The sequence below is a fragment of the Dipodomys spectabilis genome, unplaced genomic scaffold (assembly GCF_019054845.1).
Source record: "Dipodomys spectabilis isolate Male_0828 unplaced genomic scaffold, ASM1905484v1 ptg000095l, whole genome shotgun sequence".
NCBI classification, from domain to species: Eukaryota; Metazoa; Chordata; class Mammalia; order Rodentia; family Heteromyidae; genus Dipodomys; species Dipodomys spectabilis.
The window spans coordinates 45,756,616-45,817,563 of NW_024870772.1; the positions used below are offsets into that span (position 1 = coordinate 45,756,616).

At 37.7% G+C, this 60,948-nt stretch overlaps 2 protein-coding genes and 3 pseudogenes across 2 annotated transcripts; 2 read left to right on the forward strand and 3 right to left on the reverse strand.

The window, feature by feature from the left end:
* Window positions 1-9,329: 9,329 nt before the first annotated feature.
* LOC122112897 lies at window positions 9,330-10,253 on the reverse strand (annotated as a pseudogene).
* Window positions 10,254-35,582: 25,329 nt separating this feature from the next.
* On the forward strand, window positions 35,583-36,521 carry LOC122112752 (olfactory receptor 4F15-like). Its single transcript, XM_042685668.1, has one exon. The coding sequence runs from the start codon at window positions 35,583-35,585 to the stop codon at window positions 36,519-36,521; it is 939 nt and encodes a 312-aa protein (XP_042541602.1).
* Window positions 36,522-40,121: 3,600 nt separating this feature from the next.
* Window positions 40,122-41,047, reverse strand: LOC122112898 (annotated as a pseudogene).
* Window positions 41,048-54,095: 13,048 nt separating this feature from the next.
* On the forward strand, window positions 54,096-55,034 carry LOC122112749 (olfactory receptor 4F15-like). The gene has a single exon (XM_042685664.1). It carries the CDS (start codon window positions 54,096-54,098, stop codon window positions 55,032-55,034), a length of 939 nt encoding a protein of 312 aa, XP_042541598.1.
* A 4,314-nt stretch (window positions 55,035-59,348) lies between these two features.
* Window positions 59,349-60,225, reverse strand: LOC122112875 (annotated as a pseudogene).
* Between the last annotated feature and the right edge of the window lie 723 nt (window positions 60,226-60,948).

A 60,948-nucleotide genomic window follows, 5' to 3' on the forward strand; every position in this document is an offset into this window, starting at 1 on the left:
GACTATGTGCTTGACTATTACACTACTATTGCTAGTGGACGCTCCTAGAAATCATTCAGGAGCAAGCCCCATTCAGGATTTGTCATCTTTCTTAGGGGTGATGTAAACCTTGACATTCATTAGGAGACACATTTTCAAATGAGAAATGCAAACACATTAAACAAAATGTATTGCCAGAGTCACAGCTTTGTATACAAGTAGGAATGGAGTTTGAATAACTCATTCAATCACTTGGTTCTATAGGCTAACAGCCTGGGGTGTTTGAGTAGCCAGTGTGTTCACAGAAATCAGAAAACCAGAGCCAGATGCCCAGTGTTCTGAATTCCAGCTCCCAGTCTTCCTCCGTGAGCTTTACACTCATTTAGTAGGGCATTATGAACAAAACTATAATTGTTTATATTTGATAGGATTGCCTTTACCTCCTAGAAGGATACTCATATTCAGTGAGTTCTTACTTTGTTTAATATAAAATTAGCCTCTATTTATTTATTATCTTTAAGTAATTATATAAAAGGGCTTCAATTCAGTTTATGAGTAAAATGTACCTTGATCGATGTCACCCCTTATCATTTTCCTAGCCTTCTTCTTTTAAGTGAAGATTTCCCCTTTTTTTGTTGGTATCACTCATCCTGGTTTTCCTTGCTATTTCTTCAGTTGTTGAACATTTTAGATCTAAAACCTACCATCTTGTCTGTACTGTCTCTGGCCATGGGACAGAATATTTCTGGATTTGACCTTCATCTCTGAGTTAAGAAGGCCAGAGCCTTCAAAGACAACCAAGACAGAGCCAAACCAGAATATTAGGGTCTAAGCTTGAGATGTCCCTTTCCAAACCAGAATATTAGGGTCTAAGCTTGAGATGTCCCTTTGGTTTTAAATAAGAATCTGGTATTCAAGTAGGTAGGAAGTAGCTTAGACCAGAGGTCTGCCTTGCACAGTTGGGACTGAAGTTTATAATGATTTGAAAAGTACATAAAGTAGAAACCTTCTTTGTAGTGGGTAAAGAAATTAGAAAAGATCAAGTGGGTATGTGCATGGAATGTGTGTTATATGACAATACATCCCAGTGAAATTTCAAAAGAGAAAAATGTGCAGAACAAAAGGATAAGTATTTTTGTAAAGGAGATTTCTAACACAAATACTGTACAAAAGGACACACATCTAAAGGGAGCAGAGGGAAGAGAGAAGAAGGAATGAGGACTGCTCTATAATTGCAAAGCATTTCTTCTAATTGTCTGTTGAGTCATAAGAGGTCCATTTTTAGGAGGAGGAGGAATTCAGATGGCTTAGTCTTCATATCTGTAAAGAGCCTCCTGAAGACAAAGGTATAGACAGGATTTGTTTTTATAATGGAAGGAAATTAATTAGCTGCACCTGAGAGTGACCTACTGATTCTGTGGAGACAGCCCACATCCAGCTCTTTACGTGCATCTTGGGAAACAGATCTCGAAGTCACTGCTTTTCCTGAGAGAAAAGTAGCAGAGTTGCTTGGCGAGAGCCAGGAGAGGGAAGGTTTTGAGGCAATGGTTTGTTAGTGTCAAACTGTGCCCAGGTGGCGGGGTAACTTGGGAGCATGAATGGGTGTGGTGGCTGAGGTGAGAGTGTCCCAGTGCATTCAGCCAGGACACTCCCTGCTTGCCACACCACGGCAAAGCTGACAGATAAATCTAGAACTAAGCCTGTAAACATTCAGTCCAACCTAGAGCTGATTAGGGAATAAATGTGTCATTTGTCTGTTATCAGTTAACAGGAGCTATTTGGCTCTGGATGCCTTTTTGTGACCCCTGCTGCTTGGGTTGACTCTAAGTAAAGCCTGTGTGCTTCTGGCTAACTTGTTCAATGATACTGTAAAACAGTTACACATAAAAACATAGAAAATGTGTGAAGTTATTCTGAATATGTAACAGTAAATGAATGAAGGAAGGAGAAGGAGAAGGAAGTGGAGGAGGAGGAAGAGGAGGGGAATGGAGGGGAGTGGAGAGGAGAGGAGAGAGGGGAGAAGCATTCATCAGGACCTGAGGTCGTTGGGACAACCCCAGAGGCCTCAGGAGTGAAGCCAGGTGTCGCATCCACCTCGACCAGCAAGGAAGACACGACCCGGGATTCTTCTCAAAGCAGTTTATTCAGGAACCTTGATTATTAGCTTCTCTCCCACCCCGCACCCGCACTCCGGTTATAAGCCTCCTGGATGGCCAATCCCAAGGTGCCACGTGGCATATACCAATAGGGTCGCAAACACGGAAGCAAACTAGGAGCCAAGCCATAGCCATATAAGGAGTTGTTTTTCACAGAGAGCACTCGCCATCGGGAAGGCGGAAGGTGGAAGCCAGTGCCATCTTTGGCTTGGCCGTGCCATGTGGCCGCGCCATCTTTGGCCAGCTCCCGCAGCTCTCCACAGCTCCCCCTTTTTGTTTTATTAAGCGACAGGCAAGAGTAGAGGTTGGGCCTCTGTCTAAAACATTAATGAGAGGACCTTGCACTGGTCTTCGCCTGAGGGGCGCGCTTCCCCCAGTGACGACCAGGCCTGTCCGATGCCTTTTTTGCAGAGGTGGGATCTTGGGCATCAACCCACTTGCAACCCAACATGCTCTTCTTGGGCTTACGCCAGGAAGTGATTCCCATGTGCAGTGCGTTTGCCCAAGTGCAGTGCGTTTGCCTTACACCCTGTGCTATTCCGTTAACGTGGCAAGCCACGCGTGGGGGGACTGTCCGGCCTCAATGGCAGTGAAGGCCTGGACCACCATAGCCATACTCCTGCGCTGCGAGCTCCTAATCCGGCATATGCACCACAGGCACAGCAAGATCACCAATGCCAGGATACCGATAAGGGAGCCTAATCCCGCCCACTCCTTCAAATGATCCACAGCTGTCAAAATCCAGGAGGAAACATCTTGTAACAGGGCATCATCCATCCGGGTAGAGTTTACCACGACAATGGCCCATCGTAGCTGCAACATCAATTGGTCGAATTCTCCCGTCCAGTTGCCTAAAAGATAACTTGACAGTTGTTTAGACAAATTTGCTGCCTGAGTATAGTTATAATACTGAATAGCAGTAATACAAAGCCCTTCATATTTTTGAATACATCCCAGCTGAGCCAACTGCCACATGATATCAACCTGTTCCTGCACAAGGTCAATCCTTTGATTTAACAGCATCAGTCCTCCTTTTAATTGTGCAAAGGCCACTTGTTGTAAATCCAGAGCTCTGGCTGTAGTAGCCGACAAGTTATTTAAAGTTTGAGCCGTCTGCACAGTATGTGACATGGCGACAGCGGCAGCCGTCGCACCCGCAGCAGCCACAGCTATAGCAGTTACAATGGCCGCAGTGATGCCAAAATCTCTCTTATGCCTAAACAAGGTTACAGCTTGAGAAGCATCTACTGGCACAGGCACCCAATGCGGAATGCGTGTAACTATGGCTAACGGATACTGAGAACTCCAGCAGGTAGCATAATAGCAGGTTTCATTAGTGCAAGCACACACATCATCTGAGCATATAGAGATGTTGTTAATTACCAAAAACACAAAAGGGGAAACCACACACATTAGCAAAGTGGCCTTGTCCTAAGAGCATATCTCTATCCCAAGCCTGGTTTCCGTTTGATTGATTGATGGCTGCCTGTTCATTACAAAATTCCAGCATAAATGCCCTCCAATCCAAGTACTGGCCTGAACTGAAACATGCCCGTGCTAGGCTTGCCCAATCAGAGGGAGTCATGCAGTATCTCTTTATAGCCTCCACTTGAGCTATGGTAAAAGAGGCTGTAATCCCATACGTCCAAACAGATTCAGCCAGGGACTTAATTACTTTAAATTCTAGAGGCTCATGAAATCTTTGTTGATTACCATCTTGAAAAACTGGGAAGGCGAGTTCTGCTCGGGCAGTCCGCCAAGTATCCGGGCAAAACGTATGCCCATTGGCTCCATGTTGATATGGAGGAGGACCTAAGGGGACTTGACCGGAAGTTCCTTTTACGTCATCTAAAGGGGCCTGACCAAAAGTTCTTTCCACATCCTCATTAAGCACAGGTTGGCTTAGCTTATGTTTTCCCTTTTTTATACGACTCCTTTTCATCTGTTGAATAAGTGCTCTCACTTCTTCCTCCTCTAGCTCGCTGGAACTTCCTCTTTCCGATTTCAGCTCAGACAGATCTGGGTATAGTTGCCCCCTTTTGCCCTGTCTACTGTCTCCCTTTTCACTGATCGCCTTCTCTGACCTCTCCTCCTGTAACTGCTCCAGTGCTGACTGTCCATTTTCTATAACCTCACAGCAGCGCTGGTCCTCCAGGCAGCCCCTTATCAGTTTCCAAATGGTGCGGACTCCTGCCTTTAATGTGCCCTGTTCATAGGCAAAGTCCAAATCCCTCCCTAATTTTTCCCACGAGGCTACTGTAAGGCTCCCGGACACTATGAACCAAGGAGCTACAATGTTGCATTCTTCAAGGAAACTCTGTAAAACACCCTTCTTAAACTTTAGTCCTTTTGAGCGTAGGAGCTCATTCAGGGCCAGAAAAATTGGATGAGACGTCGCGGCGCCCATCTTAGTTATAAAAATTTTATCTTCTTTTACTCCCTTTTTTATTTTTTATATTTATATTCTTACTTTCACTTTAGGCCTTTATTTTTTCCCGGGTTTCCGCTCTCTCTTTATCTACAGAGAAGAGCCCCGTATTATGCCCGCTTTAATCGCGGATTCCCACTTACCTGGGAACTTACCGGTGCACCACCCTGACTGCTAAGAGTTCTGGATCCCTTGTGGAGTTAGTTTCCCCGTACGGGCCACCACTTGTCGCATCCACCTCGACCAGCAAGGAAGACACGACCCGGGATTCTTCTCAAAGCAGTTTATTCAGGAACCTTGATTATTAGCTTCTCTCCCGCCCCGCACCCGCACTCCGGTTATAAGCCTCCTGGATGGCCAATCCCGAGGTGCCACGTGGCATATACCAATAGGGTCGCAAACACGGAAGCAAACTAGGAGCCAAGCCATAGCCATATAAGGAGTTGTTTTTCACAGAGAGCACTCACCATCGGGAAGGCGGAAGGCGGAAGCCAGCGCCATCTTTGGCTTGGCCGTGCCATGTGGCCGCGCCATCTTTGGCCAGCTCCCGCAGCTCTCCACAGCCAGGCCTGGTCATTAGTACACAGATGACAGAATTGAATGTCCATGTCCCATGGAAGCCTGAAAGGAGCAAGGCTCTATATTTGCTCAGCATGTTTTCTTAGAGCTGTATTTGTTTGGAATTGAATTTTATTTTATCTTGTTAAGAAGGGGTGGATCAGTAGAAGAATTAAGAATGTTGGTTGATTCAAATTAATTTTTGAAAAATAGTGGCACATACTTTCTCTCATATGTGGAAGCTAAATCTAAAATACAACTATGATCATGTCAAACCCAGGGCTCAATGCAGTCATACACAAGTAAGCTGATGAAAGAAGGGTATACTTAGGGGAGGAATCCAAGGGCGTAACTCCTCTAAACAACAAATATACTGTTTTCAAAGCAAACATCAGGAAATGGAGCAAATAACATAGGAAGGATTATAATGCAGTGTGGACAATTAGATTAGGCTTGCTACCTATCTAAAGGCACGGATTTCACCCTCAGAACTTCAAAAGATGAAAAATAGAACTTACTCCTTTTAAATTCATTGTTACATCTCAGTAAGACAGATATCAATAAATCTTATCCTTAGGAATGAAACTAACTGTCATAACTGGTAATAATGACCAATATAGTCTCCATGACTGATTTTCTGTAGATAATAAGGCTTCCACGAACTTTGGTTTTCCCAAAGGTCAAGTCTCATGAGATATAATGAGTAATAGAAAAATTGGCCTGTTCTCTGTCTGAGACTTAATTATGTGGCTCTATAATATCTTTTTAAATTTGTGATGTTTTCTGAATTTGTAAAGTTACCAGAATCAGTGACAGTATTTTTGGCACCAATATTTGGCTAAATAACAATGTCCACTTACCGCAAGGTATTCCTAACTGTTCATTCCTTGCATGTTGTTGAGAAATGACAAGTAATCATTTGAGAAATACTGGAGTACTAAGGATAAAGTAAATATAAGTTCACTTGGTGTTTCCTAAGATTATTTTTTTCTGTAAAGTGCCAGTGTGCTTTCATGGGTTAACTGTATCTACATGGGGTTTCTTGCAGTTCACTGAATCTATTTCAGAAGTGTCCGTGTGACTGACCCTGGACCTATTCACAGGTTTTCCTTGACTTCTGTTGTGCATGTCCATTTCATAAGGAAATGATACAATTTCTGTTTAAAGAAAAATGAAGCTGTTTCATTAAGGCCGATGTTTCCTAGAGGCATTAACTTCCAAGATATTGGAATCTTTGGGCCAAAATAATGAGGATTTTTATGGCAAAAGTATCAGCCAGCTCCCTGTGGATAAACTAGAAAACAGTAGGTCACACAAGAAGGAGAATACAGAGTCTGAGAACAATGTGAACTGAAGTATAATACGAACATGCATGAAATATTCCAGAGAAACCTCCTTGAACAATTAATATACACTAAAAAATAATAACAAGATTTACAAGTTTCTGTTGGGTGGGGAAGCAGTAAGGGTGAGTACGATAGAAGTATTTTAAATACTTGTTGAAAATAGAACAATGAAACTCACTGAATTTTTTTGAGAAGGGGGCAGCAGGAACCAAGTAGAATTACAGAAAGTTAAACTGACCAATGTACCTCATGTACATGTATGGAAATAGCATGTGACACCTAATGGCAATAAAATGTTAAGAAAAAAAGTATTATTGATTTTAAAAACAATACACTCTAACCAACATGATCTTGCTTTACTGACTACATTTTAAATAGTTGATGTGGCAGGTGTCTTTTTAGCCATAATTTTTCCTTCTTAGCTTTGTGTACCTTTTCATTTTGTTCTTAATAAATGTTGTTTTGTTAGTATTTGTAAATAATTTTTGGATTTTTAAAAAAAAATTTTTGGGTCCAGTTGTAGGGCCTAAACTCTGGGCCTGGGCGCTGTTCCTCAGCTCTTCAGCTCAAGGCTAGCACTCTACCACTTGAACCACAGAGCCACTTCCAGCTTTTTTCTTTTTGCTAATGTGGTGCTGAGAAATCGAACCCAGGGCCTCATGCATGCAAGGCAAGTGCTCTACCACTGAGCCACATTCCCAGCCCACTGGATTTTTGTTAATTTGTTTTAAACTTCAAATAAAACTTCATTTAATCTGATTTCCTTCCATACATAAGCTTTTTTTGATATAGATACTTTATTTATTACTATAAAACTTATCTCTAAATATCCAGCAATCCTAATGGGAGCATGACAGTGTCTACACTCCATATTTTCTACACTTAAAATGTTTTTGGGTATTCAGCTCAAAATCATCTTAAAGGTTCCATTGTGATTGTTTTTGAAACACAATTTTTTAGGAAGTGATATACTTGAATTGATAGTGAATGAAATAAAATTCCTTTTCTTGAAAACCAGCTGGACTATAAGATCTCATTTTTAAATTTTCGTGAAATAATTATTGTGTTGTAGCAAGAACTTGGTCAAGATGCTCAGCTGTTTGTTTCCATAGCCTGGTGAGAGAGGCTATTGTATACAGGCTTGACATCATTCATGAAATAACTTCTAACAATGAAGAGTTATATTACTGAGCAAAGTAAAAACAAGTTTATCCCAAATATATCCTAAAGTGTCACCTTCATCTTCAGGAAAATCTGTACACAGACATGCGTGATGCTTCCACAATAATCTGGTTTGTGAATAACACAACTCTAATTATTTATATAATTTTCTTCAACAAATCATTTTGGTATCATGAGCCCTTCATTTTATTGGCATTAGAGAAAAAGATTGCTTTTAATTGTCATCTATAAGATATTGGCATAGACATGAAATCCAAGAAATTCCAAGTTTCTTTAGTACATGGAAAATAAACTAGATACTAAGATATTCTAAAGATGTCCTATACTTATACCCAGAAAATGGCAGAAATCATCAAATAGCATGCAATATGAAAGATTATTAAAGCTACTATATTTAAAAAGACTGAATGTTGGCATAACTGGCCTTTCCCTGGGTACCCACAATGCTGTTAAAACACCAGGTATTTTCCTTTTTAAAGCATTTTAATATATCATATTAGCATATATATTATATATACTCAATGTGGTGCGTATCTATGTGTAGGCATGTGTTTGTGTGTGCTGGAAATGGGTGTTAGGGGTGGAGGTTTCCTTAGAGAGCAGAATGACGGGCCTCTAGCCCATCACTGTGGGTGTCTGAGCTCTGCAGGGGAGGAATGGGCACCACAATGCGCTGTCACCCCCAGTTTCTCCTCGGCTCTCCTCTCATCTGTCTGTAATTCTTTTGCTTTGAAACAATGAACACACCCTTCCACTTTCCCACACTCAGGGCTGTCTGTTATTTTTTTTTCCAGTAATATAAACCCAATCATAGGGCTGGGAAGGTGGCTTAGTGGCAGAGTGCTTGCCTTGCATGCATGAGGCCCTGGGTTTGATGCCTCAGCACCACATAAGCAGAAAAAGCCAGAAGTGGTGCTGTGCCTCAAGTGGTAGAGTGCTACCATTGAGCTGAGGGACAGTGCCTGCCAAGAGTTCAGGCCCCATGACCGACCAAAAACAAAAACAACAAAAATAAATTAATAAAAGAATTTATTAACAGAAAAGTGTTTCAAATTGTACACATAGTCCTTTCCTTTTAAGGAAAAAACATTCACAGGTGCTATGCATTTATATGAATAAGATTTAAACAATTACAGCAATTATGTTATAGAGGACAAGCATAAAATATTGTGGTTTGATGCACTTACTTTGTTTTCTACACGGATGTACCACTTAATATCTTAGTATTATCTATAGAAAAGCTGGACGTATGATATAGCTTATATAGAAATTGGAATAATAACTAATTTAGAGTGATTTTGTAACTAATACATGATCTATGTGAAATGCCTTGTCCAGTGTTAGAAACATAAGTTGGTTTTAATAAACCGTGGGAAATTTTATTTTCATTATTGTTACCCTATAATCTTTGGAGACACACAAGAGACTATTTTAAAAGAGCTATTATTTTCACTCAGGAGTAAGATTCTTAGTATGTAACAAGTGAATATATTTTCATAATGGAAAGCATGGATGAGTGCTGTATAAAGTTCAACTTACAGGTGAAAATGTAGCTTAACTGGGCACAGAGTGGATTTTCTGATTATGTGAGATGTCTAACAATTTTACCTTGGATTCACATATTGATGAGTCAGGGTTTTTTTAGTATTCTTGTTTTCTTTGAGGTGCAGTGATTTAAAATTAGAGTACCATGTTTGATAGTGAGGCCAGTCTCTTGATGGCATTCTTAATCTCTTTATTTCTCAGTGTGTAGATGGCTGGATTGAGGATGGGTGTGATGAGTGTATAAAGCACAGAAAGAATCTTGTCCATCCAGGTGGTGTTGACTGACCCTAAAAAGATGACCATGCAGGGTTCGAAGAACAATACCACTATAGCAATGTGGGAGGTAGAGGTAGAGAGGGCTTTTGATGCCTGTCTTTAGAATGAAAGAAGACAGTTAATATTATGTAAGTGTAGGAGATCATCAAAAGAATGAAGCAAGTTGTTGCATAAATGTCACTATTAGCATTTACCACTCTTCCCAAAGTGTCTGTTCCATACAGGCTAATTTCATAACCAAGGGCATGTAACTGAAGAAGCTGTCCACTACTCTGGGTCCACCGAAGGGCATACCCAATATCATGACCATTTTAATTAGAGAATGCAAAAAGCCAATCATCCATGCTGTCCAAACCAAGCAGATGCACCTTTGCCTGCCCATGATGCTGGAGTAGTGGAGTAGCTTGCAGATGGCCATGTAATGGTCATAACCCATCATCACGAGAATCATCATCTCAGCCCCTCTAAAGAAATGCACACCCAGCATTTGGCTCATGCAGCCCTGAAGGAAATGGTCTTGTTCTCCTGCAGAAGTCTGTGGTCAGCTTAGGCATGGTTACTGAGGAGAGACAGAAGTTAACAAAGGAGAGATTAGCTATCAGGAAGTACATGGGTGAGTGGAGATGGTGGTCAGTGATGATCAGCAGCACCATGAAGAGATTTCCCACAAAAGTCAGCAGGTAGAGTATAGAAAATGGCAGTAGGAGGAAGATCTGCAGCTCCTCAGAGTCAGACTCCCTGAAAAATAAACTCAGACACCACCAACCGGTTTGCTTCCTCCATTTCTTACACTGTGTTCTCACGAGGTGGGAAAGAGAATGTGGTGAAACAGAAGGGCTGAAACAGAAACAAGTCCTTAATGTTTAGGGTCCAATGAGTGGGAACAAAAGCAAACAGAAACCATAGCATTTCTGTAAACTTGGAATTTAAAATAAGTGGGTTTTTTTTTTTTGATAATTGGTTCGCACTCAGGGGCTTGTGCTTGCTAAAATGGTGCTCTACCACTTGAGTAGAATGTTTCTTGCAGTTGGATTTTGTGCCTCATGGCTAAGAACGGGAAATATTTCACTATAGAAAGGCAAGTTAGTAATTTATAAATATGTGTGTGTGTGTGTGTATATAAATACACATCAGAACAGGGTATAAAGGTGTGAAAATGGGTAGTTAGATTTAAAATGTCATCAGTAAATGTTCTCTATCAACAGTTTTTCTAAGCCTTGTTTCTACCTCTTTTATAGAAAATCAGATATATCTTTAGTGAATGTCTACAAAATATATTTAGAACCATTTTATTTTTACCAGTGTGAAAACATGGAAATCATATAATGATACATAGCCAATCTTATCACATAATTCTGGGAAATAAATCTATTACTAAGGGATATGCGTGAACAGCTGAATTGAGCCAAAGTTTACTACAACCTGTAGAAACTGTTCAGCAAATAACTAAAGAGAATGATTGTTACAAAAGAGCCTGCTAATGTATGCTATTTCTAGAAATAAGTATGGTACTTATTTATGAATTTTTCCCACTGAGTGTATTTCTGAAAAGCAATGTTTCCTCAGTCTGAGCAATGCCATTTGTTATTCATTGACTCACCCTCACATAATTTATAAGACTAGCTTAAATGAAAAACACGTGACAACTACTTTCATTTCTGTCAGTCTTGTGAGATCGCTTAAATTATCCATGTTCATTTTACTTGAACTCTTCCTTTATGTTATTTAAATTAATCTCATGTAATATTTATAAACCAGAAAAGTTCTTTTTAAATTAGTTCTTCCTTTTCTCCCCCCCCCCTTGCTTCTTTTTCTATCCTTCCATGTTTCTTATTATTCCCTCCTTGTTTCTTCATTTCTTCTTTCTGTTCTATTTCCTTCTTTGTCTTAGTTTAACCGTCTGATATATAATAACTGTCTGATATATAATGAGTATTCCCTCATTTCTGAAACTGAAAACTTGTAAGGTTGTAAGATGTTGGTTGATATGTATAACTACTATTTGGGATTTAGAAGTCTGAGAATTAGTTTGTTATATCCTCACAATTGTGGTAAATATATCAACTATATAACATATTGAGAATGGTAACATAGAGAACTACAGAAAAAAATGCTTAAAGAAACCTAAAAAATATTTTTAAAGTAGTCACTGTGACAAGCAAAACCCACAATGTGTGCTGTACTTATTGGCAGAATCCCTTTCTTTGGTGAGCAAGGTGGACAGCCTTGGCTTCATCTCACCATGGTATATACACTCTGAAAAGGTGGCGGTGAGGCTGGGATGCTTCCAGACAGGCATTTAAATTGGGCCAAGTTTGGAAAGACTTTTACTTCCATATTCTTTAGGGAACATTAGCTTAAAACTTTCTCTGAGGTACATTGTTTCTGTGAACAAAGGTAGCAAATGAAACTCACTAAAAGCTGTAGAATAACAGGGCCTTGGGGAGATGGGGACAGTGAGAGTAACTGAAGTCACCAACCTGATTAAAATGCTGTGTGTTACATAGCATACATTAAAAGAGTGAATGACTGGAAAGTAAGCCAATGAATGCATTATGTGGGTCCGAATGTGTGTGCAAATGAAGAGGGTAAACAAAGGTGACTGTTGTAAAAAGTATAGTAAAAATATATGAAAATAGAACAATAGAGCTAGTTGGAACTGGTTTGGCAAGGGAGATGAGGAAGAGTTATATAGGACCTGAGTCTCATCAAGGCATAGGGAATGCATATATGGACATGTGAACACGAAATCCCCTTATACAACTAATTGATACTAATGGAAATGTGAAAAACGTAAAAAACATTTTTTGAACTGAAGGCTTCCTATAATACTGCACCCTTTTCAGCACTGCATTCAAGTTAGCCTAGTTGAACACAAGTGACTATGGAAGGCAAGAACATTAAGACAAGAATAACAATTATTGGCGCAGACATGGGAAACTATAGCCTTGGCACAGTGGCCAGATAATGAGCTGAAACAGCAGACAGTCAGGAAAAGTGCAGAAGATCCTTAAAAAACTAAACTATAACTCACCAACTTTAACCAGAAATCCCACCACTAGGTATAGATAAATAAAGCAAATGGAATCAGAATTTTAAAGCAATATCTACACTCTCTCATTTATTTAAACCATATTCACATTAACCAAGATATAGAAACTAGTAACTAGGAAGAGATGGGCCAAAGAATAAAATGTGGTTCAAACATATAAACCAGGAATATTCCACCTTAAATAAGAAGTGCTAATGGGGCTGGGAAGGTGGCTCAGTGGTAGAGCACTTGCCTTGCATACTCGAGGCCCTGGGTTCGATTCCTCAGCACCACATAAGCAAAAAGAAAAAAGCCGGAAGTGGTGCTGTGGCTCAAGTGGTAGAGCGCTAGCCTTGAGCTGAAGAGCTGAGGGACAGCGCCCAGGCCCAGAGTTCAGGCCCCACGACCGGACCCAAAAAAAAAAAAAAAGAAGAAGTGCTGACCCTGTAACAGCATGGAGGGGTCTTCAGGACACAATGCTGACCACTTCTCTGTCCTGTGACAGCACAGAGGGGTCTTCAGGGCGCCATGCTGACCCACTTCCCTCTGTGTCCTTGGCCAGCCTACTCCTGGTTGTCAGAATCCTATTCTGTTTCTAGTCATTCAGTGTTAGCAATACTCTGCTTACAATGAAAGCATGCGTCCTTTCCTTCTGTGTGTGTGGCTCTGGTCATTTAGCATACTATCTCCACACCCACCCATGTCACCAATGGTCTCATGCCCTTTCTTCAAAGCCAGAACAGGTATATGAATGTATATTTGCCTAGATACATTGTACATAACCAGATGAATTTCCAGTGTCTGTATGGAAAGATGGGTTAAGATGTATCTCCACAATGGCAAAACCAGTTAAAAGTTTTCTATAAAGTGCTCTAAGATACACATGAAGTCCTGTAAACCAGGTTTTTTTTTCTGTTACAAATGGTATACTATGTGAAGTTTGCAACATGAGACTGGAACTAAATCATTACAAATGTCTGTGATACAACTTTCTTTAGGGAAATCAGGAATTTTATTTTTAAAGCTATTTTCCCTTTTTAGGCTTGTCAACTAATAGTTTTCATTGTGACATTTTCACATACACATAAAATATAATCATGGTTACCCCTTCTTTCTCTTTCTTTCCTTTCTTTCCTTTCTTTCTCTCTCTCTCTCTTTCTTTCTTTCTGTTTCTAATGAGCTTCTTTATACTGTTTTAAATTATATTCACCTCTATCACCCTGCGTTCTCACCCCCATTCTTCTGGTTTCTTCCACTCAGTTTCTCTTTTACAACCGTTTTTTAATATTAATTATTATTGTATTATTTGAGGTCTACATTCCACATCTGAGTGAAAATGTGTCATTTGTATTTATGAGACTGACTTATTTTGCTCAATATGATCATCTGTTCTTCCATTAATTTTCCTGCAGATAACATAGTTTCATTCTTCTTTATGGCTGAATAATACTTCACTATGTATTTTCTTTAGCTGCTCATCAGTTAGTGGGCACCTAGGCTGATTCCACAGATTGGCTAATTTCAGCAACACTTTATAAGATGCATAGCTGTCTGTTGTACACATATGTGTATGTATGTCTGTATCTATATAATATATAGTGTATAATATATAGTGTGTGTGTATTTTTTCTTTTGCTGGCCCTGGGTCTTGTACTCAGGACCTCGGTGCTCTTTTTGCTCAAGACTCCTGTTCTACAACTTGATCCTTACCTTCACTTCAGAAGTTTTGGTATCTATCTATCTATCTACCTATCTCAATCAATTATCTATCTGTCTATCGTGTGTGTGCGCGCGCGCATGTGTGTGTAAAAGTCTCAACTAATATATTCTATAGCTGGAGTTCCTGCACTGGCACTAGGATGTCATTCCTAACCCAGCAACAGTCAGGTGATTTGCACTGTTGAAAGATGGAGGCCGTGGTACAAGTACCATCTACAGGTAAGTTTGCCTTCTCCACTTAGTAAAGAAGTAAAAGGAAGGAAAGTATTTCAGGAAAACAGAGCAAGTTTATTTGAACGTGAAAGGGAAGCTCGAAAGAGCCAGTGGACTCCCAGCAGATTACCTTGGGGCCTGGCGCAGGGCGGCTTTTATAGTCTGGGCCCCTTTTCCCGTCCCATCCCCAGGCCACGATGATTGGTCCATGGCTCCTGCAGGCAGGCTCTTTCCATTGGTGTAGCGGGCACTCAGGGCATTGTGAGAAGAGGCAGTGTTTGAGTGGGAAGAAGCACCTCTGCCGGCCCCGTGCGGCTGTGGGAACAGGAGAGGCCGCGTGGACATGCATCTCCAGCCTCAGGTATGTCCGACCTGACTCCTAAGGCCCGCGCTTTACGTTTGAGTAGCAGCCCCACTTCCAGCTTGGTGGTGGTAGTCGTTTGGGAGCTAAATGGAGATGGGCTCATGGGCCTCCCTGCCCGGGCCGCTCGAGCCAGAGCCTCGGCCGGATGGGACGGGCGGCCCCGGAATGGCGCCAGGAGCCTCAGCCTAGGCCTCCTGAGGCGCCCAGGACTGGGCCGGCGGCCTGCAGATGGCGCGAGCCACCAATGCAGGCCCTGCACACGCTTCTTACACACGCAGTGGTGTGTGTGTGTGTGTGTTGTCAAGGCGCTGGCCCTGCACACACTTCTTATACACTCAATGATGTGTGTTGTTGTTGTTGTGAGACAGACTGGCTCCGGCAAGGACCCTTATATCTTCGAAGGTTTAGAAGATGCCCCTGTCCTCCAGTAAGACAGCTCTCCAGCGCGCAGTCTCCCGCGGCTATGGAGACGACCTCCTGGCCAGCAGGAAATACATAGGAGAGTGTAAGTGACAGTCAGCGATGACTAAAAGCACAAAGAAGAGATTTCCCAGAATAATTCCCGAGTAGAGCAAGGAGAATGTCGACATGAGAAAACTAGTTTCCCAAGAATCAGAGACCCAGCAGCACAAACTCAGAAACGGCAGTCATTTGGTTGATCCATTACTGGGCAGATGAACTGAGTAGAGACTGAGTACAGAAAACGATGAAAAGTCACGATTAGTAATACTGTTTTCCCCACTTACTATGCTACCTTGAGTTTATAATCCAAAGTTCAGTAATATTGAATTGGCTGAAAAAAAAAACTAAATGAAAAATTCAAATTGTAGAGAAAAGAATACAGAAAAACAATGAAGAGAATATGTATGGAGAATGAAAATTTTGTATATATTAAATGGAGGAAAATATTTTCTTTCATTTTGTTCCATGACATTTTATTGTTTCTTTTCCCTTACAAGGATTCATGAATATATTCTTGGAATTCTTTCCTAGATACTTTCTGAATGTAATAGTCTCACATGAAAGAAAGTACTTTGTATGCTTATAGAGTAACTTGCAATTTATACTGTGCTGAATTTCTTTTTTCATTGATAAAATGGAAATTTAAAAGATTAAACTTTGTAACAATTTTTATGTTTTTCAAAACAAAAATAGAAAATTTTATTTTTGACAAACACACACACACACACACACACACACACATACTTGTATGTTTTAGTGGGATAAATTACAGCATTTCAGAGCATGTTTGCAAGGTGAGCTGTTCTAACCCAGCTTCCTGTTACCTACCCTTCTCTCCTTGTCCCCTCCCAAACTTTCTTAATCACTAGTATGTCTTGTTAGCCTTTCTAATTTTAATTTTTAGGTATTTTTCTTTCTACGTGTAGAGTGATTTATTTAACATAAGACCTTTCACTTTTTGTTGTATATGATTGCTATAGCAATAAACATAGGCATGCAACTATGTCTTTGGTGTGATCACTACATTTCCTTTGTACGGTGTGTGCGTGTGCGTGTGTGTATACATATCCAGAGCCTGGTACTTAGAGTATATGATAATTCTATTTTTAGTAGTTGTTTTTTTTTAGATTCTCCATTATCATTCTCTCCAATTGCTTTTTTAGTTTTAGTTTAAATTCCCACCCAAAGTATGTGTCCCTTTTCCTCATCTCTTGGCTAGCATTTGTTATTACTTGTTTTTGATAATAGATTTTCTAATAGGGATGAAATGCTATCTCATAATATTTTTATTATATTTCCCCAAAGGCCTGATAAGGTTGAGTATTTTTTACATATTTAGGGTCATTTGTATTTCTTCCATTTGTATTTCATCCCCTTTGCTAATTTTTTGTTTGATGGCTTATTTCTGCAGGTTAGGAATTTAAAGTGACATAAATGCTGATCCATGTCAGACAGTTTTTACTCTGAGTAAAATATATGCTCTGAGTAAAAACATATTTTCTTTTCTGTACAAATGCTTTACAGTTTCTACTCCAAGAAAAACATTTTTTTCCGTATAGATGCATTCTAGTTTGACATCATTTGTCCATGTTTGCTTTTGTTTACTATGTTTTGGAGTTCTAGATAAAAAGAATCATTGTCTATTTAAATGTCCTGAAGTGTTTCCCTGTTTTACTCTAAACATGCATGTGTGTGCATTTGGTTCAGGTTGTAGGTTTTTGTTAGGTTACCATGTTATTTGAGTTGAGATTTCTTGCAAGGCTTAGCCTTGTGGCACATAATTATCATAGTCTATGCATGGATATCAATATTAATGCATAAAAAGTAAAGCTCTCTTAATAAACAAATTATATAAAAATATGATGTTAATAGGCAACATTTATTTGTTATTAATTTTGGCAGTCATGGGGTTTTAACTCAGGCCTTGCACTTGCTAGGTTGATACTGTATTACCTGAGACATACCATACCTCTTGCTTTGTTTTTGGCCAATCATTTGAAACTTATTGTCTCATATATAGTGAACCTTTTCTGCCTAGGCTGGCCATGACCTGCATTCTTCCAGATTTCAGTCTCCTATGTAGCTCAGATCACAGACCTGAGCCACCAGCACTTATTCCATACATGACATTTGTTATGTGCTTCCTCCAATTTTTATTTTATTTAAAATTTATTTTATTTTTTTGGTTGTGGAGCTTGAACTTGGCTTGGGCGCTGTCCCTGTGCTCTTCAGCTCAAGGTGAGTGCTCTACCACTTGGCCACAGCACCACTTCCAGTTTTCTAGTGTTTTATTGGGGATAAGAGTCTCACGGACTTTCCTGCCCGGGCTGGCTTTGAACTGTGATCTTCAGATCTCAGCCTCTTCAGTATCCTCCATTTTTTAAATTACTAAAAATTCTGCATCTATCCCATATTCTTGAGTTGGATATACCTTGTAACTAAATGGGCTATGTCTCTAACCTTTAAGGCCGAGTCTCTAAGGGCATACTGAGATGTGAGACACCATCATACACACTCATTACTGGATTATGCCACTGTGCTCATAAGCATAGGCTTCTTCTGATAATATGCTGATGACTGTTCAAGTAGCCTGCAGTTAAATACCTTTCAATGTGTTGTGTTCTTTTATCAATAACATATTTGAAAAAATTGAAATATCTGAAGACGAGCTTAAACTCAAGTGATAGATATCATATCTAGCAAGCCTGGGGCCCAGAGTTAAACCTCAGTACTACCAAAAAAAAGATGAAACCTATGAAACATTGGAATTGTACAACCTCTTTAATTATTTCCCCCTTTTTTGTTAAATCCAAGCCTTTATCAGTAGTCATTTATTTTTGGTTAATTCAACACACTTAACAGTTCAGTCAGATGCCATGTTTATAGAAACATTGGCTCCTGGATGTTTTACATAATAGCTCTTTAGTCATTATTTGAATTTATTTCTCCACAGGATTAATTCTGGCTAGTTTGCATGTGTGTGTCTTATTTCAGTATCTCCTTTACTCTTTGGCTTTATGTCTTCATAGTGCTATTCTCATTACCTGCCAACAGAAATTCCATTTGTTCATGCTATAGGCTGAAATCCCGTAATTTTTTAAGATAGCACCATATGGCAAATCAGGACCATTACAGATTTCATCAACCAGTTTTCACAGTTCCATTTTCCTGGGTCATTGATTCACTGAATGCTGAGCATATGGCTCAGAACTGCTAAATGAAATGAAACAATCATCTTTGCCGGCAGGCTTTGCGGGGGAAAAACTTTATTTTTTTTCCTTTTCTTTTGTCAGTGGTGGCGATTGAACTCAAGGCCTGGGCACTGTGCCTGAGCCTCTTCTGCTCAGGGCTAGCACTCTACCACTTAGGGCCACAAGTTTTCTGGTGGTTAATTGGAGATGAGTCTCAAGGCCTTTCCTGCCTGGGCTGGCTTTGAACCTCATCCTCAGATCTCAGCCTCCTAAGTAGATAGGATTACAGGCATGATCCACTGACACCCAGCTCCAAACTGTCAAATGTTGGAAGTATTATCTTGATCTACTTTTTCTTTTATTTACTGATATTATTTCTGAAGGTATTACAACTACAGTGCTATAAAATGCACATATTATAAATGATACAGTGAAAAATTTGAAAGGGCTTAGCATCTAGTAGGTATGTTGTTACTTAATGTAAGCCAGAAATTTTTCTCTTATTAAATTTCTTCTAGTAATGTGAGAAAACAAAATAGTAGTTTATTTTGTTCATTTTAAATCAAACTTCCTGTTGATTCAGCTGAATACAGCATGATCATTTCTAAGCTTTCCCTTGCAAAACACCCCTCCTACATTGCATGTCTAGACTTTTCACTATTGCATAGGGGTTAACTTCTACTCTGCAAACCTTTAGTTTTGGATGTAACTCAGAGATCTATCATATTTGCTTAATTTAATGTGTCAAGTTTTCTATTTTAAATTTTACCTATTTATTGAATTACAAATCTGTAGTTTTATCCTTGGACTCCAGAATATTTATGTTAAAGTTGTGTGTTATATATACAGATAAAAATCCCACCATTAGCTTCAAGTTAGCCAGTAGAAACAGAACTCAATCATGTAATCAGTTCTAGTGCACTAATGATTATCTTTACAATTCTTATATCCAATATGGACATCTTCTGGCACACTTGTCTGTGTAACACATATCTTTCCCAGGTACATAATTTTATATTCAGTTCCTTAATTATACATGAAGCACTAAATAAAGAACAATGACCTTAATGTTACTAGCAGGAAGGATTAACAATGAGCTACAAAAAAATGAGATTAAATCAGAAGAAAATAACAAGAATTATTCAAAAAGCACCCAAATGTCTGGCTGAAAAACTGACTCATTAAGTGGAGAATATTGTCTAATATGTAATTAGATATTTTAAAATATAAAATGACATTTATGAATAAAATGTGCAATGTAAGCATTAAGTTAAAAAATTAAACAGTTCTGATATATTTCAACCTTGAATAAAATGGGAGATTCACCATGCTAATATAAAAAAGAGTAAATGTTATACAATTAAGAATTCTTTATAATTTATAATTCTTTATAATTTAAGCAAAACCCCCAAGACTCTTTAAATGTTCCATGTATCTTTTGAGTTGTTAGCAGAAGATCCAAATGTCCATTTTAACAAATAGGAAAAGTCTGAAAGGAAACATAAAGGAAAATTGTGGGAGAGGAGGGAAAGTTCTGTAAATGATATCTAAATATAACACTATAGAGCAATATGATTGATCTAAACATATTTTAGTAAAGTGTTAGAATCATAAAATTATGAAAATCTTCATATACCTTATGAAAATTAGTTCTGTATGTTTAGACATCTTCAAGTTATAAAACTTGTATAGGGTTGGTATGAGTTAATATTTAAAATGAGGTTAGAAGTGTTTTCTAAGTCCAGAAATTCAGAAAGTAGATTCCATTTTACATTATGGCCTGAGCATAGTGCTTAACACTGCAGTTATCATGGCACTGCTTCTCTGTCTCAGGGAAGAGGATGTGGAGTTGGCATTCATGCTAGAGGGCAATGAAATCACCGAAGAGAAAAGCTCTTTTAACTGTAGCACAGCAACCCTATGTCATTTTTGAAAGAACATAAATACATAAAAGAAAATTATATTTCCCACATTACTTGGTATTTCTGATATCTTGAATCAATTGAAAGCACACTAATTAATCAAGGAAAAGGGACTGAACAGGTAGATACAATGGTAAAATGTAGATTTTTACATTTTTAAGTCTGTAGTTACTAGAAATAAAAGATCAATATGGAAAGCTTCACAGAGCAGAAATCTTTCCCAACCTGTCTTGCTAAGAACCATCATTTATTTTTTTCTAATTTTAAAAGATGTATGAAAATTAATTCAGGGGAAAAGGAAAGTTTATATAGGAGCAATTCTGAACACATAATATATTGCAATGTGTAAGAATGTAGTAACACAGGGCAATTATGCCCTGAATTTTCTTGCTGTGTCTTCTAGGGAGAGTAACTAAGACACTTGGTGCCTCCATCTCTTCACATGTAAAGATAGGGCTAAAGGCTACTACCTCATGTGTTTAAGGTCAAAATGATTTGAAACACGGTAAGTATGAGAAATGTTCTGGACTATACTAAGTACCAAAAAAGTGCAGTATCCTGATAGTATTTAGGAACAGGGACTCGAATTTTTTTTTTATAATCAGTAACCAAATTCTTCTGGCAAAAATAAAGGCAAGATACTTTCCTGTGGGTCAGTTAGCATAAGATAACAAGACATTCTGTCATGGGAAGACAGAACTTCAAGATCTTTCTCACAGAATTTTACCAGACTAGCATATTGATGAATACTTCATGTTCAGATGACAATGTCATTTTATCTATGAAATAACATCCTAAAGATTTAAAAATCATAAAATACAAGAAATAACAATGGAAAAGGAGAAACAGGGGAATAGAAAAGAAAATAAATTATGAGGAGCAAAAATAAGAGGAAAGGGTAATTATGGAGTGTGTACATCCTACCTTTCTCTACAGGCTTAGGATACATCATCATCTTTCAGTGATGAGAAACAGAAAAAGTAACTTCCTTTTAGATTTGTTGATGTTGCCCAGTGTGCATGATTTCAAATAGTTCTTTTGGAAAGAAACCATTTAGCAGGAATTGAAATGGATTGGCATCAATATGTATTTTACATGTTGACTACTGGTCTTCCATGACAAAAGGACTTTCATTTTTGAGCCTAGCTTTTATGATAGACAGATCCTAGCTACTACCTACATTATTATTATTATTATTAACATTATTAATTAGAAAATGTGAATTTTATTTTCATCGGTTCTTAAGCTACTTATTTATGTCATATTTATTCAATATAGTGGGTAGAATAGTCTCTAGGTCAGATCTGAAGTTGTAAAAAGTATATCCTTCCTTCCTCCTTTCTTTCTCTTCCACCCACCCTTCCTTCCCTCCCTCCTTTGTTTTCTTTTTTCTTTGTCTCTTTTATTCCCATCTCACTACCTTTTCCCCCTTTTTAGTAGAAGCAGGGGCATTATAAGGTTCACTAGGTAGCATATCTTATGTGTCTGGTCTGTGTTAAGACATTGCAAACATGATTTTTTTTATAATATGTGAAAAGCTGCTTATCATTTATTTTTACTTTGATTAAGTGTTTGTTTAGCGTATATCTGACATATGATGGAAGGAAACTGAGGATAGCTGTCTGATACTTATAGTTCTGTTGTAAAAGAAGTTTATGCAATTTCAAGGTAAAATAAAACATCAAGAGCATTTACAAAAGTCTTACAAGGGCTGGGAAGGTGGCTCAGTGGTAGAGCGCTTGCCTTGCAATGTATGAGGCCCTGGGTTCGATTCCCCAGCACCACATAAGCAAAAAGAAAAAAGCCGGAAGTGGCTCTGTTGCTCAAGTGGTAGAGCGCTAGCCTTGAGCTGAAGAGCTGAGGGACAGCACCCAGGCCCAGAGTTCAGGCCCCACAACCGGACCCAAAAAAAAAAAAAAAAAAGTGTTACAAATGTTCAATACTCTTTTTCAAAGCTTGTATCCTGTTAAGTGCTTTTTTTCTCTCTGCAATAAGAGAACATAAACTTTAATTTTGAATTATAAAGTATGATGGTCTTAATCTCACCAAAATCAAAATTAGATCCATGGAAGTGCATGACTCATGAAAGTGTTCAGAATAGGGATACAAGATTTTAGTGCTACAAGAGACCTTAAAAGTTTATTATTTTAACAGTTTCTTGTTAATGAGGAAATTAAGGGGCAAATACACAAACATATTGGTCTCATACTATGTGTTTTTGTTTGTGTATTTTAGCAAGTACCTGAGTTTGAACTCAGGGCCTCACTCTTGCTCAGCTGGCACTGTAACACTTGAATCATGCCACCAGCCCAGCTTTATGCTGGCTATTTGGGAGATGGAGTCTCATAGACATTTCTTTCCAGGCTAGCATCAAATCACAATCCTCCATATCTCAGACTCCAGAGTAGCCAAGGCTTATAGGCCCCATTATATATTGTACCATTTATTTGTATCTTTTCATATTTTGTACCATATTCTTGGAAAATAAAAGAATTCAAAAGCAAGTTTTCTGAACTTGCCTTTCTTTTTTATTTTCTTAAACTTCAAACATGATATTTTAATAATCACAAGATCAATATGGCAGATGTGACTGCAAACTTTCCTAATAACATAGACAGTGAGAGGCCTAGAGTATAAAGGAGGTCTGCCTGACTCCATATAACAGCTTCTGATTGACATTTGATACTGAGAAAAGTGACAAATGACAAGATTCCTAAAATAAGACATTAATACTTCACACCATGTAGAGAATACACACGCATACACAAATTTAAGTAAATGGCCAATGATGCTTCAAGCTACTGTTACAATAATTTTTAATGTGTTTTTGTTATGTCAAGTGTATTTCACTCCATTAATGCCAATAATTGAGTATTTCACATTTGCTACTTTAATTAAATGGCAAAAGACACAAAATTTAAAAGTAATTTGAATATATCAGGTCAAGTCAGATGGCTTATGAAAGCCATTTTTCTCCCTATTGAGGATTTTGGAACTTGTCCAAGTATAGAACATTACTGTTATTTTCTGAATGTATTCCAAGGAGTTCTGAAGTGTTAAGTACATACTGGCAGAAAAAATGTAATGTCTTCGTTGAGTACATTAACTAAATGACACCTTCAGAACTCTTAAGATCAGTATGAAAAATGTTACAGAAAACATGATCAAATTGGTATGTGGAATGAAAATTGAAAGTCCCAAAATCAGATAATTTATCATCTTACCTGCAGTAGTCAAGACCTTTCTTTAGTTTGCTCTAGATTGTATCTACATGTGTAATCTAATTTGTTTTCTTCAAGAATAGAATTTAGAGACAATACATATTCCTCAGTGTAGAATATTGTAGCATATAGCCTCTGTATGGAGAGATTCTTCGTTAGTTTTGTTTTTAAGTAGAGCCAAAAATTGGAAAGAGTCTCCTTATCATTCTCCTGGGACATCTCTTAGGTATCTTCTTTCCCAGAATTTTGTCCTTATGTGATAAACCTAATCAAAGCTACATTCAAGTTACTCTAATAAAATTCGATGATTATTAAAAACAGCAAAGTGATACTTAAAACATATTTTCTTGTGTTCATTAGAAACATTCCATACACTTCTATTTATTCTTTTTTTTGGGGGGGGTCCAGTCGTGGGGCCTGAACTCTAGGCTTGGGTGCTGTCCCTCAGCATTTCAACTCAAGGATAGCGCTCTACCACTTGAGCCACAGCACCACTTCTGGCTTTTTTCTTTTTGCTTATGTGGTGTTGACAATTGAACCCAGGGCCTCATGCATGGAAGGCAAGCACTCTACCACTGAGCCACCTTCCCAGCCCCACACTTCTATTTATTCTATACCCAGTATTTCTATGATTGAACTAGGGTGTGATTTAAATTATATATGAATATATAAAAATAATATGTAACACACAAATACAAAGATATAAAATTATATATAATGTATATACTCACAGTCTTCCTGTGATTCAGAGAAGCATGTAGATCTCATCAATGTCATTTCTTAAGTAGAGTTCTAAAATTAACACTTTGATACACATTTTTTGCCTGTCATTAAGTGATATAAAGGTAGTTGAAAATACATTGTAATGCACTACTATATTATATATAAACCCAGAATAATTTTACTAGAATAAAACAATGAAATAGATGAATTTTTAGCAAATATTGAATGGTCTCTTCATCTGTCCTTTCTCAGTGTTAAGGTTGTTGGTGTAAGCACTAATATGATTGGAGCGCAATATTCTATTTATTTCTATTCCCATAATAGTGAGTGTACATATAAGAACCGCATTAATATTTAATGAGAAAAAGGCAGAAGACTGATACTAACCAAGCATGAGAGTGAAAATCTTAATAGTGTTTTGTAGTTGTATTGAATATATACATCAAGTTGAGGATAATGAATACCTGGCAGTACTGACTCTTGTCTGTTTATGAACATGAAGTAAATCTCTATTTATTGACTTATTCCTTCATCAGAATTTAATAGTTTTTATCTTATATGTCTTAAACTTGTTTGTTCAATCTTACCAAGTATTTTGTTTGAGAGTATTATTATAAAAGTACTTACAAAGCATGAGTTTAAAAAATATTTCAAACTCCACATATCATTGCAAATATCAGAAAAAGCATTGGACCTTTGCATATATAGACCTTATATCTGCAAACATGCTATATAGTTTATAATCCAGGAATTTATTATAATTTTGTTTTCATCCCGTTGACAATATTATGTTAATTATGTGATTATTTCTCTACTTTACCTTGAGCTTGTTAAGAGGACAGTGTATTTTCCAAATATATGAATATAGGTTAACTTTTCTATTTGTTTTTCAAATATATGGATACAGCCTAACTGTTGCATTGATTTCCAAAATAATCTCATACTGGTTGGGAAACATATTTGATACATATTTCAATCCTGTGCACATTCAGATGTTATACCATGTGATTTCATTTTAAATGTGTATCAATTGGATTCTGTAATCATGCTGTTTAATGCATAGGAGATCTTGGTGTTATTTTCATGATTTTTTGTAACTCAGTGTTGTAACATAGCTTGTGGTCTTGCTTCCATACTGAATAGTTCTGGTTTACATCAGTAGACTATGCTCAGACAATCACTAGATGGGACACCAGGGACCAAGTGGTACCTGGGCATGATCATGACCTTGGTACCCAGCCAGAAGCCTGGCCTGCCAAGGCCTGCAATAAACTCCCACCTGGTCCCAGATCCTCCCAGTGAGCTCCCACCACCACCAGAGCCCACAGTGAGATCCCACCACCACCACCGGAGCCTCCAAGTGAGCTCCCACCACCACCAGAGCCTGCAGTGAGCTCCCACCACCACCTGAGGGTGTGGTGACCTCCCACCTCCACCAGAGCCCTTGGGTGATCTCCTCCCACCAGAGCCTGTGGTGAGCTCCCATCACCAGAGCCTGCAGTGAGCTCTTACCACTACCAGAACCTGTAGTGTGCTCCCACCATTACCAGAGCCCACAGTGAGCTCCCACCTCCACCAGAGCCCTCGGGTGAGGTCCTCCCACCAGAGCCTTCGGTGAGCTCTCACCACCACCAGATCCTGTAAGTGAGCTCCCCCACCACCAGAGCCTCCCAGTAAGCTCCCACCACCACCAGAGCCTGCAGGGAGCTCCCACTACCACCAGAACCTGTGGTGAGCTCCCACTACCATCAGATCATCCCAGTTAGCGCCCACCACCACAAACCCTGTGGTGAGCTCCCACCAACAGAGCCTGCAGTCAGCTCCCACCACCACCAGAGCCTGCAGGGAGCTCCCACTACCACCAGAACCTGTGGTGAGCTCCCACCACCATCAGATCATCCCAGTTTAGCGCCCACCACCACAAACCCTGTGGTGAGCTCCCACCAACAGAGCCTGTGGTCAGCTCCCACTACCACCAGAGCCTGCCATCAGCTCCCACCATCACTAGAGCATCCCAATGAGCTCCAACCACCACCAGAGCATCCCAATGAGCTCCAACTACCACCAGAGCCTCCCAATGAACTTCTACCACCACCAGAGCCTCCCAGGGAGCTCCCACCAGCAGAGCCTCCTAGTGAGCTCCCACCACTAGAGTCTCCCATTAGCTTCCACCACCACCCAAGCCTGTGGTGATCTCCCACCACCCTAGAGTCTGTGGTGAGCTCCCACCATCACCAGAGCCTCCCAGTGAGCTCCCACCACCAACCACCAGAGACCGCAGTGAGCTCTCCCGTCTTCATGTGATGGCAGCCAGTGAGTGAGCACATTAGCTTGAGGAGAAATCCAGCACTATTCTTCACTGACAGCTGCCCTGTGCAAACCCCAGGTTGTACTGTCCGAGGTCTGTCCCTGCTAGTGTGAAGTCACGCACTTAGCAGTAGTGTTTTCTTCCTCAAGAATCAGGAAAACATGATCCTACCCAAAGAAAAATGAAACATTGCATTAGCTGAGCTGAAGAAAGGGATATCTAGGAACTGTTGGACCAAAACCTTCCAATAACCCTTCTAATTCAGTGGACCTATGAGGAGCAAAAACTGGCAACTAAATGATATTAAGAAGAAGATACATTAAAAATGAGAAATTAAAAAATCAAAGCCATGTGCTAGGCTCAGCATATCATCCAGGCTGCTCAGGAAGCTGAGATCTGAAGCAGTTTGAAGCCAGCCCAGACAAGAAAGTCCATGAGACTTATCTCTAATTAACCACCCAAAAAACCCCTGCAGTAGCTCATGTCCCTTAAGCAAGCTAAGGGACAGTGACCAGGCCCTGAGTTCAAGTACAGTACTTGAAAAAAATCAAAAGTATTAAAAAGGAGGACTTAGAAGCTGAAGGAAACACTAAACACACTTAAAAAATTAATAGTAAACTTCAATGGCAATGCCAAAAGTTGATTTAAAAAAAATAAATTTGAAGGATGATTTGAAGTACAGAAAGAGAAGGGAATTTGAGAAAGTGTAAAGAAATGGAGCAAATAGGACTCTAAAGTGAAAACAACATGCATATTTAGAAAATTCTAAAAAGGTGGAAAGTTTAAAACAATGGCTGAAAAATTTCCAAAATAGGGAAAAAAATGGGAACATCTGGGTTTATGATACCTAAGGATAGCTAGGCAGTCTAAACCTGAAAATATCTCAAACATATTCTGTAATTGTCAAAAGAGAATTTTCAAAGCATTGAGAAAAAAGTAATTTGTCATATAAATGGGAGCTCAAACAATATTATCACAGTATTTCTAATCAGAAATCTTATAGACAAGAGGAGAATGATCTCATATTGACAGACACAAAAAATATGCCAACGCTTTTGGGAAAGGAATCCAAGTCTGTCAGGACAAAGAGCCATCAAGTCATGATAGAAGATACTAAGATATAAACAAATAAAGAAATGATTAAAAGTCATAAACTTATAAATGGCCATAAGAAGTGCTTCTGTATCAAATGTAAATTAAGAGAAATTTAGAAGCTGAATGAGTAAAAACATAAGATTCAACAATTCCCTACATAACCAAGAATATTTCCATTCTAATTCTTCAAGAGCAGGGTTGTGCTGATACAAAATTAGATCTGGAATACACGTCACAGCTGTAGAACACACAAAAACAATCTATGTAGATCAGTTTGATAAACCAACGAAAATCACAGTAAAAACTATTATTAGAACTACAAAAGGTAAATAGACCAAAAAGCAAAGTGGATCACCCAGTGTATGATCAGTAATCCCAGCACAAGATGAGTGAAGTTCATGTCCATGAACTCATAAGGGTCAGGAATGGAGACACTTCCACAGGACCACGCATCTGCCCGCAGCCATGGCCATGAACAGTACCATCTTAGATCCAACTACTCCAGGAAAGAAAAATAGCTGTATGACACATCCTGTATGGAATGGTATTGTGCTGAAAATAAAAACCATCTTGATAACTGTTAGGGTAGAAAGTCACAAGTCAATAAATGAGAGGCTTCCTAAAAGAAAGTACAGGAGGGAATGGAAATGAGGACCACATATCATTGGATATATGACTAGGATTCCTCACAGCACACAGACACTTTCCCAGTGCCACAAAACAGTACAGGAACACTCAAGGAAGAAATGCTGTTGGTCTAGATGCAGAAAGCTCCAGAAACATAGTCAGAAAGCTCAATACAAGTTGATTTGTGAATTTACTTTTTTTTTTGGTATTACCTAAGAGATCAAAATGAAGTATTTTAAATTTTTGTCTGAAAGAAACAGGTTTAAAAGTTTTTAAGCCTGGTGCCAGTGACTCACCGCCTGTAATCCTACCTACTCAGGAGGCAGACATCTGAGGATCACAGTTCAAAGCCACCCAGGGCAGGAAAGTCTATGAGACTCCTATCTCCAGTAAACCACTCAGTAAACCAGAAGTGGCACTGTGGCTCAAGTGGAAGAGTGCTAACCTTGAGCTGAAGAGCTGAGGGAAAGTACCCAGGCCCAGAGTTCAAGCCCCAAAACTGACAAAAAAAAATATTTTTAAAAAATCATTTTCAAAATGAACTGTGGCTATGACATCATTTTCATCATTTCAGAATTTCAAAAACTTTTTTTGGTCAGTCCAGGGTCTTGAAAATGAAAATTTAACCTAACTACAAAACAAATATTCCTTAGTCATCTACAAGATGCTAGAAAGTATGTCATATTCTGAGACGAAAAAAATGATCAGCTTATGTATATATTATGGCAATTTATTTGGCTCTACCTCAAATTAGGAACACATGTTTTATTTCATATGCAGAATCTAGACCTAAAAATTGGGACGTAATAAATGAAAATGTGACTCATTGGATTCAAGTGTCAGTAGGAAGAGAGGGAATAAAAGGTGAGGGTGATGGGATATGAATGTAATTAAAGTACAATATATTCATGTATAAAAATAGCATAATAAAACCCACTAAAATTGTAAAAGGAGGTGAAAAGGGAGATTAGAAAGATGGAGATATCACAGTGCAGCGCATCTGTAAAATTAGTATGCACTAATACATATGAGAATAGTGTATATAATATGCAATAATATAGGACTGAAAAATATTAAACCTTGTATATTATTAACACTTAAACTTGAAATGCTAAAAATAGTAGGAAATTAATGATTTTCTTTGAGGGAGGAGTATCTATATTACATGCATTATTTGTAAATTTTTCCAATAAGAGGTTGGTTTCTTCCACTTATTTATTCACTAATAGTTTTATAGCAAAACAGAGTGATGGATATTTATTTTATGTTTTTAAAATCTGTATTATACTTTATTAATGCTGGATTATTCATACTTTTAGTCCTGTACTCCACAAGCATTTTCTTCCTCATACTTATAACTCTGGTCTACTTATGGTAAAAACATTAAATAAATTCTGGTAGAATCATTTATTATTCTAAGTCAAGGTCAAAAAACACAAGGCAACTTGAGAAACTGTCACGGAAATGAGCAACTTCAAAGGACATAGCAATTAAGAACATCAAGTCAAATCAGGGAAATCAGAATAAGCCATGAAATTTAATTAATAAAATGTGTTGATATTGATTCAATGGTTGTACCAAATATAATGTACATATATGACATGGTAATAATAGAATGTGTGTCCAGTGTGTGTGCATGTTTGTGCATTGTATATTCTATCTTTTTTCTTCATAAATCCAAAATTTCTCAAATAGTCTATTAATGAAAAATTAATAAAAATATATACAGTATATATTAAAATATTAACAGTTAGAAAGCGGGTAGAACAATTTTAATTTTCATTTAAATATTCTGTATTTAGTGACTTAAAGATGAATACACTTAACAGTAAAATAGTGTGCATTGGTATTGGGAGAGCTTTTAGACCCCTTGAACAAAATGTAGTCCAAGAAATAAAGCCATACATGAAAAATAATTGACTTTTTACATGAATGTCAAGATTAATCAAGGATAAATGGAGCCTGTCTGGCCTTTGATAGATGGTAAAGCAAATGGAATTGTCTACATGTGAAATAAATGCCAAGACTTTTTGTTTTTAATTTATGTGTATTAGTGTCTAACTCTTTACATTGGTCCTGACCTAATGATATTTATCTATAAATTTTAACAGCTTTAGATTTTATATTCCCTAATATTTTGCTGGTATGTATTATTAGATATAATTTTCTTCATGTTCTCTTTTCTACTTTAGCAAAGGTAATATTACTTTTTCCCTTTAGTGCCACAAGGATTCAAAGGGATAGTGCCCAAGCCCTAGGACTGGTACCTAAATAAATAAATAAAGCAGAATTCCCAAGATAAACAATCTGGGGATTCAGAACATTAGGCAACAGGTGATTGATTACCCAGTGCTGTTGTTAGCTGGAGCCACCGAGAGAAGCAGGAGACAGCATCAAAGGGGAACACTTTTCAAAAGAGCCAGCAACAGTGGAAACAGTGGTTTCTATTTCTGTTGTGCTTTTTCTCTTTTTAGGCAGGTAAGGTGGGATGGGGCAACTAAAGTCAATATGCAACTAGAATTATCAGTTACTTTTATTGATTGTATAGGTAATAAATAGTACATACTCCACAACATTAATACTCTTTCATGTTTATCTGTATTTTTAATTTCAAAACACTTGTTGAACATTCACTTGTACTATCTTTCTTAGGGTAATTTAGAATTTTCCTTGCTCCATATGGCCTAGATTTATTTGTGACTTCAAGTGACTTCAGAGTTCTTTGAAATTTGTATTTAGTTACTTTTTCTTTAATTAGCCATAAGCATGTGATCATTTCTAGAGTAATTACTATTTTAATCTCTCTCAAATTCACAGCTATTTTTGTGGGTCAAGATTTATAGTTGCTGCTCTTGAACGCTTATGGACTATGAGACTGATTAATATTTGTAAATATATCACAGAACAGTAAGTATGACATGAAGGGTTAGAGGACCGATATCTAGTCCAGACTGGAGTTGGAGATATCTAGATGAGTTGGCACAATCGGTGATTTTTTTTCAATGAGAGGTAATTTACCTAATAATAAAGGCTGGGGGGGGGGATAGTTTTAATGATTTAAAAATAAACAAACAAACTGTGGATCATATGATCTGTATCATGAAAGAATAAGGACTAGGTGTAGATCCTCAGCTTTTTGAGGCCAGATAGGCGTGCACAGGGCTTTGTGTGTACTGAGATATCCTCAAGACAGAAAGCACTCGGGCTCCTAAGCAGTGAACAGGCGAGAGAAGATTCAGGAAATGTTCTGTTGGTGTGCTACTATAGCTATTCCTCTCATTATTATTATGTTCTTATTTGCTTCCTTGCACTCTTCTTTTCCTGTTGTGTCTATGTCCTACCTTCTACTCTTGTTGCCTTTCACTTCTACTCATGAATATGAAGTTTGATCCATTTGGAGTTGATTCTGGTGCAGGGTGATATATAAGGATCTAGCTTTAGTTTTCTACAAGTGATTAACCAGTTTTGCCAGCACCATTTACTGAAGAGGCTCTTTCTTCCATTCTATTTTTTTTTACCTCCCTTATTAAAATTAGGTGGTTATTGGTCTGCAGGTTCATTTCTGTGTTTTCAGTTCTATTCCATTGTTCCTCAGGTCTGTTCTTGTGCCAGTATCAAGCTGTTTTGATTACTATGGCTTTGTAGTAGAGTTTGAAATTTGGTATTGATATTCCTCCAGCACTGTTCTTTGTGTTAAGGATCGTTTTCGCTGTTTGGGGTCTTTTATTGTTCCATATGAATTTTTGGATTGCCTCTTCTATTTCCTTGAAGAGTGAGGTTGGAATATTGATAAGTGTCGCATTGAATTTGTAGATAGCCTTGGGACGTATCTTAGTGATAAACCTCTTACTGCAAATATCTGCTATCATTGTGATTTTTAACATAAGAAAATAGTTGGTCTCCAGACCAAGAAACAATTGTTGTTCTTTGTAAAACTTCATTATCATTATTAAGTTATTTGAATGATTCTGAGATCACTATTTCATTCTGACATTTCTGTATTGAATTTGAAAGCATATTCACCTGGAGTTTCTTCTTTTGTAGTTCATATAATCAGCTTTTCAGTTAATAGTGATGCAGCATTATTGTAGCTCATTTAATAAAGACCTTAGGAAGTGAAAACAAGTGGGATCTTGCTTTATGGATTCCCTGCTGGTGTAATTTGGGTGAGTATTCCTGGAGAATTTTTGCTTACTGAAGTACATACAGTTTTCATATTACTGACCATGCATTCTTAGTGTTTGCTTATATAGCACATATCTTCAGGATTACATACTTCAAAATGTTGAGTAATTTTAGTAGCCTTATACTTTCACAGTCTACCTATGTATGATAGTGTACTTAATGTCACTATTGACTAACACAATTCAACAACATCCTATTACATGTATTATATGTGTTTCTGTGTAAATATAAGTATCAGATACATCAGTGTATGTGTGTGTATATTTGCATGTGTATTTTCAGTCCAGCACAGTTATCCAGTGTGTGCATTAAAGTGTTTTCAAACAATGATTCATTTTGAAATCTTAAAAACACTGGGAATCTTCTTATTGGTTTCATAACACTCTTCCTGGCTTTGTATTTCCTTTTGATTGACTGATTTTTTTTTATTCTGTTCCTAGGGCTTATGCTTGGGGACAGGGAGCAATCCATGAGTGTTTTTGCTCAAGGCTGGTGCTCTACCACTTGAGCCACAGGTCCACTTCTGGCTTTTTGGTGAGTAATTGGAGACAAGACTCTCATGGAGCTTCCTGAATGGGTGGAGATCGTCAGATCTCTGCCTAAGTAGCTAGGATTACAGGCTAGAGTCACTTTTTGGTTGTTAAGACAACAGCAACAACAAGAAAAGGACTGAAACTTCTAATGACTGATATTGTAGGTCAATAAGCCTATTTATTAGCCACTGTATATGTGGTTGTTACTATTGTGAGTTGTCTGCACATTTCCCACTTTATAAAATTACATTTCTTCTTTATGCTATTAATGTATTTATTCTATCAAACATAGTAATTTGAATGATAATAGTTTTTTCACAAAATATACGTCCAATATCAAAAAATAACAAAGAAAAATGAAAGCAAAATCACATCATTTCCTTTCCCAATTATTCAGAAAAGAAACCTGTATTAGTTTTATTTACTTTTGTTCAATTGTGTAGTTAGAAACACAGATGTGCATTTTTATTGTGTCTTGAACATACTTACATTAGCATGTACCCTTTATCTGACCTAAACTACAGGTTTAGCTTTGTGAAATACTTAGAAATGCCTTGCGGTAGTGCCAGTGCAGTCCCGCCCATCCAATTAGGCCCCGCCCCTCTGACAAAACTCCACCCCTCCAGTGTTGCTCCGCCCCTCCAGTGATGCTCCACCCCTCTAGTGAAGCCCCACCCCTCCAGTACAGCTCCGCCCATTCAGTGAAGCCCTTCCCCTTCCAATGAATCTCCGCTCCTGTGCAGGCCCACATGGAATGGCTTACTGATTATAGTGGGCCGCAGCACTGCCTCTGGTCCTGCCAAACTTGGGGCTCCAGCCTCTGATGCAGGGCATCCACAGGGCTCCCGTGGGTACCTTCTGCAGTGTGTGTGAGGCAGGGCAGAGCCGCTGTACGCAGGGCCGAGTTGGGTGCGGACACGAGGGGCAGGGACGATGGGGAGTGGTCAGTGTGGCTGGATGAGAGCAGAACCGCCACTGCTTCTGCGTGGAGCCAAGGCGTCAGTGCTCACGCCACCATCCCCACCACTCAGGAGGATCAGGGTTAAAACCAGTCCAGGCAGAAAAGTCCTTGAGAATCTGATCTCCAATTAACCACCAGAAAACCGGAAGTGGCCCTGTGATCCAGTAATAGAGTGCCAGCCTTGAGCTGAAGACCTGAGGGACAGCCCCCAGGCCCAGAGTTCAAGCCCACGACCAACCCCCTCCCCAAAAAAGTAAAAACAAAAGCAAACTAAGGAAAGTAGTTGTAAAATAGCTCATGACAGCTGATAATTTTTGTCTTGGTTACTCAAAGACAATTTAGAACATGAAATCAGAAAATATGATTGTGTATTACACTAGTCACTATCAAAAATTGGTATTTGACATTTTTGGAGCTTCTAAAAAGAATATTTTGTGCTATAAACTAATATGGCCCTATAAGTTAGACTTAACAATTTATAAATAAGCATTACCATAAAGCATCAGTTAGATACACAGATTTTAGATATACAGGCTTTCATATGTTCCTATGTTTCCTTCTCTTTTTATTCAAATATATATTATTCACATTTTTCCATAATACTGATTTTGCTTCTGCATATAAAGTTGAACATTATACTTTCCAAAGTCTTATCCCTTGTATGAACATCTCTGTTTAAAGCACCAAATGTGTATTGGTTCATTAAATTTCTTTAGTAGGTTACTTTAAGCTTAACTCTAAACCCTTCATTGCATTCACTTTTTGTTTGCCTGTGCTGGTTCCTAGGACTTGTGCTCTCACTTTGCTTCTTATGCTCATGGCTGGTGCTCTACCAATTGCGCTATTCCTCCAGTTGGGCATTGTGCTGGTTAATTGAAGATAAGCAGTCTTGAGATATTTTCTGCTTGGGCTAGGTTCTCTGATCTTCAGACCTCAGACTCTTGAGTAGCTACAATTACAGGAGTGAGCCACAGGTGCTGGCTTCATTCCATTTTTTATACTGTGACCATTAACAAACAGAAGTATGGTCAAGAAATGACTTAAAATTATTGATAGTTTTATATCATATTTCTGATAAGAACAGAGTTCTGGGCACAGAATCTGTTTTCTTTTACTTTGACATACAGATGTGCTCATCATCTGTATGTTGCTGGCCCTTTGGCCAGTCTTTGTCCAGAACATTCAAAGCCTGGACTGGCAGCATTTCAGTAGTAGCCCTACCAGCAAGCAGAGTCTATGCAGGCACTGCTGAGATGAGAACTAGTTCAATTTTTGTTTGTGTTTTGGCTGCATTAAAATATGTCAGAGGAATAACTGACATCTAAATCTTCTAAAAGTAAGATCAGTTTTACTTTAAAAGTTGACAAGATATATAGAAAATAGCAAATGCTCATGACAAATATTATATGGAAGGAAAAATAATTAAATAATTTAATAAAAATATCTTATTGTAGTTCATGAAGATTTATTCTAAAATTTTAACTTTTCAATATATACTTCTGATAAACTCTTTTCTTCTTGTTTTGTTTGGACATCCTAGGCTAAGACAAATATGCAATGTATGAGACAAATTACTCTGAAGTATCAGAATTTATATTTCTTGGGCTTTCTACCTACAGACCAGTGCAGCGTTTCCTCCTTGCCTTCTCTACCGTGTTTTATGTGACCATTGTTCTAGGAAATGTCTCCGTTGTGCTCACAGTGACTTTAGACTTCCACCTACATTCTCCCATGTATTTCTTTTTAGGAAACCTCTCATTTATTGACTTATGCCTGTCTACTTTAACAGTTCCCAAAATGATTTCTGACTTGTATTCTGGCCACAATACCATTTCATTCCAGGGTTGTGTCACACAAATGTTTCTCCTCCATGTCCTGGGGGGGTCTGAGATGGTGCTACTCATAGCGATGGCCGTGGACAGATACGTGGCCATTTGCAAACCACTACAGTACCTGCGCATCATGAGCCCACGAATGTGTAGTTCACTTCTGTTTGGAGTGTGGGCTATCGGACTCATTCACTCAGTGATCCAGTTAGCTTTTGTTGTGCATTTGCCTTTTTGTGGCCCTAATGAGATAGACAGCTTTTATTGTGATCTTCCTTGGTTTATTAAACTGGCCTGCATAGATACTTACAGAATGGAATTCTTGGTAACTGCTAACAGTGGGTTAATTTCCCTTGGCTCTTTCTTCTTATTGCTTCTCTCCTATGCCTTCATACTCTTCACTGTGTGGAAAAGCTCTCCTGGTGGATTGCACAAGGCCCTCTCTACTCTTTCAGCTCACATCTCTGTGGTGGTTTTATTCTTTGGACCATGCATCTTTGTTTACATGTGGCCATTTCCTACAGTACCTGTGGATAAGTTTCTTGCGATTTTAGATTTTATGATTACACCCATCCTGAATCCCGCCATTTACACACTGAGGAACAAAGACATGAAGCTAGCAATGAGGAGGCTGAATGGTCAACTTTTGAGTTTGAAAAGAATCTCCTAAAAAACTTACAAGAACAAAAGTTGTATCTTCAGGAAACTCTACTGTAAACATAAGTATTTCGTGGACTCTTGTATTGTGAGAAAATTTATTGTTCCTCATCCAGAAGACTGAAAATCTCGGGCAGTTTATTTCTAGTTTTTAACTGATAATGTGATTAATTGGATATTTCTCAGCAATTTTACATAGTTTAGGGTTTTCAAATCATTCTTTATGTTGTCCAAATTTGTATTGATCTACAGAAAATCTAAAATTATTTATAAAGTAGAATCCAAACATGTGTTTATAGACTTACTGGAATTAGTCAATAATTTCCTCTCATTAGGTTAAAAAAGAATCTCATTTACAGAGAATGAATGGTTCATTCTCATAACAGTTAATTTTAGCAAACAAGCCATATTGATATGTCTTTCTTTTCTTACTTTATTATACTAATAAACATAGTCACAGGAATTTAAATTTGTATACATTATATGGAAAATGAACTCTATAATTTGTGGGCAGGGATGGGAGGGAAGTTGGAAGAAAGCAAAGAAATGGTTGACATTGTTCAAAACAGGAATATACACATAAGCTGACTTATGAAATGGTAACCCCTCTGTATAACCCCTCTTATAATAACAATAAGATTATGTATTTTAAATATAAAATTATAAAGAAATTTAACCTAGTAAAATAAATACTGTTATGATTCTTATGAAAATAATGAAGTTTTCATGCCCAGTGTCAGTGGCTCACGCCTGTAAATTTAGCTACTCAGGAGGCTGAAATCTGAGGATCCCGGTTCAAAGCCAGCCTGAGTAGGAAAGTCCCTGAGGCTCTTATTTCCAATTAACCACCAGAAAACCAGAAGTGACACTGTGGCTGAAGTGGTAGAGCACTAGCCTTTAGCTGAAGAGCTGAGGGACAGTGCCCAGAACCAGAGTTCAAGCCCCATGACCAACAGGAGGAGGAGGACGGGGATGGGGAGGAGGAGGGGGATGGGGAGGAGAAGGAAGACGACGATGACAACAACAGCAAGAAAGAAGAGGAGGAGGGAAAAAAGTGAAGTTTTCAACTATAAAATAGTGATGTTTTGACATCTGGTATCTAAGAGGACAGTTAGCAGTCTTGCCCTAACCTGCAGTTTAACCATTCCTATGTCTGTACTTGTATACTGTTATAGATTTAGAAAGTAGAAACATTAATTCAGTGAATAAATGAAGGTTGAGATGGAGTTATGTTACAGAGAGGAACCTCATACGCAGACCAGGTCAACATTGCATCCAGTTAGTAGATACACAAGGCAAAGGCTGTGTACTTAGATCCTCAAGCTTAGAAATCTGTCCAGCACACAGAATAGGACAGCATTTTTAGAAACTAACACTTTATGCTTATAATGAGAAGAAACATACTCCCATGTAACTTTCATACTGTATTTTGTTGTTGTTGTTGTTGATGTTGTTCATGGGACTTGAACTCTGGGCCTGGGCACTGTTCCTCAGCTCTTCAGCTCAAGGTAAGTGCTCTGCCACTTGAGCCACAGCACCACTTCCGATTTTCTGGGGGTTAATTGCAGATAAGAGTCTCACAGACTTTAGTGCCCGGGCTAGCTTTGAAACACAATCCTCAGATCTCAACCTCCTGAGTAGCTAGTATTACAGGTGTGAGCCACCAGTGCTGGCTTCAAACTGTATTTTGTATTTTACAGTTTGGAGTGATGAATAATAAAGTATCAGTTACAGTGCACTTTTTATTTAAAAATAAAAAATTCTTAATAAGATAAAATATGTGAGTCTAAATACATTGAAATGTTTTCTATTTGAAATTTCCATCATAGGTGTTTCTTATTATGAAACATTCTTTTAGAATGTCAGCTTTTACTGTATAATGTCATCTTTTCTGAAGTAAAGTGCCAAAGTTTCTTAGTCATGTGTCTACACACATTATAGTATAGTAGGTTGGAAGCCAGTTTGATAAGCATTTAAGGCCATGTCAGCGATGTCATAATTTACTGGTAGTTTTGACTATTTTCTCTGGATAGTGTCCAATGAGTTCCATTGAGGTCATAACCAGTATCTCCCAAAAATGCATTGATAATTATCTCCTGTACATAAAAATTATAGTAATCAGGAAATTCTGCTGTGAACCTCTTCTAGTGTCAATAGGTTGATAAAATTTCACAATAGTTCAAAACAGTTGAAGATATTTATTATGAAATTTGAGATGGTCATAAATCTTACAGTTTTTTAGGAATGTCTTTGCTTTTAAAGTTCCAGACCCCACACCTACCGTGCCTGAAATTAACCAAATTGGAGATAAGGTCTAAAGTTATGGTATATGAAAGTAGGGGAGTTCTAATATAACATTTATTGTCTCTGAAGCATAAAGCAGTATCAGTCATGTACATGTATAGAGAGTAGGACTTTAAGAGAACAGCAAAAAGGTAGACATTCAAATGCCAAGGAAGGATATGTCAAGAGAAATCAAATCTCCTAATGCCTTGACCTTGAATTTCCCAAACTCAGAACTAAGGAATTATATTCAAGTATTCTTTTCTCTTCAATTTTTAGAGGACTTTAAACTATTAATTGTATCAGTTCTTTAAGTCTTAAATAGAATTTAATGGCCAGTTCATTAGATCCTGCTCTTTCCTTTGACTAGAGACTTTCTATTGTTAAGTCAATTATAGTTTTGTTCTGATATTCCATTTCTTCATTATTCAATCTTTAGATGCAAATTTCTAGCAATTCATCGATTTTTTTTTCTACATCATCTAAAGTATTGGCATGTCATTATTCGTTATAACCCCTTACTCTCTTGGAATTTCAGTGGTATTAGTTGTGATATAACTTTATAATTTATTTTTTCAGTATTTTATTTTTATTGTTATTGTAGAGTTGATATAGAGAGGGGTTACAGTTACACAACTCAGATAATGAGTACAATTCTTTTGGAACCGTGTCTCCCTTCCCTCACCCTCTGCCAGTTTTTCTCTTCTGCCCTCACCTACATAAAATATAAATACATTATTATACATGTAGTAGTATACAATGTAAAAATGGTTTGTACAAGCCAGGCGCTGGTGGCTCACGCCTGTAATCCTAGCTACTCAGGAGGCTGAGATCTGAGGATCGCGGTTCAAAGCCAGCCTGGGCAGGAGAGACTGTGAGAATCCTATCTCCAATAAACCACCAGAAAACCGGAAGTGGAGCTGTAGCTCAAGTGGTAGAGTGCTCGCCTTGAACTGAAGAGCTGAGGGACAGCGCCCAGGCCCAGAGTTCAAGCCCCACCACCGACAAAAAAAAAAAAAAAGAATTGTTTGTACATATTGGATGCCTAGACAGTGCTTAATGAAATGTGACAATTATTGCTTTTATAAATTTAATTGTTATAGTGTCTTGTAATTTATAGACACAATAGTTATGTCTACTGAGAGTTTATTTCCTATGGCAAGAATTTAAGCAGAGTTTTAGAGTATATTTTCATAATGAAAAAAGATACAACACATATGTCTGTGGACACTCATAATTTACAGAAATTAAGTCATGTATGAGGTTTCATTTGCAGATTGAATGTGTGATTAAACTGTAGAACATAGAGGATTTTCTGATCACCAGAAATCTAACAAGTATTACTTGAAATAGCATGCTGATTCATCAGTTTTTTAATGGTGTTTCAAATCTCTTTATTTCTCAGTGTATAAATGGCTGGATTCAAAAGAGGTTTAATTACTGTATAAAACACAGCAAGAAACGTATACACCCAAGTGATGCTGACTGGCCACAGTTAGATGAAGATGCAGGGTACAAAGATCAGCACCACCACTGTAATGTGGGAGGTACAGGTAGAGAGGGCCTTTGACACAGCATCTTGAGAACAAAGGAAGACAGTAAGCAGGATGTAAGTGTGGGAGATCATTATAAGAAAGAAGCAAATTGTTGCCAAAACACCACTGTTGGCATTTATCAGTATTCCCAAAGTATCTGTATCCATGCAGGCTAGTTTCATCACTAAAGGGATGTCACAGAAAAGCTACCCACCATTCTGGGTCCACAGAAGGGTAACTCCCAAATCATGATCAGTTGACTCAGGCATGCACAAACCCAATGATCCATCCTGTCAAAACTAACCAGATGCACTTTTGCCTGTCCCTGATGCTGGAGTAGCGGAGCAGCTTGCAGATGGCCACTTAATGGCATAGGCCATCTTCACAAGAAGCACCATCTCAGCCCCTCTAACGAAATGCACACAGAGGATCTGGCTCATGCAGCCCCCAAAGGAAATGGTCTTGTTCTCCTGCAGGAAGTCTGTGGTGAGTTTAGGCTTGGTTACTGAGGAGAGGCAGAAGTCAACAAAGAAGAGATTAGCTAACAGGGAGTACATGGGCAAGTGGAGATGGTGGTCAGCAGCACCACGAAGAGATTTCCCACAACAATTAGCAGGTAGAGTGTAGAAAATGGCAATAGGAGGAAGATCTGAAGCTCCTCAGAGTCACAGAGTCCCTGAAAAATAAACTCAGACACCACCGACTGGTTTGCTTCCTCCATTTCTTACACTGTGTTCTAATGGGACAGAAAGAGAAAGCAGTGAACTGAGGTTAGAAACAAGACCTTAATAATTATGTTCTGATAAGCATGTAATAATAAACTAAATTCTTAGTATTTTACTAAACCAGGAATGTAAAATAAGTATGTCTTGAATCTGGATATGTACAATATCGTACATACAGGGAGATATGTATCAGTACTAGACAGGACAAAAACCTTAGTCATCAGAAGTATAGATGTGTAAAAATGAATATTTTAATAAAAATTATCAGTAGTGAAGTTCCTCATAAGTTTTCTAAGCCTGGAATGTATGCCTTTGTGGGAATAATTACAAGTATTCTTCAGTTCCTAGCTGCGAAATACATTTGTGGCCTCTTTATTTTATTAGAACAAGTACAGGGAAATCATCTAATGAAAAAGTTTAGGTATGATCATGTATTTATCAGACATAAATCTATTATTAAGTGAATATGCCAGCATAGACTGAATTAATCAAAATCTATTACAAGCTGATTATTTTCCTGGAGACAGACTGGAGATAGACATTTTATGTTCTGAAGACACTACATATGATAACTTGACATTGGTAGTATGACACATTGTTCCTTATTGCACTTTGACTCTTCCCATACAGTGTAATTACCAGATCAGATATTCCTTTGCTTGCACAATGTAGCATGCCTTTTTCTTAACTAACTGGTAGTGGTGATTTCTTTTTAGAGACGAGCTTGAATTATAGATATATGAGAGCTATTTTTGTTCTAATTTATATTATCTCCCTCCCAGGAAGTAATGCAAATTCTATATTCATTAAAATAGTCATCTGTATTTCTTAAGTTGTTGTCATGGATATCTCCATATTTTACAAGCCCCAAAATCAAATACCATTTTCTTTCCTCTTTCTTTCTCTCTCTCTCTCTCTTCCTCCTATCTGTTAGTTCTGCTTTTCTTCCTTCCTTTTTTCTTTTTTCTTTCTTCCCTTCAATTTCCCTATTTTTCCTTTACCATTTTAGACTAGAAATTAAAGGCATAAAATTTTTGATTAACAAGCAGATATTGCATGCCAGTTCTGTTTTAAGCATTTGGAAATGATTTTACTCTAACAACCACGTTTTATTGGTATTTTGCAGATGCAATCACATAATGTTCCCAATTTATACAGTTACTTGGACATTTAATCTAAAGTGGAAAAGCCAGAGTATAAACTGAAAGATGTAAAGACTACAAATTAATAACTTCCATATTAAAAGGAATATAATGAGAATCTTGATTTGAGGCTACTAAGAAAATTAACAGTACTTGTAAAGTAATATACTCTGTTTTATGAAAGGGGGAAACAAAATGAAATTAATATACATATACAATAATAGTAATGAATTAATTCTTTTATATTACAGTACTTTTAATTTTGTTGATGTTTTCCCCAAAATGAAAATGAACAGGGGCTGGGAAGGTGGCTCAGTGGTAGAGCACTTGCCTTGCATGCCTGAGGCCCTGGGTTCGATTTCTCACCACCACATAAGCAAAAAGAAAAAAGCTGGAAGTGGTGCTGTGGCTCAAGTGGTAGAGTGCTAGCCTTGAGCTGAAGAGCTGAGGGACAGCGCTCAGGCCCAGAGTACAGGCCCCACAACCGGACCCAAAAAAAAAAGAAAATAAACAATATATGTTCAAACCATTTTTTCATCATTTTACTCACTCTTAAAAAAGTGGTAGCATAGCGCAAATCCAAAAAGAACTAGAAAATATTAGGGTAAGTTACATGTCCTGTAAAAACCATGCTTCCCTCAAATGGGATCTGGAGTCTTGTAATATTGTTCAAAATATTGACTTTTGTGTGTAAAACTGCTATAAGGAGTTCAAGAATGACTTGGGAAAATTCTTCTAATAATGTTGGCAAACATATCCAGTAAACAACACAGTCAGAACTCTACGATCAATACAAAAGTACAAAGATGCTAAACAAAAAATATATAATGTTCTTAAAGTATTAAATATTACCAAGAGGAAATTGCGAAAAATCTGATTTAGTGATTTACTCACAGAAATCTCTGAAACCAGGTTCTTCCTGGTGGTACGGGTTAGTCTATGTTTGACACTAACTCTGAACAGAAGTGTAATTTCTTTTCTGCTGTGACCAGTGTTGGCAACAGTGGATTCACTTGGTGACATATTTACATAAAATAATATAGCATACATACTGGACACATTCCAGTTTTTCTTTTTCTCTTGGGGATGCTTAATTTCAAACTTTTTCTGAATTTAAGACATTCTATAATTCCTCCTTGCTTCAGTTTTGTGGCTAAATTAGACCAGTTAAATGTAAGTAGATATGTCAGATAAAATGTTTAGATAAAAGAATAAGAGATGTTGGCCCAGATGCATAGAAACTGGAATACTTGGGTATTGTTGGCAGCATCTGTAGAATGGTGCAGAAATTATTTTTAAAAAGAACTATAGAAATTCCTCAAAAGTTAAAAATAATTAAAATTAAATGAAATTAAAGAAGTTACAAGGATGCATTACACCCATACTCACACATATATTTGTGTGTCAACAAGCATGTACAAAATACTCATGCATTAAGCAAAAAAAAAAAAAAAAAACAGTTCCAAGAAAAGCTACTATGCAAAGGGTATCAGCAAAGTATTTGGAACGAATAATTACATAATAGCAGAAGTCAGGAGTTAATTTTTATAAGTAGTGTAATAAAAATTTGGGGTTGGGAAGTTGGCTCAGTGGTAGAGTGCTTGCCTTGCATGCATGAGGCGCTGGGTTCAATTCCTCAGCATCACATATACCGAAAATGCTGGAAGTGGTGCTGTGGCTCAAGTGTAGAGCTCTAGCCTTGAGCTGAAGAGCTCAGCGACAGCACCCAGGCCCAAAGTTCAAGCCCCACGACTGGAAAAAATAAAATAAAAATAAAATTGTCAAACTTCATTTTTGTGTAAGTATCCATTCACTGAAGAGATTATAATCTCTCTCTCTCTCTCTCTCTCTCTCTCTCTATATATATATATATATATATATATATATCACAGTATATATTGTATATAACTTTGATCCCTTCCAAATGTTAATTATAGATGCTTGGACTCAACTTTGATTACTCAATATGTTCTGTTTGTCCATGTGTCAGATTTTTCTGGTCAGTTCTACATTGTTATGAATAAATACTTTTGGTATAAGTTTAATTGGAAATTGAGAAGATGAAGCCACCATTTGTGTCCTTCTTAACGATCTGAATCTGTCCTAAGGTTCCTTTGTAATATTTTTTCTGCATTGTAGAAAATTGTAGTACTTTGTACATGACTAAAATTTGACAATAGAACATTATATCATCTGTAGATTGCTTTGCATAGTACAAGCATTCAAGTGATATTAAATCCTGAAAATTATGAACATGGAATACCTTTATTCATGCTGTCTTCAATTTTCTGAGTTCACCTTAGTTTCCAGTGCATAATTATTTTACTTTTTGTTTTAATATATTCCAAGATACTTTATTCATTTAGATGACATTTTAAATGGATTACTTTCTTGATTTATTTGTCAGAGAAATAATTTGTAGAGTACAGGAATGCAATTGACTTTTGTACACTGATTTTGTGAGCTCTTACCACCACCAGAACCTGCAGTGAGCTTCCACCACCACCAGAGCCCATGGTGAGTTCCCATCTGCACCAGAGTCCTCAGCTGGGCTCCTCCCACCAGAGCCTTCGGTGAGCTCCCACCACCACCAGATCCTCCAAGTGATCACCACCAGAGCCTCCCAGTAAGCTCCCACCACCACCAGAGCCTGCAGGGAGCTCCCACTACCACCAGAACCTGTGGTGAGCTCCTACCACCATCAGATCCTCCCAGTTAGCCCCCACCAGCACAGAGCCTGTGGTGAGCTCCCACCACCAGAGCCTGCAGTCAGCACCCACCACCACCAGAGCCTGCCATCACCTCCTACCACCACCAGAGTCTGCAGTGAGCTCCCACCATCACCAGAGTATCCCAGTGAGCTCCCACTACCACCAGAGCCTCCCAATGAACTTCCACTACCACCAGAGCCTGCAGTGAGCTTCCACCACGACCAGAGCCTTCCAGGGAGCTCCCACTACCACCAGAACCTGCGGTGAGTTCCCACCACACTAGAACCTGCGCTCAGCTCCCACCACCACCAGAGACTGCAGTGAGCTCCCACCACCGCCAGAGCCTCCCAGTGATCTCTAACCTGCAGAGTCTCCTAGTGAGATCCTACCACTAGAATCTCCCATTAGTTCCCACCACCACCCAAACCTGTGGTGATCTCCTGCCACCACAGAGCCTCCCAGTGAGCTCACACCACCAGAGCCCACAGTGAGCTCCCCCATCTTCACGTGATGGCAGCCAGTGAGTGAGCACATTAGCTTGAGGAGAAATCCAGCACTATTCTTCCATGATCACTGACAGCTGCCCTGTGCAAACCCCAGGTTGTACTGTCTGAGGTCTGTACCGGCTAGTGTGAAGTCACACACTTAGCAGTAGTGTTTTCTTCCTCAAGAATCAGGAAAACATGATCCTACCCAAAGAAAAGAGAAACATTGCATTAGCTGAGCTGAAGAAAGGGATATCTAGGAACTGTTAGACCAAAACTTTCCAATAACCCTTCTAATTCAGTGGACCTATGAGGGACAAAAACTGGCAACTAAATGATATTAAGAAGATGATACATTAAAAATGAGAAATTAAAAAATCAAAGCCGTGTGCTAGGCTCAGCATATAATCCAGGCTACTCAGGAAGCTGAAATGGGGCAAATGGGACTCTAAAGTGAAAACAACATGCATATTTAGAAAATCCTAAAAAGGTGGAAGGTTTATTTTAAAAAACAAAGGCTGAAAATTTTCCAAATTAGGGAGGAAATGTGGACATCTAGGTTTATGATACCTAAGGATAGCTAGGCAGACTAAACCTGATAATATCTCAAACATATTCTATAATTGTCAAAAGAGAATTTTCAAAGCATTGAGAAAAAAGTAACTTCTCTAATAAATAAATAAATGGGAGCTCAAATGACATTATCACAGTAATTCTAATCAAATCTTACAGACAAGAGGAGAATGATCTGATATTGACAGACATAAAAAATATGCCAAAGATTTTGGGAAAGGAATCCAAGTCTGTCAGGACGAAGAGCTATCAAGTCATGAAGGAAGAAAGTAAGATATAAACAAATAAAGAAATGATTAAAAGTGAAACTTACAAATGGCCGTAACAAGCTCTTCTGTGTCAATTGTAAATTAAGAGAAATTTAGAAGCTGAATGAGTAAAAACACAAGATTCAACAATTCCCTACCTAACGAAGAATATTTCCAGACTAATTCTTCAAGAGCAGAATTGCACTGATAAAAAATTAGATCTGGAATACACGTACAGCTGTAGAACACACAAAAGCAATCTACGTAGATCAATTTGATAAACCAATAAAAATCACAGTAAAAACTATTATTAGAACTACAAAAGGTAAACAGACCACAAAAGCAAGTGGATCACCCTGTGTATGATCAGTAATCCCAGCACAAGATGAGTGAAGTTCATGTCCATGAACTCATAAGGGTCAGGAATGGAGACACTTCCACAGGACCACGCATCTGCCCGCAGCCATGGCCATGAGCAGTACCATGTTAGATCCAACTACTCCAGGAAAGAAAAATAGCTGTATGACACATCCTGTATGGAATGGTATTGTGCTGAAAATAAAAACCATCTTGATAACTGCTGGGGTAGAAAGTCACAAGTCAATAAATGAGAGGCTTCCTAAAAGAAAGTACAGGAGGGAATGGAAATGAGGACCACATATCATTGGATATGGACCAGGATTCCTCACAGTACACAGACACTTTCCCAGTGCCACAAAACAGTACAGGAACACTCAAGGAAGAAATGCAGTTGGTCTAGATGCAGAAAGCTCCAGAAACATAGAAAGTTTAATATAAATTGATTTGTGAATTTACTTTTTTTTTTTTTGGTATTACCTAAGAGATCAAAATGAAGTAATTTTAAAATTTTGTCTGAAAGAAACAGGTTTAAAAGTTTTTTAAGCCAGGTGCCAGTGACTCACCACTTGTAATCCTAGCTACCCAGGAGGCAGACATCTGAGGATCACAGTTCAAAGCCAGCCAAGGCAGGAAAGTCCGTGAGACTCCTATCTCCAGTAAACCACTCAGTAAACCAGAAGTGGCACTGTGGCTCAAGTGGTAGAGTGCTAGCCTTGAGCTGAAGAGCTGAGGGACAGCACCCAGGCCCAGAGTTCAAGCCCCACAACTGACAAAAAAAACTTTAAAAAAATCATTTTCAAAATGAACTGTGACTATGACATCATTTTCATCATTTCAGAATTTCAAAAACTTTTTTTGGTCGGTCCAGGGTCTTGAAAATGAATATTTTAACCTAACTACAAAACAAATATTCCTTAGTCATCTACAAGATGCTAAAAAATATGTCATATTCTAAGGGGAAAAAAACTGATCTTTAAAATAAATGATCAGTTTATGTATATATTATGGCAGTTTATTTGGCTCTACCTCAAATTAGGAACACATGTTTTATTTCATATGCAGAATCTAGACCTAAAAATTGGGACGTAATAAATGAAAATGTGACTCATTGGATTCAAGTGTCAGTAGGAAGAGAGGGAATAAAAGATGAGGGTGATGGGATATGAATGTAATAAAGTACAATACATTCTTGTATAAAAATAGCATAATAAAACCCACTAAAATTGTAAAAGGAGGTGAAAAGGGAGATTAGAAAGATGGAGATATCACAGTGCAGCGCATCTGTAAAATTGGTATGCACTAATACATATGAGAATAACGTATATAATATGCAATAATATAGGACTGAAAAATGTTAAACCTTGTATATTAGTAACACTTAAACTTGAAATGATAAAAATAGTAGGAAATTAATGATATTCTTTGAGGGAGGAGTATCTATATTACATGCATTATTTGTAAATTTTTCCAATAAGAGGTTTATTTCTTCCACTTATTATTCACTAATAGTCTTATAGCAAAACAGAGTGATGGATATTTAATGTTTTTTAAAATCTGTATTATGCTTTATAAATGCTGGATTATTCATACTTTTAGTCCTGTATCCACAAGCATTTTCTTCCCTCATACTTATAACTCTGGTCTACTTATGGTAAAAACATTAAATAAATTCTGATAGAATCATATATTATTTTAAGTCAAGGTCACAAAACACAAGGCAACTTGAGAAACTGTCACGGAAATGAGCAACTTCAAAGGACATAGCAATTAAGAACATCAAGTCAAATCAGGGAAATCAGAATAAGCCATGAAATTTAATTAATAAAATGTGTTGATATTGATTCAATGGTTGTACCAAATATAATGTACTTATATGACATGGTAGTAATAGAATGTGTGTCCAGTGTGTGTGCATGTTTTTGCATTGTATATTCTTTTTTCTTCATAAATCCAAAATTTCTCAAATAGTCTATTAATGAAAAATTAATAAAAATATATACAGTATATATTAAAATATTAACAGTTAGAAAGCGGGTAGAACAATTTTAATTTTCATTTAAATATTCTGTATTTAGTGACTTAAAGATGAATACACTTAACAGTAAAATAGTGTGCATTGGTATTGGGAGAGCTTTTAGACCCCTTGAACAAAATGTAGTCCAAGAAATAAAGCCATACATGAAAAATAATTGACTTCTTAAATGAGTGTCAAGACTACTCAGGGTTAAGAGGAGCCTGCCTGGCCTTTGATGGATGGTAAAGCAAACAGAATTGTCTACATGTGAAATAAATGCCAAGACTTTTTGTTTTTAATTTATGTGTATTAGTGTCTAACTCTTTACATTGGTCCTGATCTAATGACATTTATCTATAAATTTTAACAGCTTTAGATTTTATATTCCCTAATATTTTGCTGGTATGTATTATTAGATATAATTTTCTTCATGTTCTGTTTTCTACTTTAGCAAAGTAATATTACTTTTTCCCTTTAGTGCCACAGGGATTCAAAGGGATAGTGCCCAAGCCCTAGGACTGGTACCTAAATAAATAAATAAAGCAGAATTCCCAAGATAAACGCTCTGGGGATTCCGAACACTAGCCACCAGGTGATTGATTACCCAGTGCTGTTGTTAGCTGGAGCCACTGAGAGAAGCAGGAGACAGCATCAAAGGGGAACACTTTTCAAAAGAGCCAGCAACAGTGGAAACAGTGGTTTCTATTTCTGTTGTGCTTTTTCTCTTTTTAGGCAGGTAAGGTGGGATGGGGCAACTAAAGTCAATATGCAGCTAGAATTATCAGTTACTTTTATTGTATAGATAATAAATAGTACATACTCCACAAAATTAATACTCTTTCATGTTTATCTGTATTTTTAATTTCAAAATACTTGTTGAACATTCACTTTTACTATCTTTCTTAGGGTAATTTAGAATTTTCCTTGCTCCATATGGCCTAGATTTATTCTTGATTTTCAGGACACACACACACATACACACACGTGAGTGTGTGAGAGACTTCAAGTGACTTCAGGGTCCTTTGAAATTTGTACTTAGTCACTTTTTCTTTAATTAGCCATAAGCATGTGATCATTTCTAGAGTAATTACTATTTTAATCTCTCTCAAATTCACAGCTATTTTTGTGGGTCAAGATTTATAGTTGCTGCTCTTGAACGCTAATGGACTATGAGACTGATTAATATTTGTAAATGTATCACAGAACAGTAAGTATGACATGAAGGGTTAGAGGACCGATATCTAGTCCAGACTGGAGTTGGAGATATCTAGATGAGTTGGCACAATAGGTAAAATTTTCCACTGAGAGGTAATTTACCTAATAATAAAGGCTGGGGGGGGGGAGTTTTAATGATTTAAAAACAAACAAACAAGCTGTGCATCATATGATCTGTATCATGAAAGAATAAGGACTAGGTGTAGATACTCAGCTTTTTGAGGCCAGATGAGAGTGCACAGGGCTTTGTGTGTACTGAGATATCCTCAAGACAGAAAGCACTCGGGCTCCTACGCAGTGAACAGGCGAGAGAAGGTTCAGGAAATGTTCTGTTGGTGTGCTACTATAGCTATTCCTCTCATTATTATTATGTTCTTATTTGCTTCCTTGCACTCTTCTTTTCCTGTTGTGTCTGTGTCCTACCTTCTATTCTTGTTGCCTTTCACTTCTACTCATGAATATGAAGTTTGATCCATTTGGAGTTGATTCTGGTGCAGGGTGATATATAAGGATCTAGCTTTAGTTTTCTACAAGTGATTAACCAGTTTTGCCAGCACCATTTACTGAAGAGGCTCTTTCTTCCATTCTATTTTTTTTTACCTCCCTTATTAAAATTAGGTGGTTATTGGTCTGCAGGTTCATTTCTGTGTTTTCAGTTCTATTCCATTGTTCCTCAGGCCTGTTCTTGTGCCAGTATCAAGCTGTTTTGATTACTATGGCTTTGTAGTAGAGTTTGAAATTTGGTATTGATATTCCTCCAGCACTGTTCTTTGTGTTAAGGATCGTTTTCGCTGTTTGGGGTCTTTTATTGTTCCATATGAATTTTTGGATTGCCTCTTCTATTTCCTTGAAGAGTGAGGTTGGAATATTGATAAGTGTCGCATTGAATTTGTAGATAGCCTTGGGACGTATCTTAGTGATAAACCTCTTACTGCAAATATCTGCTATCATTGTGATTTTTAACATAAGAAAATAGTTGGTCTCCAGACCAAGAAACAATTGTTGTTCTTTGTAAAACTTCATTATCATTATTAAGTTATTTGAATGATTCTGAGATCACTATTTCATTCTGACATTTCTGTATTGAATTTGAAAGCATATTCACCTGGAGTTTCTTCTTTTGTAGTTCATATAATCAGCTTTTCAGTTAATAGTGATGCAGCATTATTGTAGCTCATTTAATAAAGACCTTAGGAAGTGAAAACAAGTGGGATCTTGCTTTATGGATTCCCTGCTGGTGTAATTTGGGTGAGTATTCCTGGAGAATTTTTGCTTACTGAAGTACATACAGTTTTCATATTACTGACCATGCATTCTTAGTGTTTGCTTATATAGCACATATCTTCAGGATTACATACTTCAAAATGTTGAGTAATTTTAGTAGCCTTATACTTTCACAGTCTACCTATGTATGATAGTGTACTTAATGTCACTATTGACTAACACAATTCAACAACATCCTATTACATGTATTATATGTGTTTCTGTGTAAATATAAGTATCAGATACATCAGTGTATGTGTGTGTATATTTGCATGTGTATTTTCAGTCCAGCACAGTTATCCAGTGTGTGCATTAAAGTGTTTTCAAACAATGATTCATTTTGAAATCTTAAAAACACTGGGAATCTTCTTATTGGTTTCATAACACTCTTCCTGGCTTTGTATTTCCTTTTGACTGACTGATTTTTTTTTATTCTGTTCCTAGGGCTTATGCTTGGGGACAGGGAGCAATCCATGAGTGTTTTTGCTCAAGGCTGGTGCTCTACCACTTGAGCCACAGGTCCACTTCTGGCTTTTTGGTGAGTAATTGGAGACAAGACTCTCATGGAGCTTCCTGAATGGGTGGAGATCGTCAGATCTCTGCCTAAGTAGCTAGGATTACAGGCTAAAGTCGCTTTTTGGTTGTTAAGACAACAGCAACAACAAGAAAAGGACTGAAACTTCTAATGACTGATATTGTAGGTCAATAAGCCTATTTATTAGCCACTGTATATGTGGTTGTTACTATTGTGAGTTGTCTGCACATTTCCCACTTTATAAAATTACATTTCTTCTTTATGCTATTAATGTATTTGTTCTATCAAACATAGTAATTTGAATGATAATAGTTTTTTCACAAAATATACATCCAATATCAAAAAATAACAAAGAAAAATGAAAGCAAAATCACATCATTTCCTTTCCCAATTATTCAGAAAAGAAACCTGTATTAGTTTTATTTACTTTTGTTCAATTATGTAGTTAGAAACACAGATGTGCATTTTTATTGTGTCTTGAACATACTTACATTAGCATGTACCTTTATCTGACCTAAACTACAGGTTTAGCTTTGTGAAATACTCAGAACTGGCTTGTGGTAGTGCCAGTACAGTTCCTCCCCTCCAGTGAAGCCTTCCCCTTCTGACAAAACTCCACCCCTCCAGTGATGCTCCGCCCCTCCAGTGAAGCCCCACCCCTCCAGTACAGCTCTGCCCATTCAGTGAAGCCCTACCCCTTCCAGTGAAGCTCCATTCCCGTGCAGAACCCCATGGGATGGCTTAGTGGTTGTAGGGTGCAGCAGCACTGCCTGTGGTCCTGCGAAGCTTGGGGCTCCAGCCTCTGATGCAGGGCATGCACAGGGGTCCCGTGGGTACCTTCTGCAGTGTGTGTGAGGCAGGGCAGAGCCACTGTACGCAGGGCCGAGTTGGGCGCAGACATGAGAGGCAGAGACAATGGGGAGTGGTCAGTGTGGCTGGATGAGAGCAGAACCGCCACTGCTTCTGCGTGGAGCCAAGGCGTCAGTGCTCACGCCACCATCCCCACCACTCAGGAGGATCAGGGTTAAAACCAGTCCAGGCAGGAAAGTCCTTGAGACTCTGATCTCCAGTTAACCACCAGAAAACCGGAAGTGGCCCTGTGATCCAGGAATAGAGTGCCAGCCTTGAGCTGAAGAGCTGAGGGACAGTCCCCAGGCCCAGAGTTCAAGCCCACGACCATCCCCTCCCCCAAAAAAGTAAAAACACAAGCAAACTAAGAAAAGTAGTTGTAAAATAGCTCATGACAGCTGATAATTTTTGGCTTGGTTACTCAAAGACAATTTAGAAAGTGAAGTCAGAAAATGTGATTTAATGTATTACACTAGTCACTATCAAAAATAGGTATTTGACATTTTTGGAGCTTCTAAAAGAATGTTTTGTGCTATAAACTAATATGACCCTATAAGTTAGACTTAACAATTTATAAATAAGCATTACCATAAAACATCACTTAGATTTTAGATATACAGGCTTTCATATGTTCCTATGTTTCCTTCTCTTTTTATTCAAATATATATTATTCACATTTTTCCATAATACTGATTTTGCTTCTGCATATAAAGTTGAACATTATACTTTCCAAAGTCTTATCTCTTGTATGAACATCTCTGTTTAAAGCACCAAGTGTGTATTGGTTTATAAAATTTCTTTAGTAGGTTACTTTAAGCTTACCTCTAAACCCTTCATTCCATTCACTTTTTGTTTGCCTGTGCTGGTTCCTAGGACTTGTGCTCTCACTTTGCTTCTTATGCTCATGGCTGGTGCTCTACCAACTGCGCTATTCCTCCAGTTGGGCATTGTGCTGGTTAATTGAAGATAAGCAGTCTTGAGATATTTTCTGCTTGGGCTAGGTTCTCTGATCTTCAGACCTCAGACTCTTGAGTAGCTACAATTACAGGAGTGAGCCACAGGTGCTGGCTTCATTCCATTTTTTATACTGTGACCATTAACAAACAGAAGTATGGTCAAGAAATGACTTAAAATTATTGATAGTTTTATATTTGTGGTAAGAACAGAGTTCTTCTGGGCACAGAATCTGTTCTCTCTTACTTTGACCCCATGTGCTCATCATCTGGATGTTGCTGGCCCTTTGGCCAGTCTTTGTCCAGAACATTCAAAGTCTGGACTACCATCATTTCAGTAGTATCCCTACCAACAAGCAGAGTCTACGCAGGCACTGCTGAGATGAGAACTAGTTCAATTTTTGGTCAAATTGTTTATGTTTTGGCTGCATTAAAATATGTCAGAAGGAATAACTGACATTTAAATCTTCTAAAAGTAAGATCAGTTTTACTTTAAAAGTTGACAAGATACATAGAAAATAGCAAATGCTCATGACGAATATTATATGGAAGGAAAAATAATTGAATAATTTAATAAAAATATCTTATTGTAGTTCATGAAGATTTATTCTAAAATTTTAACTTTTCAATATATACTTCTGATAAACTCTTTTCTTCTTGTTTTGCTTGGACATCCTAGGCTAAGACAAATATGCAATGTATGAGACAAATTACTCTGAAGTATCAGAATTTATATTTCTTGGGCTTTCTACCTACAGACCAGTGCAGCGTTTCCTCCTTGCCTTCTCTACCGTGTTTTATGTGACCATCGTTCTAGGAAATGTCTCCGTTGTGCTCACAGTGACTTTAGACTTCCACCTACATTCTCCCATGTATTTCTTTTTAGGAAACCTCTCATTTATTGACTTATGCCTGTCTACTTTAACAGTTCCCAAAATGATTTCTGACTTGTATTCTGGCCACAATACCATTTCATTCCAGGGTTGTGTTACACAGATGTTTCTCCTCCATGTCCTGGGGGGGTCTGAGATGGTGCTACTCATAGCGATGGCCGTGGACAGATATGTGGCCATTTGCAAACCACTGCACTACCTGCGCATCATGAGCCCACGACTGTGTAATTCACTTCTGTTTGGAGTGTGGGTTATCGGACTCATTCACTCAGTGGTTCAGTTAGCTTTTGTTGTGCATTTGCCTTTTTGTGGCCCTAATGAGATAGACAGCTTTTATTGTGATCTTCCTTCGTTTATCAAACTGGCCTGCATAGATACTTACAAAATGGAATTCTTGGTAACTGCTAACAGTGGGTTAATTTCCCTTGGCACTTTCTTCTTATTGCTTCTCTCCTATGCCTTCATACTCTTCACTGTGTGGAAAAGCTCTTCTGGTGGATTGCACAAGGCCCTCTCTACTCTTTCAGCTCACATCTCTGTGGTGGTTTTATTCTTTGGACCATGCATCTTTGTTTACATGTTGCCATTTCCTACAGTACCTGTGGATAAGTTTCTTGCGATTTTAGATTTTATGATTACGCCCATCCTGAATCCCGCCATTTACACACTGAGGAACAAAGACATGAAGCTAGCAATGAGGAGGCTGAATGGTCAACTTTTGAGTTTGAAAAGAATCTCCTAAAAAACTTAGAAGAACAGAAGTTGTTTCTTCAAAAACTCTACTGTAAACATAAGTATTTCGTGGACTCTTGTATTGTGAGAAAATTTATTGTTCCTCATCCAGAAGACTGAAAATCTCAGATAGTTTATATCTAGTTTTTAACTGATAATGTGATTAATTGGATATTTCTCAGCAATTTTACATAGTTTAGGGTTTTCAAATCATTCTTTATGTTGTCCAAATTTGTATTGGTCTACAGAAAATCTGAAATTATTTATAAAGTTGAATCCAAACGTGTGTTTATAGACTTACTGGAATTAGTCAATAATTTCCTCTCATTAGGTTAAAAAGAATCTCATTTACAGAGAATGAATAGTTCCTTCTCATCACAGTTAATTTTAGCAAACAAGCCATACTGATATTTGTGTTTCTTTTCTAACTTTATTATACTAGTAAACATAGTCACAGGAATTTAAATTTGTGGGCAGGGATGGGAGGGGAAGTTGGAAGAAAGCAAAGAAAGGTTTGACATTGTTCAAAACAGAAATATACACATAAGCTGACTTATGAAATGGTAACCCCTCTGTATAACCCCTCTTATAATAACAATAAGATTATGTATTTTAAATATAAAATTATAAAGAAATTTAACCTAGTAAAATAAATATTGTTATGATTCTTGTGAAAATATTGAAGTTTTCAAGCCCAGCGTCAGTGGCTCATGCCTGTAATCGTAGTTACTCAGGAGGGTGAAATCTGAGGATCCTTGTTCAAAGCCAGCCTGAGTAAGAAAGTCCCTGAGACTCTTATTTCCAATTAGCCACCAGAGAACCAGAAGTGACACTGTGGCTCACATGGTAGAGCACTAGCCTTTAGCTGAAGAGCTGAGGAACAGTGTCCAGAACCAGAGTTCAAGCCCCATGACCACAGGAGGAGGAGGAGGAAGAAGAGAAGGGGGAGGGGAGGGGGAGGGGGAGCGGGAAGGGGAGGAGATGAATAAGAAAGAAGAGGAGGGAAAAAAAGTGATGTTTTCAACTATAAAATAGTGATGTTTTGACATCTGGTCTCTAAGAGGACAGTTAGCATTCTTGCCCTAACCTGGAGAAACATTAATTCAGTGAATAAATGAAAGTTGAGATGGAGGTATGTTACAGAGTGGAACTTCATAGGCAGACCAGGTCAGCATTGCATCCAGTTAGTAGATACACAAGGTAAAGGCTGTGTACTTAGATCCCCAAGCTTAGAAATCTGTGTAGCACACAGAATAGGACAGCATTTTTAGAAACTAACACTTTATCTTTAAAATAAGAAGAAACATGCTCCCATGTAACTTTCATACCATATTTTTTTGCCTTTTATAGCTCTGTACTACAATATACAGTACAATTACATGTCTGATCTACTCTCATAGTTATCTCTGGCCTCCAAAAGTTTTTATGAGTAGCTCCTCACAAGGATAGAAACCATTTTACATAACACTCTAAAAAAAATCATCATGATTCATCAGTAGCCTGATTTTCTCAAGCAGAAATGGACTTTTTAAAATTTCTTTCCTTTCATAAAATTTTACTTATTTGAAAGTTTCTTTGTTTTTAATTTTAATTTTATTTTTTTATTGTGAAAATACTGTACAGAGGGGTTACAATTACATGGGCAAAATAATGAGTACATTTCTTATCAAGTATTGTAGCCTCCTCCTTTGTGTCCCCTTCCCATCCTTTCCCATCCTCTCCCACCCCCTCTCCCCGCTGCCCCCCCCCCCAAAGTTGTAAAGTTCATTTTTCGACATAATGGCTTGTACATCTCATTGTTGCAATGGGTCCACCTGTATCCCTATTTAAACGATTTGTTTTTCCCCTTCCCCTCCACAAATTATACCGACATCAAACACAGTGAAAACAGGGGTTATACTGTGGGGGAGGGACATACAAAGGAACAAAGAAATAATCTTATAAATGTGTTAGAAACAATCGCATGAAAGAAAAAAAAACATTTGAATACATAACTTAGTGTTCATTTCCCTAACATCACCTTATGTGACCTTTTCTGCTTGACTCAGACATATACTAGATATTGCAAATAAGGGAAACCATGGGACCTATGTTTCTTTGGGCCTGGCTTATTCACTTAATATAATTTTTTCCAAATATTTCCATTTCCTAACAAATGGGGCAATGTCATTCTTTCTGATGGAGGCATAGAATTCCATTGTGTATATATACCACATTTTCTTGATCCATTCATCTCCTGAGGGGCATCTGGGTTGGTTCCATATCTTAGCTATAGTAAATAGTCATACTGTATTTTTTTGCTGTTGTTGATGTTGTTCATGGGACTTGAACTCTGGGCCTGGGCACTGTCCCTCAGCTCTTCAGCTCAAGGTAAGAGCTCTGCCACTTGAGCCACAGCACCACTTCCGATTTTCTGGGGGTTAATTGCAGATAAGAGTCTCACAGACTTTCGTGCCCGGGCTAGCTTTGAACCACAATCCTCAGATCTCAACCTCCTGAGTAGCTAGTATTACAGGTGTGAGCCACCAGTGCTGGCTTCATACTGTATTTTGTATTTTACGGTCTGGCGTGATGAATAATACAGTATCGATTACAGTGCACTTTTTATTTAAAAATAAAAAATTCTTAATAAGGTAAAATATGTCAGTCTAAATATATTGAAATGTTTTCTATTTGAAATTTCCATCATAGATGTTTCTTATTATGAAACGTTCTTTTAGAATGTCAGCTTAAAATTTAATACCTAGTAAGTGTTTTAGCAACTACTGTATAATGTCATCTTTTCAGAAGTTGGAAAAAAGATACATATAAAGTGCCAAAGTTTCTTAGTCATGTGTCTACATACATTATAGTATAGTAGGTTGGAAGCCAGTTTGATGAGCATTTAAGGCCATGTCAGCCATGTCATAATTTACTGGTAGTTTTGACTGTATTCTCTGGACAGTGTCTAAGGAGTTCCATTGAAGTCATAACCAGTATCTCCCAAAAATGCATTGATAATTATCTCCTGTACATAAAAATTATAGTAATCAGGAAATTCTGCTGTGAACCTCTTCCTCTAGTGTCAATAGGTTGATAAAATTTCACAATAGTTCAAAACAGTTGAAGATAGTAACTATGAAATTTAAGATGGTCATAAATCTTGCAATCTTTTCAGGAATGTCTTTGCTTTTAAACTTCCAGTCCCCACACCTACCGCATCTGAAAGTAACCGTATTGGAGATAAGGTCTAAAGTACGGTATCTGAAAGTAGGGGAGTTCTAACACAACATTTATTGTCTCTGAAGCATAAAGCAGTATCAGTCATGTACATGTATAGAGACTAGGACTTTAATGGAAAAGCAAAAATGTAGACATTCAAATGCCAAGGAAGGATATGTCAAGAGAAATCAAATCTCCTAATGCCTTGACCTTGAATTTCTCAGACTCAGAACTAAGGAATTATATTGAAGTATTCTTTTCTCTTCAATTTTAGAACACTTTAAACTATTAATTGTATCAGTTCTTTAAGTCTTAAATAGAATTTAATGACCAGTTCATTAGATCCTGCTCTTTTCTTTGACTAGAGACTTTCTATTATTAACTCAATTATAGTTTTGTTCTGATATTCCATTTCTTAATTATTCAATCTTGGGAGATGCAAATTTCTAGCAAATCATTGATTTTTTTTCTACATCATCTAAAGTATTGGCATGTCATTATTCATTATAAACCCTTACTCTTGGAATTTCAGTGGTATTAGTTGTGACATAACTTTATAATTTATTTTTTCATGTATTTTACTTTTATTGTTATTGTAGAGTTGATATAGAGAGGGGTTACAGTTACACAACTCAGGTAATGAATACAAGTCTTTTGGAACTGTGTCTCCCTTCCTTCACCCTCTGCCAGTTTTTCTCTCCTGCCCCCACCCACATAAAGTATAAATATAGTATTATACATGTTGTAGTATGCATTAGTATACTATGTTAAAATGATTTGTACATATAGGAAGCGTAGACAGTGTTTAATGAAATGTGACAATTATTGTTTTTATAAATTTAATTGTTATAGTGTCTTGTAATCTATAGACACAATAGTTACATCCACTGAGAATTTATTTCCTATGGCAAGAATTTAAGCAGAGTTTTAGAGTATATTTTCATAATGAAAAAGATACAACACATATGTCTGTGGACACTCATAATTTACAGAAATTAAGTCATGTATGAGATTTCGTTTGCAGGGTGAATGTGTGGTTAAACTGTAGCACATAGAGGATTTTCTGATCACCAGAAATCTAACAAGAAATAGCAAGCTTATTCATCAGTTTTTAAATGGTGTTTTAAATCTCTTTATTTCTCAATGTATAAATGGCTGGATTCAAAAGAGGTGTAATTACTGTATAAAACACAGCAAGAAACTTATATACCAAAGTGATGTTGACTGGCCACAGATAGATGAAGATGCAGGGTCCAAAGATTAGCACCACCACTGTAATGTGGGAGGTACAGGTAGAGAGGGCCTTTGACACAGCATCTTGAGAACAAAGGAAGACAGTAAGCAGGATGTAAGTGTGGGAGATCATTATAAGAAAGAAGCAAATTGTTGCCAAAACACCACTGTTGGCATTTATCAGTATTCCCAAAGTATCTGTATCCATGCAGGCTAGTTTCATCACTAAAGGGATGTCACAGAAAAAGCTACCCACCATTCTGGGTACAGAGAAGGGTAACTCCCAAATCATGATCAGTTGACTCATGCATGCACAAACCCAATGATCCATCCTGTCAAAACTATCCAGATGCACTTTTTGCCTGTCCCTGATGCTGGAGTAGCGGAGCAGCTTGCAGATGGCCACTTAATGGTCATAGGCCATCTTCACAAGAAGCACCATCTCAGCCCCTCTAACGAAATGCACACAGAGGATCTGACTCATGCAGCCCCCAAAGGAAATGGTCTTGTTCTCCTGCAGGAAGTCTGTGGTCAGCTTAGGCTTGGTTACTGAGGAGAGGCAGAAGTCAACAAAAGAGAGATTAGCTAACAGGGAGTATACATGGGCAAATGGAGATGGTGGTCAGCAGCACCATGAAGAGATTTCCCACAATAGTTAGCAGGTAGAGTGTAGAAAATGGCAGAAGGAGGAAGATCTGCAGTTCCTCAGAGTCACAGAGTCCCTGAAAAATAAACTCAGACACCACCGACTGGTTTGCTTCCTCCATTTCTTACACTGTGTTCTAATGGGACAGAAAGAGAAAGCAGTGAACTGAGGTTAGAAACAAGACCTTAATAATTATGTTCTGATAAGCATGTAATAATAAACTAAATTCTTAGTATTTTACTAAACCAGGAATGTAAAATAAGTATGTCTTGAATCTGGATATGTACAATATCGTACATACAGGGAGATATGTATCAGTACTAGACAGGACAAAAACCTTAGTCATCAGAAGTATAGATGTGTAAAAATGAATATTTTAATAAAAATTATCAGTAGTATAGTTCCTCATAAGTTTTCTAAGCCTGGAATGTATGCCTTTGTGGGAATAATTACAAGTATTCTCCAGTTCCTAGCTATTAAATACATTTGTAGCCTCTTTATTTTACTAGAACAAGTACAGGGAAATCATCTAATGACAAATTTTAAGTATGATCATATATTTATCAGACATAAATCTATTATTAAGTGAATATGCCAGCATAGATTGAATTAATCAAAATCTATTACAAGCTGATTATTTTCCTGGAGATAGACTAGAGATGGACATTTTATGTTCTGAAGACACTACATATGATAACTTGACATTGGTAGTATCACACACTGTTCCTTATTGCACTTTGACTCTTCCCATACAGTGTAATTACCAGATAAGATATTCCTTTGCTTGCACAATGTAGCATGCATTTTTCTTAACTAACAGGTAGTGGTGATTTCTTTTTAGAGA

Excerpts from the sequence above, each read along its gene's own strand:
- LOC122112752 (XM_042685668.1), top strand. The coding sequence starts at position 35,583 with ATGTATGAGACAAATTACTCTGAAGTATCAGAATTTATATTTCTTGGG.
- LOC122112749 (XM_042685664.1), top strand. The coding sequence starts at position 54,096 with ATGTATGAGACAAATTACTCTGAAGTATCAGAATTTATATTTCTTGGG.